Genomic DNA, 72089 nt, shown 5'->3' on the forward strand with positions numbered 1-72089 from the left:
TCTGATCTGATCTGAGATTGTACATTCTGCATCGCGAGTACTTTCTGCTTTTGGTACTTTTAAGTACATTTTGATGCCAATACATTTGTACTTTTACTCAAGTAACAAATGTGAGTACATGTTCCACCACCGCACACAGCTCGGCACAAAAGGGAAGAGTGCATCAGCGCTGAATCAACGAGGCCGAGGCCTATAAGTCCTTCAGCGCTTGTTTTCTCCCACTGTGCACCACATCATGACGACTCAGCACATCAGAAGGAAAGCACCGTGGGAAAGGAGGCAGGCTGGGGGAGCAACTGGGGACATAAAAAGGTTGCTGCCTGGTGAACTTGGTTTAGACTATTTTGAGCAGTAGTATTATTGAGTATCGTGCACGCCTGTTTGAATGCTATTTATGATCTCTGGTTTTAATTGGGTTGTCTGGCTGCCTAGCTCCTTTTGTTTTCTGTAAATCACATTGTGATGTTCGCTATAAGAGCAAACCCATTAAAAGAATTGCATTGACATTGGGAAGCTGAGTAAGGTTTGGGCTCCTGGTTGGGGGTGGGGTTTGGGTGGGTGGGTTTTCCAGGAGATGGATGGGATATGACCACTGTACTGTAACTTTAGTGGGGCGTCTCCAACCCCCGTGACTGGGGGTGAGTCGGTCGGTGAGAGAGATATCTAAACACAACTCTGCAGTCGAAAAGCCGTGCAAGCCTGCAGGCATGTCACAGGAAGCTGTTTCCAGACTGAACCTGACAGGTGCTTTATTGTTCAGCCACACACCCACTGTGCAGCACATAACTTTGTTTTTGACATATTGATCAGGCTCACTTAGATATTGTCTGGTTATTCATGCAGAAGGTACGGCATGCTCCTGCCTCCTGGGATTAAAAACCTGTTTCTTCTCCAAAGAGCCTTCGGAGGTTAGTCTGTATTTCAAAGACATTTCCAAAGCTCTGTCATTGTCATTCACAAAGGGTCTCATTGGGGCATTCCACACATGTGGTCTTATTTTGATCTACTTTTTAGATATCATTCCTCTGAGTGGTACAGCTCACAGTGGTGGGTAAGACATTCCACACATGTGGTCTTATTTTGATCTAGTATTTAGATATCATCCCCCCCCCTAGTATCTAGAGTCAGATTTCTCCCCAGATAATATCCATGGTGGCAGCCTAGAAATTCTAATCTAAAACATCATTCGGAAAACCAATAGGATAAAGCCATTCAAAAAACAACCATAACCACTTAAACCCTATACTTCGCTGACTGAGGTCCCCCTGGGGCTTATACAAATCTCTTCACCGAATATCATCCATGCATCGCAACACTTTGTGAGCTTGTAGATTGGCAGTGTTCACCTATTTTTGCCAAATGTTTGGCCTATTATGACATGCATGCACAGAATAGGGATAATGGGGTTCAAGATGTGCGTCATTTATGATGTGAAGAATATAACAAACTAGAAAAAGTGCCCTTCCGGGCACAGGTCTCCACCAGGTTATCCACAGATCCGTGCAGTTAGAGGTAAAAACACTTTTTGGCCAGTTATAGCGCCACCTTGAGGCTGAGTTGAAATTGTTCATGTGGCATTTCGTCCTCGGCCTAGTAGGAATGTGGGTGCACAATTTCACGGAAATCACGCGATGTGTTCATGATTTGCAGCATTTTGTTTGAAACTGAGCACTCCTGTGAACTTTGGAAGCCAATCTTAACCAATCAGGATGGAGTCTGATAAATCTGAAAGACCCGTTTCGTTGAATGGCTCTAGAGAGACTGTGTACCAATTTGCGTGATGTTTGGACAAAATCTGTAGGTGTACTGTGCAAAAACTTGTTTTGCACAAAGCGGCCTCCTGGTGGCGCTATAACAGGCCGTTCTGGAAAGTTTGGGGCAGAGGTTCATCGTTGGCATCCAGGGAGTGTGTGTGCAAAATATGGCATCGACCGGGTTAACGGTGGCCGAGATTAGCTGTTCACGGACACACACACGGACACACACACACACGGACACACACACGGACGGACGGAGTGCAAAACATACTCTCCCCACATGCCTTCGGCCTGGTGGAGACAATAAACACAACCTGGACACCTCTTGAATGGAGGTCACTCAAATCTAGGTCAACTAGGTTTGAACGTAACAATTCTACAGGTTGGAAGATGCAGATGTGGTAAATGGTGCATTTATATAGCACCTTTATCCAATGCCGCTTTACATAGATTGTGCATTACATTCACACACACATTCATACACAGATGGCGGCAGAAACCAGGCAAGGCACCAACCAGCACATCAGGAGCAATTAGGGGTTCAGAGTCTTGCTCAAGGACACTTCGACACTAACTCTGGGGGAGCCCACAGGGTTCGAACTGGCAACGTTGCTGTTACCATCCAGCCACTCTACCCCTGAGCCACCGCCACCCCATATGATATAAACAAAAGCAAGCGAAAAATCATTAACAAAATAAAAGAAAGGTGAAACTGTAACTAATTGCCATTGACAATTGAATCTCTCCCATTAAAACTAAGGACACTTCGACTGGTCATATTCATTCACATTGCTGGCTAGGCCTGGAATGGAACCTGGGGAACCTGGGTTCACGTCTAGTTCCATGAAAGCACCATGATGGTTCGTTCCAATGATCTAGAATGGAACCAGTGCTAAAGTGTCTGAACACAAAAAGCCTGGAGATAATCCATTCCAAAACATGAATTAATGATATAAAACATTTTCCACACCATTGCATTTTTCTCCATCCACCTTCAGTTGTGCAGAAATTGTAATGTCTGCGGCTTATATAGTGTATTTACCTGCCGATCAATTACAGTTGGAGCTATATACATTTAGAGGAAACTATGTTAAACACTTAAACAGGCCAAGAGCATTCTGGGGATATCTTAAATAACACTCCTGTGCCTACTATACTTACAACAGCTACAGTCCTATCAAAAACTAATCCCTGCCAGACATGTAGGCCCGTGGCGTGAATAGGGCTGGTGTCTTATTCATTTTAACACTCAAGGAGCAGAAAAGCACTTCATACAGTGCTCGGTCTGTTCATGAGAGAGCTGTGAAGCCACAAGGACATAAATCCCAGACTACAGAAAATGAAGTAAAGGAAAACCTTTAAAAAAAGGAAGCGGGGGGGGGGGGTTTACTGTGAGTTGAGAGAAGCACCTCCTTGTTTTGACCGGTGATAGCCTCCAGTCAAGGAATGGGGCAATCTATTTTCCTTTTATTAGGAATTTAATTGTTGTGTAGAAGCTCGGCTTCCTACAGGAAGAAAGTATACGGATGTGTTCCCAGGAGATAAACAATGTTTCACTTGTTTACTAACCCTGGGAAGAACAGAAAGGAAGGCCACAGCACAGCAGCAGCCAACAATACTGTCAGATACATGCTGTGTACTGTATCCTATGCCCAGAGACTTCCTGGAATTATAACATCCCTTTTTGGAGAATCCAAACCAATGTTAAAACAATGTAAATCCCTTTGCCCAGACTTACTGACGATGAGCAACAGAGTATAGGCCTACTTCACAGGCTGCTAACGTTGTCTCTCAGGAATTATTACACCCCAATTTTGAGTACTTAGGCTAATATAATTTAACCACTATTTTAGCCACATGGATATTATGTCCTGACACAACAATAAAACTACTGAACGTTAGGCAGGCAAACTACAAATAATAACAATTGGATATGACGTCACAGCCAGATGGTGGTAGTTTTTAGATGAGGTGGACTTGACTATAGGTGACTTTATAATGACAAGTATGATGTATTGATGTCTTTACTGCCCCCTACTGTTTCATGTAAGCATTGAGTCCAGTGGGAAATTTCGTTCATAAATAATTTCAAACAAATCTACGAAGAGCCCTTTTAAGTTTCCAAAGAAATACCATAAGAAATCAACGTCAGTGACTAATAGCACTACTTTAGTACAAATGCAGATTAATACATTAATTAATAACATTTATACATTTGAAATAACTATTTAAAAAAAATCCATATCTGATCATTATGGAGGATACCCAATAGAAAGTGTTTTCCATCGAGTCTACGTCTTGAACTAAATAGATGCCAACAGCAAACGGTGGTAGGCTATTTAGCTCATTAAAAACATGGGCTATAGTTTAGCCGACACACATATTAAAATGTTTTGTGCTCTGTCTGTGATCTCATAATCATTCCCCAAGTTCCTACTCATCCTACTGTATATCAGTATATGGCATACGCTACTCAGTCTCAGAGAGCGTACATAAAACACACACTTATAGTGACTTGTCTTGTTCTCAGTTTGTTAGTTATTTTAGAAGAAAAAACATGCTTGGTTCTTACCTTGAACATGAACAATGCTCCCCAGAGTCCCCACAGGCCACAGCCACTATTATCCTTGATGAATAAGCGTTTCGAGCGGCTGTATAATGTATAGGTCTCTCTCGCATCTCTTTCTCTCAGCCTCCCGACTGGACGGACTGAGAGAGTAGTAATAGACTGTTGTATGATCCATCCACTGTCTACAACACGTAGTGCGGCTAGACTCCGCCTCCGATGATTTGTCTGGAATAAATACACACAGCTGTCAATTGTTCTTGTTCAGATATAAATACAAGCTATACACGCCTGACGTTTTGTTATTGAATTGTAAAGTAAAAAATTAAATAAAAAATACGAATATGAGGACAATATATTATACCGTATAAACTCACAAAGAGTGAAGCGCGGCTACATCAAACTGGGTTAACGCCGTGTAAAAAAAACTAGCTTTGGTCCTCCTTAGCGCTGTGGACCAGAGCTACAGTGGCACCATCTGGTGAACTGCAGTAAAGTTTCTCTCCAAAAAAACTCAATTTTCCTGTCATTCTCACATCATAAAAGGGTGTTTTCCTATAGCTGTCTGCAACCTGCAACCATGCAACAGACTACTGTAGGCTACTACTCCTAACTTAACTTAACATGCCACTTGATATAATTATTTAAAATTAAATGTAGGCTATAATAATATTTTATTATTATTTATTATTATTAAAGCGCCATGCTTAAATTCTCTGGAAACTAGTATAGCAGTGGTGGAAAGTACATTTCAGTAACATTTCTCCACTACAATTATTTGAAAACTTTACTTTGATTGATTGATTGATTGAAAGATTTATTAACAGTATGCAGAATAGTACATTTCAAGCTCAATACAAAAACTGTTAACTGTGGACGACACCATATAAACTATAAAGCATTACACTTGTTTACAATAGGGTCCACCATGTTCAATTCATCAGAACATTTAGAGGTTTACAAATATACACTTCTATATAACAAGGAAATCATCATATATAAAAGGAGGTAAAAAGGGAAAAGATAATATTATACAGTGAGGGGAAAGGGGATGGGGGGGGACTCAGACTTTTTTACGGGGGTCAGTTTCGAATTGCAGCTGTCCAGGGGCCATTTGAGAGTGGTTTTGAAGGACTCAAGGGATTCACATGTCCTAATGACTGTTGGTAGGGCCGCAGGCGTTCCACATTTTGGTGGCATAGGAGCGAAATGAGTATTTAGACAGGTACATGGCTATACCGTATCTTGGTGGTGTATAGCGAATCTTGTGGACCAGACCCATTGCAAGATGCTGTAGCCTATTCTGTCGTCAACCCTAAGCCATTCCAGCCTGTCAAAATGGGCAGGGGTGAGGTGGGGACTCGGGAGTGAGGCGGCCAAGTAGTAGCCTGACCAGTTTGTTTTGGGAAGTCTGGAGCCTTAAAGGTGCTGTGGTACCAAGAGGTGCATGCATCGAGGAAACCTTGTACAAGGACTCCTGTTAAGGTCTTCAAGGTGTTTTTGTTAACCAGTGAGGAGATCCTGTAGGAATCTTGTTCTTTGGTTGACTTTTTTGATTAAGTTTAATTAATAGTGGCCATTTTATCACCGGAAATATTTGTCTCCAGGTTAGAACCTAGCTACCTAGAGGCAATTACTTACCTAGGTAGGTAATTTCATCTTTTCGTGTGATAATATTGTCACCCACTCATATAACCAAGAAGCCATCTGCCTTGCTGAGGTTACTATTTGATCCAAAGAGAATGGATTCAGTTTTTCCCAGGTGTAAAGATAGTATCAGCGAGCCAGGTGCAGATTCTATCGAGTTCAGCCTTTTGTAGAGAATGATTATTAGTACAAAACATATGCATTAACCAATTCATTTCGGCCATTTGAAAATAGCTGATCTACAAGCTTGTATCTGCTCTTTTCAAAATATGTTTTATACATTTGAAAACTTGAAATGGGACATTCTGCATAATGACTGAGTACTTTCTACTTTTTACATTTTGATGCCAATACTTTTGTACTTTTACTCAATGTAGCCTACATTTTGAATTCAGGACTTTTACTTGTTACACAGTATTTCTACTTTGCACGTTATTGATACTTTTACTTAAGTTAAAAAACTGTGAGTAGGCTTGTTTCTCTGTTCCACCGACCACCACTGACTAGTAGATCAACAGAAACCAAAAGGATGAACCGTTGGCTGGTCTGCTATAAAACTACATTTCCCAGGTATCCACCACTGATATTCTGTGACGCAATAAGCATGCGCCGTCAGCTCAACAGCTGTTTGTTTCCATGGAGCTGACCGACGCTTTAGCTGACTGAAGCTAAAAGCTTATTCTTTTGCGGCTTAACTAAATCTACCGCGGGACGACTTCAGATTCAGAATGTCATCATTAAAACGCAACGGTGATAACTTAGAAACTCTTTTCTCATTCGAGATTTTGTTGGAATATATCCGAATTGACAAAGAAAGAAGCGCTTCCCACCGCCACCCGTTAGCTCTTGGCTTGAGAATGCTTGATTTCCCCACACTGATAATTTACCAAGCTGAACAGAATGGCGGTGGCAGTAAGTACCCTCCACAACAAGGACACCGTGGTGACGAGAACCACGGCAAAGACAATATGGCAACAGTGGCATCTCCAAATTCTCCATGTCAACAACATGAAGGTGAATATATCTTCAACAAGGGCAAGTCGTGTTTGTTCAAAATGAACGTGGACACGTTGCATAGCCATTTATCATGCACCCCTCTCTTTGCCACAGTGATGGATGTGAAAGACGAACTCCCCACATTAGTTGGAACCTCACAGATTTCGCTGACAAAACTGGTGGACAGAATTAAGCGGGACGTGAATGCTCATGGTATTTTGTCTCCCTCTTCCCATGGAGAAAAAAACGTTGTGGGTTTATGTGATCTCATGGGAGAGAAAATTGGATTGGTTTCCTTGCGTTATAAACTTGTGAGTCTAGGACCTAGTTTATTGCCACACGTCTCGGCAAAACACAGCACACATGGAAGCAAATGCATGCAGGAGAACTCGCTTACCAACACATGGCTGCTACAGTCACCAACGTTGCAGAAGTCTGTTTCCTGTAAGGATTTGCAAATTAATGGACAGTTAATTAAGAAAGTGACTCCAGCAATGCAGGAAGATGTTGTCTGTGTTGCTACTCGGATAGAACACAGGCCAAGAAGTGAAACGCATCAACAAGCACCCCAAGAAAATGAGCAGACATTAGAAGAGGATTTGGCTGTGTTCTGCCCTCCACGCCTCTTCTACAATAGTTCTGTAGACAAGACAGGCAGAAATGAGGCAAAGAAGGACCACAAGTTATTGAAACTAAAAGCAGAGCTTCTTACAATGGAAGATGTGTGGTCAGAGGAGGATGGAGAGACTGAAAGTAAATCCAAATCTCCATTGATCGACCAGAGAGTGACACATGATGCTAAAATGAGAAGTGGCCAAGAGCACCAGGAAAGTGGGGTTACTCCCAATGTCCTTGGGGAAGCCTTAAGGCAGTTGCCTCTGCTAAATGCCCTTCTTGTTGAGCTGTCACAATTGAACGGACAGACCCGTCAAGAGCCTCTAAGCATTCACCCCAATCTAGCATGGATCTACAAACCCCCCACAGAGACGCCAGTTAGTCTGGGAAGCCCACTACGAGAGGACCAAACCAGACTGGTGTATAAAACCAGACGAGTTGCTAGGCCTTGTTTAGAAGCTATTCACTTGCCGAAAAAAGTTTCTCCCGCAAAACCTGTACAGGAAAGAGAGGTTAAATGCAGTAAGATGAGAAGGGAAGATGTCTGCCCTGACAATAAACCTTTCCATACATGTAATCGGAAAAAGCTGGCATATGGGACAACTAAGACATTCCATCTCAGGTTGAAACAAAATAAAGTGACCATTTCAAACGCTAATAGGGTAATAAAGCAAAGAAATAAGGTCTTAAACCAGAGGACGAGTCTAGATGAACATGTTGAAACTGTCATGAGCAGCGTTGCAGTTGATGCTAAGCAAGACGATGAAAATACTAAACATTCTTACTCGGACACGAGGTTGTTGATTTCCATTCCCACCAGGGACGATGACGAGCGCGAAGCACAGCAGAGAGACGATAGTGACAATCAAAGTGAATCGGGTCAAACGCAGTCCGGTTCTCACAGGAGCAAAGAGAGAATGGAAACTCCAGCGAGCAGTCAAGTTAACAGCCCAAAATCCACAAACTGGGATCCCAGCAGTGGAGGAGAGGGAGTAGAAGAATACATTGATGACTTTACCAGTCTTGATCCTAGTGATGGCTGTTCCCCAGTCCCCATTGTTATGTGCTCTCCTGACCCTCTGAGTGTTAGTCCGGAGCCCGCTTTCGCCAAAACACCAAGATCTCCTGCCGGTAGCGACAGTTCTGACAGCACCACGGAGCGGATCCACAAGAAAACTGTCCTCCCTGTGCCAGTCAAAGCCCCCAGCTCGCCACAGCAGTCACTGAGGGGTACACACATAATTCGACCACGTACTCTGGCCTCGGCACTCAGCGTTTCCTCGGATAACGATGACAGAGAATGGCCTCCTACTGTACGCTCCAGAGCAAAGAAGGCATCCATTACAGAGAGTTTCGAGGTATCGGGAAGCCGAAAGAGTGCTAAGGGATTTGAACCTCGGGACGTAGAGGAGCTGGGAGATGAGCTTGGTTCTCTGGATTTAAAAAACAATTATCAACACATCTCTGAACTTGTAGCCCACAAGCTCCCTGGATACACTATGTAAACAGCACAATATCTAGCCTTTATTTGTTGCTTTTATTTATGTATTATAAACTGTTTATTGGGTTTTGCTAGACTCTAGAATAGAGCATAATCAGAGCATTTATAAAAGGTATTATTAAAAAGTGACGTATTGACTTATTGCTAACTTGGACTTAGAAAATGAAAATAACACAACCATAAACACAGATGGGAAAAGTAAAATGCAAATGTTGGTAAACTGTGTCAATTATAGAAAATAGCCAGTATAGAAGGCAGCATATCGCTCACGCCACACAACACCAATGTAATACTACCCGAAACCACATGTTTCAATCAGAATGACTGGGAAATGTATTCCTTTCAATTAATTGCTTTATTTTCCAATCTTCTCCAGTGAGTATATGATAGAGGGATATACAGGAATTATGCAGCCTGATGTCCCAATTGTCTATATATTAAATCACCTATGTGAGCTAACTTGTGAACCTGTACCATCAGCTATTTTTTTAAATCTTGCCATAAGTGACTAAATAAAGGCATTGGCTGATTTCTGTAATTGATTACATTAAATTAAGCCTCCTTGAGTAGGGAATGGGATCGGTGTGAAGAAATAATCTAAAATGTAGGGTTAGTAACCCATAGTAAATGAATATCTGTCTGGGAGATGCTGAAATGATGTACAAATCCTATCAATACACAAATCATTAGTTAAACTAGGCAGATGCCTGTTGACTGTTGTACGCATTGTCAGACTGCCTATGCAATACCTAGTGATGCAACGAATATTCCTCCGCAGAACATATTCGGCAGAAAATGGCTAAAAATGCATTTTCGGCCTATTCGGTTTCGGCCCGAATAGGCAGAAAATATATCACCGACTAGTGTATGCAATTAATGCATTCAAAAGAGCTGAATAAATGTTTTATGGACCCAGGCCATAATAGTGATTATTATTTAAGTTAAGTTTTGCCATAACCATTTATTTTGCCATAAACCGGGTAGCTTTAAGGTGACATGGCATGGCAGAAATGGTAGGAAAAGATATATATAATATTAATTAATAATTATATTCGGTTTTTGGCCAACTGTTTCCTATATTCGGTTTTGGCCAATAATTTCCCTTTCGGTGGGTCACTATTACCCATTAGTCTATGATTTCAATAATACTATGACGATGAATGGATTAAAAGTATAACCAGTATATACATATGTCTGCTAAATTAGAGATGATTGATGTTTATCCATATATACCACTCGTCACTGCCCTGAATGGCATACTGATGAGCAGCATAATTATGGTTTAATAGCACCTATAGTGGTGCATAGATAGGAAATTATTGTACAGCGCTTTTAAACAAAGATCTTTTAACTGGGTTTTTTTTTAGGTTTTAACTGAATGGTTTAATAAAAGTATTTTGGTCAGATATAAGTTGTGATATTTTGTGTATTTATAAAAAATAAATCTTAAATACTGGGTGCATTTTTTTTTAAAGTCATTAAAGAGGGTAGAAACCACTACTCCTAAGCATGGAATAGTATTAGTAATAGTGAAGATATTTAGAAAGTTGAATAATATATTATTTATTCTAACCAACCTAACCTTGACAAACCAATTGTAAGTAGTTTGATCGAAATCCCTCATTTACATTACTAGCTTTGTATTTTAGAAGATGTCAAGGTCATGACCATAGACATATAAAGGCTTTCTTTAATATGGCCATGAAAAAAAGCACGCACGCTGGCACGTACACGCACGCCTTTATACTCAGTGCGCATGTGCGGGTTCAGTGTGTACGGAAGTGCAGCAGTGGGGTGGTGGTGAATGTGCTGTAAACCTACAACAATGTCCATAAAACACGTTTTCTTGACAGGACCTCCAGGTAAACGAGACATGATATGACTTGATGTTGCAGTTTAGTCTGAACGGCTAGGCTGCTCAGCTCAACTGATACATTAATCTGCGCCGCGACTGTGACGTTATCGTTGAAGACCGTTCTGTGTAGGTTCTGCTGAAAATGACAGGGAACCGAACGTATCGGGGCTAAAAACAACCCATTCTCTAATCTCTCCAGAACAGATTTGAGGCGCGCTGCGCTAGAATCTGTCCCAGATTGATACAAATCTACTCAATGGAAATAAACCATCTGGCTTTTTGCTTTATCCTTTTAGCGTCCTTTCTCCTTTGTGTCAATCTGAGCCGTTTGCAAACTGTTAAAGTATTCAATCAATCAAAAATACTAAGCAATAAGACAAACTGTAACATAATGCCTAGCCGGGCCCCATATGTGCCCTCTCCCTACGCTCATAATGAGTGTATGGAGAGGGCACATATGGGGCTACATAATGCCTTCACAATACATAGGGATTTTTACAGTTTAGGCTATTGTGTGAAATTTTGGCAGTAGCCTATCTATCCATGGAACAACCTACAAGACGGTCATTCGTCATAATAATAAGAATAAGAAGTCTTGTATCAAGGCTAGGAAGGAACCACCTGAGAGAAAAAGCCAGTCACTCATTTTCTAGACTAAAGCCAACCAAAGGTGTCATAAAGGGGTCTTTCTTGTGTATTTTAAAGCTACTTTAAGCATGGGAAACCATGGGTGGAATGCAGAACGGTGCCTTGGGCAAAGAAAATAATAATAGCACTCATACCAGCCATGCAATAATAAACCATAAATTACAGGCACAGAAGCCCTTCATTGAAAAAGCAATAATATTGCACTGTCAGTTTTTTTTTCTCTTCCCCCAACCCTTTGTTTTTGTATAGGTGTGGGGAAGACCACACTAGTCCAGAAGGCCTGCGAGGCTATGCTGTCGTCAGGCGTGGGCATGGATGGGTTTTATACACAAGAGGTCAGAGAAGGAGGCCGGAGAGTTGGCTTTGATGTCGTCACGGTAGCAGGAGAGAGGGGGCGCCTATCCAGAATAAGGTCACTGAATTGTCATGTCAAACTAATTAAACCAATTGTCATTTATGATTTATTTTTATTTTTTACCCCACATCTGAAGATCACCTCAAATTTTCAATTTACAGAGATGTTGCTGGTGCTTCTGATGGGAGACGAGAATACACTGTTGGACAATATGTTGTTGATTTACCTTCATTTGAAAGCCTGTCTCTACCGCTCTTCAGAAATGTAAGCTGAATAGTCTAGTGCTGCACAATGACATTGAAAATGACCCTCATTAATAGATGACGGGAGGGAAAACATTCATGTGTTGTACCCACTTATCAAGTCGTCAGCACTTTTCTTCAACCAGAACCGATGATTGTAATTGAAGGCCAAAGCAAAATGCCTGCATAAATTCCAGAGTGACACTTTTAGCGTTTCATGGTGCCGTCTGGCTGTCACTGGCCCTGATTAATCCTGCATGTAAATCGGAGATCCTGGTGTGCCGTCTCTAAACACATGTGCTTTGTACATGAAGGCCTCGGCGGCACATTTTCCACTTTCATCTCATTTACGGCCATTCTATAATCACTGCAGGTCACGTCGCATGTGTAGCTTTAAACGGCATACTGTGTGTGCCATGGCACCAGCTGTCAGTCATACTGGAATGTGACAACCAGTCAAATGTCACCATGTGGCTGCATATTTGTTCACGCTGCCGTAAGTGCTTTCCAGTAAATACAACAATAATTCCTGATTGTAAGCATACTGTATGAGAGCATCAATATTTCCGTGTAGGACGGTCTATGTACAGCCTTTAGTGTTCCCCCCCCCCTAATAAAGTAGCTTTTATTTGTTGCTTCCTCTTGCCCCCATGTAAAGCATCTTTGGGTACTCAGAAAAGCGCAATTTAAGTTTGAGATATTATTATTATTATTACAGTATGTATTGACATTGGGGTTGTTGTCCATCTCTTGCCTCAGGTAGGGACTGCTGATGGAGGCAGTAGGAGGTTGTTCGTCATCGATGAGATTGGGAAAATGGAGCTCTTCAGCCAGCCATTCATCAGGGCGGTGAGGCAGACCTTGGGCTGCGGTGATGTCTGCATCCTGGGCACCATCCCTGTCCCGAAGGGCAAACCTCTAGGCCTCGTGGAGGAAGTTCGGAGCAGGAGAGACGTGAAGCTCTTCAATGTGAGCGTTACATCATTGACTAGTCAGACAGTAACACGTGACCTGAATAAAAAGAATAATAATAATCATCAGACCAGTGTACACACACACACTTTTTAAGCCTCTCCACAGCATATCACTGAAAGCTGTTTACACAGCATTCAGCAGGTCTTATAGATAAGCAATCTGCTTAATTTCCCTTGTCTGCTCACTTTGGCAGGAGTGGTGTGGGATATCGTATACCGCATTATCCCTCCCCTATAGCAGGATTAACCCTGAGATGTTGCGTGACTGATCCCAACAACAATGGACACTCTGAAATGCCAAAATAATTTATCACAGGAATCTGATTGTACTATGAAGCTTTGGATATTTGCCATGCATAATGCTTACCATAACAGCCTGGGGAGTTATTAATAGTAGCGTTGTTCTTGTTATTTATTTTATTCTGATATATATATATATATATATATATATATATATATATATATATATATAATATACACACACACACACTATACTACCGGTATATATACTGCCATTTGTGGTATATCTATCCACATATTTATTTTTTCTTTGCAGGTGTCCAAGGAAAACAGAAATTCCATTCTCCAAGACATTATTTTTGCATTACAGGAGTGTCTCAAACACACAGCCTCTTAAGAAGAAGACTATGGACAAGCACAGAGGTTATGCATCATTATGCTGGCATTCACCTTTTATTTATTTATCTCTCTCAATGTAATATACTGTACAAAAAAGTGCACAGCCTGAAATCTAATAGAATATTTGCATCCTCTGCCTGACATGGTTGTGACCTGACCCGAGGGGTGTCAATATCAGCTGAATGATGTAGTGCGGTGTGTCACATACACGTACATTTATGCATTTCTTCACGTACAGTACAGCCGCAAAATGTATCTCATGCTGAATAATTAAATGTGAAATGGCAGAACAAAGCAGAAGAGTATCTGTGCAGAACATAGACACGCTGTGCTTGGAAGTCAGACTTGTCAGTCTCCAGAAATGGTGCTTCGTTTGATGGACCTGACATCTGTCATTGTGTGATGCTCATTTATTCTCTAGGTAGGATAAATGGTGCTTCTCCATATGAAGGGCAAGGTCACACAGGAGGACTTGTCCACCATGTCTCTTCCTTTGACATGTGAGCCTCTTGTGTATCGGTCTTGTCAGTCTGAGGATGTCGTTCATGCCGGGAAGATCAATCAATATTTAACAGGGCAACAATAACCCATGCCTGGCCTGCTGTACATGGTTTATTCATCTGGCGCTTATGAATAAGGAAGAATAAGACGTCACTCTTCATACCACTTCAGCATTTGTGACTGTTTTATTTTGCGTATCTGAATAGTTGAAGAGATAGCAATACCTGTGAGTGAATATTTTTTTCATGTTAAAGGGAAGTTGATCTAATGTTAGTTTTATTTTGAGATTTATTTGAGAATCTACCAGCTTAAGTAAAGATTTTGCAACAAAATAAAATGCATTTAATTAATTGTGTTCTTGTTTATCTGATCTGTTGATGCTGATATGAAGTCTGAAAAGGTTTGTTTGCCTTTTATTTGCTAATGTAATTATGCTCATAATAATTATCATTATAAAGTAGCAAACCATGCATAATAAGCTTCACACTTGTCCTAATAAAGAGTTCCCCCTACAATAGGAGTAAGAATTACAGAAATGTATATATTTCTGTAAATAAAAATTACAGTATTAGTTAATGCAGGTCGGTACATCTCATTACATAAAGGTTAGACAATAGACATAAATAAAATTAAACCATGCAGCTCTCAATGTCAAGACAGCAGCCGTTGCATACATTTAATAATATGTACTATATGTAATATGCATTTTTTTAGACTAATCTGTTTTTAATGGTGATATAACATATAATAGTTAAAGCATGCCGTGATACTACTGTTCCAGTAATACGTTTTTAAATATGGAGAAGCATTTATTTTCCTAAAGCCAAAGCCTTTTTGGTTTTAGGAAAATAAATTCTTCTCCATATTTAAAGGTATTATAATGTTTAATTTATACTCTGTCACTGTACAGTGTCGCTCGTTGAAAGCTCAGTTCGGCTTGTAGATTTCCTTTTCGGTGTCATTCTCATCGTTGTACTATACAAATTGTCTTCAAGACGTTCAAGTGACAAGTAGTTGGCAGTGTAAACGTATGTTTTCTCATGCCAATAAAGCCCTTTGAATTGGATTGACAAGTGCTCTTTAAAATCCTAGCCACGCCCCCTCCACACACCTGCTGCAAACGCAGCAAACAGTAAACAGACACAAGGTAGCAAAAAAAGAGTGAAAAACAACGTATAATGTAACTTTACACTTCATGGAAGTTGAGTGGAGTAGTTTGGGTTGTTGTGACTGAGCAGGTTTCACTTCCTAACTTGTGTGTGACAGTTTGAAAGAGATGAGATCTTCATCTTCGATTTGTTTTTAAACAGGTGAGTTAGCTACACGCGTGTGTGCACTGTGCAGTGAGAGGGACAGAGGGTGAAATTAATGAACAAATGTAACAAATTGGTGCTCGAAGTGCTGTGTGCACTTATAGAATAAATATACAGACAATGTTTTATTTGGGGTGTCACAGCACAAAATCCTTGTATGATTTTTTTTTTACCATGGTTTAATTGAAAGCCTCATGGTGGCGCTACAACAGACCAAGCCGCGTCACACACACACACACACACACACACACACACGTTTATATTGCTCCTAAACATTTTGCCAAACATCACACACTCCTATCCTCCTGGTGGAGACCCATGCCAAGAAGGGCACTTTTTCTAGTTGAAAGTGATATTTTATTGAACCAAGTGTTACAACCTGAATTGCACATCTATATATTTCTTTCTCTCAATTTATTTCAAGGCATATCCTAGATTCCTAGTCCAGGCATGTCCAAATTAAGTCCTCACAGCTTCTTTCATGTATTATTTATCCGATAATATAAAACTAACATTACGTACACTAGGCTGTGTTCAGTGTGTTTGTTGTGAGAGCGTGGATATAATAGGCAAGGCTATACACTGTACTGTATGCTATAGGCTGTATGTGTTGTACCCGGAAGGATGTAGTATAGGCCTACGTATAGAGCAGGGATGGCAACTTTGACGATAGAAATAAAAGAGCCACTATAGTTCCACACTCACTCCAGAGGGCCATATTACATATTACTGTCGTAGGAAAAATAGCTGATCTAAAAGCTCAAAAGTTAAACGCGTTGTGGGACATTTATGGGAATTGTAACGGCTGAAATATCTGTAATATATCTGTATTCTGATATTAACCTGCAGGCCGCATTAAGTGAAGGTGGGGGCCTCATGTGCCCCCCCCCCCCCCCTTCATGACGACGAGCACCCCGGAAAGACAATGTCCAAGTATTTATTTAAAGACCTGTAAGCCTCGGTCAAAGCCAACTCGGATCGTGACAACTCATGACAGTTGGCCCGAACAAGTAATCGGAATAAAGAAAAACAACAATAAGTGTTGTACCTGTCCTTTTTTTCTTCTTTCTAATTATTTGTTCGGCCCAAAAACATGTGTTGAACTTGTCACGATCTGATACAGGTCTTTAAATAAGTACTTTATGAAACGTCTATGGGAAAAAATAATTAGGAAAAAATAATTTGATTTTTTTTTCTGGGCCGCTTGTCGGGGCTGACTGCGGCGCTCTATGGCTGTGTATTGTCTGCTGTTTCTAGTGAGTTGTGACAGGGTACAGTCACAGTGTACACTACTACAGTATGTGGCTCTTGGTCAGCTCACCCTCTCACTTTCTTTCTTTCTACCTTACTTACTTATACTCTTATGGTGTCTCTCTCAACTTGCTCCACAGGTGCACATGGGCCCCCAGGCTCAGCTTCTTCTCAGCCCTGAGTCCATTCTCCTGTGATGACATGCTGTGAATGCTCCACTCTATATACCAGAGCCTGCCCTAAATCCCTGAGTGACCTTCACTACACCAGAATCCAAGGTTGAGTGAGAAGATGGTAACCAGGAGCATGAGGCGGGTCAGTGCCATTGATACTGGGAAGAAGGGTTGGCCAGCTAGTCACTAGCCAGATGTATGGACGATGGAGATGACTGGAGATGCCGCTGGAGGGCTCATCATGAACTACATGAACTACATCATGAACTACAGAAATCTCTATCTCTATCCATGGGTTCCAAAGGTTGACCCTGGCATCACTTACACACCTGATGAACTCAAGTAAACAAGGTAGGAACTTTGTTTTTCTCTTCTTTGCTGCTGCTGCTTGTGTTTTATGTATGCTGTCTTGCTGTGTGTGTATGATTCAAGCTGGCTATTACTGTCATTTTGGGACCCAATGACTGGGTGGCAATGAAACATGTTCAGTGACTGTTTGTGGCTCTGGAATTGAATGCTACAGTTTGTAACAGTATGTGGCTCTTGACCACTTCAATAATCCTATGAGTGAATTTGCTATTTCCTTTTGGTTCGAGCTAGAGGTTTTGGGCTTTATAACAAAGACTGATAAACAGTAGGTTATCTATGTTGTGCTGTGTTGTGTTGTGTTGTGTTGTGGTATTGGTTCATAATTGGCATGGTGGCAAAGAATGACTAACTGCTTTGCAGTGTAATTGTGACTTGTCATTTTGGCGTAGTTTCTGTTGCCCCCCTGATTTCTTTGCAACAGTTTGTCATTTATTTGTGTTGATATATGGAGTCCCCTCAGTGTGGGGCAGACCTCAGCACTGCACATAACATGATTCTGCGTTCCTGTGGGTCTAGAACTTCCGGGGGCCCCCACACGGAGTTGCACCACTCACTTCACACAGGTGTGATTTTTTTATAATGGGATGAATCTAGAGTTGCAATACCCTCCATTGACAGCCCATTGATCCAAATCCGAATTTCTGATCTGCTTGTATTAAACAACGTTAAACTCACCAACATTGCAGCTGTAGGGCAAGCTTGAATTATCCTCTTTCAATTTGCAAAGCGTTTATTTCATAAAAATCCACTGTAGACATGTTATGAGCTACTTTCTGCTGTTTTGGAGTGTTGGAGTTTGGAAGCACTCGTTTTCGTTAACGGGCCGCGCTGCTGCTTCCTGCAGCATGTGCAAATTCAGGTGGTACGTACGTACGCACTGGTACAGTGACTTCGATGAGCGTGGGTCTATGATGGACCCACCCGACACAATAGTGGTGGTCCCCAGGTTGCTCTTCGTCAGGATGGTGGTCCCTGTGTCAGAATCAGTTGAAAACCCCTGTACTACAATAGCACGCCATTGGCTTTTTTATTTTTTTATTTTTCCTAATGCTTGTCTAACTGATGTAACCTGTCAAAGCAGCTGGCAGAGAGGGTCATGCCAGCTGTGATCTGCATCAGGCTGCATGCTGCTGTATCCAGCATCTGTTGCAGACCACCACTGACCACCCACTCAACAGCCAGTTCACGTCCCTGAATAGTAGCATATTGCTAGTTGCTACAGTGGTCAGTTTTCTGTAAAAACTGAATGTTGCATTGTAGTATTCTACTTGTATTGTAATCTCAGAGCGCTGATAAACATTTTGCTAAAACTGTGCGGCAAGAGGTGGAAGAAGTTCTCAAATTACCAATAGGCGTAAAAATACCCACACACATTAGGCCTACATATAAATGGAAATGATTACGTAAAAAGTATCATCAGCGAAATGTATTAAGTATTAAGTAAAACTCCCTCAGATTGTTAATGCTGCAGCATCTGTGTAAGCAGCATGTTACTGTTTCAGATAGTCCAGTGGTTCCCAAACTAGAGGTCAGACCACTACAAAGAGTCGCCTGATACATTGAGATGATTAATGGGAGAGGGGGGGGAAGAAAAAACGAAGTTCTGATACACACATTCCATTTTTTACCGAATCTATTCATTTCTTTGTGAAATATTGGATTATTTCAATATGTATTGAAATGAAATTTCAATGAACATTTTGGGGATTTTTTTCTTTTTTGTTTGAACTGTGAACAACGCAATATGTGACCCTGACTATACTGCTATATTATGTTATGTTATTATGTTAATTTTTGTTTTGTTGTGATAATCCTCCCTACTATAGAGTGTGCTGGCCATATAAGGAGTTCCTCCCTGTCCCCAGTTAACCCCTGGGGGTCAAAAAACCTTAGGTTTCGTTTTTGACTCTCTATCCTGATTGGACGAAAGGCTGGGTCCCACAGCCAAAAACGAAACCTAAGGTTTTTTGAGTGAAATCACTGAATATACCTTTAACAGTGAGTGGACGACACCATAAAGCATTACAATAGGGCCCACCATTTTCAATTCATCAAAACATTTAGAGATGTACGAATATACACAACTATATAGTAAAAAATAAATCATCATAGGAGGTAAAAAGGGAAAGGAAACCTATACAGTGAGGGGGAACAGGGGTGGGTGGGGGATTCAGATTTAACGGGGGCCAGTTTCGAATTGCAGCCGTCCGTAGGTGCCCTTTGAGAGCAGAGAGTTTTCCCTCAGGAAATCAGAGCCTTGAATAATGACACAACTGCCAGGTCAACTGTATTTGACCTGTAAATACCCACTCAACAGAGCACATGGAGTATTGTTGGACAATATGTTCTCACAACCTCCTTGCACAAATTGTGCATCTTTGGATAAATTGGATCAAATCATTGTAGTTCACCACATGAAACTGTTATTTTCATTGCTAACTTCCATTCATCAGCATCAGCATCATATTTGTGTTGTTAGTGGGGTTATTGTTACACAGTACATCTGGATTTACCCAACCTAGGTGGATTGGATGCCATTTATAAGGCGCCCGGGGAACAGTTAGGTTACACGGCACCAGGTGAACAGGGTTAGGGGTTAAGTGTGCATGTGGGAGGGAATAATCACAGTATACCCTCTGCGATAAACTAGACTACACTACATTACTGCTTATTACTATACTACCTAACTTGTATCATATCTTGTATGTTGGAGTCATTTCTCGTAGCACTCTGTTAGTGTCTACTGCAGACAGATTTCACTGTACATGCATCAGCATGTGAGAAAAAATGTAAATTAATCTGACCGTAGCTCCTGCAGCGAGTGATGTCCCTTAATCCAATGTTTCATGTAGTTGTAATTTAGCCTCTATGAGCTTGAATGACCCTTAAATAGAAAGCCAGGAAACTTTACTTCACCATATACCATATACTTTTCAGAGCTATATGACAAGTAAGACGCGCAAACGCGGGAAGCTGTGTGTGTGTGTGTGTGTGTGTGTGTGTGTGTGTGTGTGTGTGTGTGTGTGTGTGTGTGTGTGTGTGTGTGTGTGTGTGTGTGTGTGTGTGTGTGTGTGTGTGTGTGTGTGTGTGTGTGTGTGTGTGTGTGTGTGTGTGTGTGTGTGTGTGCGCCCTGCGCCCTCTGGTGGTGGGCGGGTGGTGTCACAGCGGGACAGACAGACATGATCTGCAGGGTCTCATAGTTAGTGCTCACTTCGTTCGCAAAAACAAACAGCGAACGTCACTACCACCCCCTCCACGTTACTCTCACTTTACATCCTAAGTCCTAACTGTTACTAGGATAGTAGTACTAGTAAAAGTATATATTTTTAACACAATACTGCAAGAATGATGCAACTTCTCTGCCCAATCACATTGAGTCTACCGAAGTAGAGGCGTGAATGCGACCTATGACAGACAATGCCCTGCCCCGCTATACTAGTATACATTTCTATTATACTGTATGGACATATACTGACACCAGGGATCTCCATAATGGGCATAAAACGGATCCAGATCCTGAGTGACACGAGTATTGCATAACCTGCTGGTGTGGCATGCATGCAACTTGTAGGCCGAGTAGGCCGGTCTAGTATATAATTTAATTTAATTTAGAGGATAGCCCTTTGAGATGCATCATCTTGTTTTTAGAGGGGGTCCTCGGGCACAACACAATGAATACAGTACAGACATCATGTCGTTTTAGAGGGGGTCCTCCAGCACAACACAATGAATACAGTACAGACATCATGTGGTTTTAGAGGGGGTCCTCCAGCACAACACAATGAATACAGTACAGACATCATGTCGTTTTAGAGGGGGTCCTCCAGCACAACACAATGAATACAGTACAGACATCATGTGGTTTTAGAGGGGGTCCTCCAGCACAACACAATGAATACAGTACAGACATCATGTCGTTTTAGAGGGGGTCCTCCAGCACAACACAATGAATACAGTACAGACATCATGTCGTTTTAGAGGGGGTCCTCCAGCACAACACAATGAATACAGTACAGACATCATGTCGTTTTAGAGGGGGTCCTCCAGCACAACACAATGAATACAGTACAGACATCATGTCGTTTTAGAGGGGGTCCTCCAGCACAACACAATGAATACAGTACAGACAAAACAATACATAGAACATGTAGTACTCGTATTATGAGACAACCCATTCTGACCTGAGATCAGATTCATACGAGGTTTCCGCCGGACACACACTGCTCTGATGAACCCATTCTGACCTGAGATCAGATTCTAAAAATGTCAGTCGCTCTTTGATTTTTCAAAAATAGCAGACCTACAAGCTCATATCGCGCCACTCGGTGGCGCGATATGAGCTTGTAGATCTGCTATTTTTCAATAGCTAAAGCATAACATGATGCTGACACCAAAATGGGTGCCCGGTCAGAATGGGTTAAATCTTGAATCTTCTTGAATGTTGTGTGACACTGTAGAACACCAGGGGGTAAAGACAGCAATTTCCCTACTAATGTGTCTGTTGTATTATAATAATAATTATTATTATTATAATATCTGGGATTTATATTAAGTTCTCAAAGACACTTTACATGTGTGCGCGGCCAGGAGAGCAAAACAAAATAACTTTATTCGAAGAAAAAAAAGTTAAAATCAAGACGACTCTGTACACTGTAACAGAATAAACGTGTACAAAATGTATAGTGTTTATGCCTCATAGTCTAAATGAATCCCAGTTACTAAATGAAACATTCTAGGCCTCTGTTATTCATAGCCATACCAATTGGCCAGAATCTCTAGAGAGCTGCATGAGTTGATGAAACCCAAGGAGCGTAATCGTCTCTTTTTGAAAATCTGTATATTAAAAAGGCTTGAATGAATCTGAAGTGAATTTGTCCCTTATTACCATATTGCTTAGATGCATTCACACCATATCTGCGGGACAGATGTCTGCGTAGCACCCTATACACGCTTGATCCTTCTGCACATGGAGGGCACATAAACGCAGGGAGCTTACCAACAATCTGGGACAAAAGAGAGCTCAATGGGGGATGGCGGTGGCGACAACCGACAAGGATTTATTTTTCTATTGTGGTTTTGTACGAACATGTCCAGTAGACACAATGGCAGCTGTGGATGACAGGTTATCGTCCGTCCATTGTCCAGGCGATGCTTGGGCCAAAAGCTCAATGTGAGCAGATGTACATCTAACACTGTTCAGACCACATGGGAGACGATGCCGACATGTCAGCCCTTTCATACCATAGTGTGACCATTTTCCAAGGTGTCACAATGCAGATAGCTACTGCAGTCATTGCATATGTTCTAAGGCAGTGCTACTCAACCCGCCGCGTACAATTAATACAATTATGATATTTAGTTATTTTCATTGTTTTGATTGAACAAGATTGTAGGTATTGTATTGTTTGTTCCAAGAGAAAGTGATATGGCGTGATGCCTGCTGAGTATTAACCACTTATTTATTCACCTGTGATAATCTGTTCATTATATTATGCTCTCTTCACATTTTATGAATGAAGCCTCATTTTGTAACTTCATCATTAATTAATCACAATGTTTTTGTTCATGGGGTCTGGCCTTTATACCGTAGATGGAAATGTGGCTTTTCACTGCATTTAGTCATGTAGTCTGTTACAAAATAAATGTGTAAACGTTTCAAAATAATACTGCAATTTTTTTAGCTTGCTGCCCTTGGACTTTTGGAATGTTGCTGAGTGGCCCCTGAGCCATCTTAAGTTGAGTAGCCCTGAAGGGTACTTAAAAGCACCCTAACATGTGAGTGTTTGTGAAGGGTTTGTGCGAGGGAGGCTGGCAGACGGGTGCACTGCCTGAAGCACAGAAGTGTAAAGTCAGTGAGTCAGTGGCGCGCACAGATAGACACTAGGTGGTGCTAGAGCACCTGCCCTTTGCCCTCTGGACAGCAATGTGCCATTTAAAAAAAGAATTGTACAGTGTACACTGACTGTACAGTATGTGGACCATGGTGACATTGATCAATTATTCATAAAAAGCAACAAAAATCTATAAATCTCATAAATGGATATATTTTCAGTGAAGATATTATTGTAGTGTGTACTCTTTGAAAGTCTCCTAAACTATAAGGTCCCTTCTCCGCATATAATGTAGTTAATGAGCTCTTTAAAAGCCTGAATTATACTCCCACACCTAAAACTGCCCTGCACCTAAAACTCAGCTTGTAGATCTGCTATTGTATGGCATGATGACGAGATGCGCGACCAAGTATAAAAGACCCAAGCATAAATACCTGTCATCATGCTTCCACTTGCCTCCCTGCAGCAAAGCTGTCTGTGGTGTCATGTTTTGTTCAAAAGGCCATAATTGAGCTCTAGTACCCCCTTTTCGTTTTCGTGCTAATGGACATAATTAAGTGGTAACTTTGGTCCAGTGGTCTTGACAGGTGAGCAGTTGGCGTCAAATCCGATCCAAAGGCCTTTCAAAAGGAACTCATTTGATCTGGTTTCCTTAACCACTTCATTCCACCACGGCTGGCTGCCCACTACCAGTGGTTCCTAAAGCATTCTTCCCATTGCGTCACTTCTTTCATGGGCTCCCTGGGGATGCTTTCTGTACTTTAGCCACACAGTGTTGGGTTTCAAAGCTGCGAGCACTCCCCACGTCCACCACGTCCACGCTGCGTTCTAAAGCCTGGGATCAAAAGAGGTGCGGGGGCATGAAACGGTCTACAGACACAAGACTGTTGTTGTATTAGGCATAGTACAAAGGATTACAATTACCAATTGCCACCTTTTTTTTTCACTTTTCACAACAAGACAAAAAAAAGACAATACGAAAAAGAAGAACAAAAGGAGGAAGACAAAAACAAAACACAAAAGACAAGGCTGCATTTTTCATATTACAAGATACATTCATTGAAGTCCTCTTGCATTATCGCTAGGCTGAGAGAAGAGATCCCACTTCTCCCACTTTTTATAGAACTTATCCTCTTGTAGTCCAAGTATGAATGTTAGTTTTTCCATAACATACAGTTCCTCAGTAATGTCCTCCAATTACCACTTTAAACCTCGTCTTACTATTCTGGTCATGCATTTATAGGTGAAATTTCTCAATGATAGTTTGTTGAGTCAAAACTCAGAAATGGAGCAAGACACCTCAGACAAACTACATCTCTCAGACTAGTGCATGTAGCTGATCTACAAGCTCACAATGAATTGCAATCCAACACATTGTGAGCTTGTGAGATAGTAAATATCTAGTATTTTCACTATTCGTCATACAACAAAGTATAATTGTGCTTTAGTTGTTAAATGATGTGAATCTGTACTTATTTTTTCTATCCATTGATGCTCTACACACTATGACATTAAGCAGCCGCCACCAACGCATTTCCCTTCGAAATCTGTGTGTCAAGTGTCAAGAGTCATCTAGCCGCGAGGGCTGAGTGTAACACAAGCACCATTAGCTGTCAGCGAGGGGTCGATGGAGTGAGGGGGGGGGGGGGGGGGGTAAAGGAGGGCGGGGGTGGTGGTAAAGGAGGGTGGGGGGTAAAGGCCCCAGGGCATCATGCTCTTGTTACAGTGCCGGCTGGTAGCTCTTTGTGATCTCTGGCGGTTTCTCTGTGAAAGACTCTGACAAGGCAAGTGATCTGTGGGATGTTGCCTGGTGGAGTCCCTCTTTATCCGCCCACTGCTACTCGCACTACACTCAACCCGGGCCCTGTTACGCCTGTGAGCGAGCGGATGTGTCATGGTGGTTCTGAGCAGAAAAAGGGAAATGATTGCGGTCTGGACTGGAGGTGTTGGGAGGTCAGAATCAGTTGTATTGTCACGTCACTGGTTTACAGGTGTTTTCAGGAAAGAACAGAAAGGGAGGGGGCGATGCCTTGATGATAATAAAGTATCTAATCGTACTAATGTTCTATATTATTATTATTATTTTGGAGCTACACTGTTTTTAGTTCATCGTCTGACCTGTTCCATTTACCCCTTTAAACCCATTTTGGTGTTAGCATTATGTTATGCTTTAGCTATTGAAAAATAGCAGATCTACAAGCTCATAGCGTGCCACCGAGTGGCACGCTACGAGCTTGTAGGTCTGCTATCTTTGGAAAATCGAGAACGACTGACATAGAAACATAGCTTTTTCAGAAAACTGTCAGGATGTAGAATCTGATCTCAGATAAAAATGGGTTAACAGATATGCATCTACCTTTATTGTTAGTTCTTGCCCTCTCTTTTTATTTAATTGTAAAGACAATTCTCTTTAAGTTGTACCAGCAGCACTATCAATAATCAGGCAGCGAGCGAGAGGGTCCAGCCCTTTGAGTCAGTGCAGTACTTTCTGTATGGGGGGTCAAGACCCTCAGGGGTCCAGGGCAGGCACCAGGAGCTGTCAACGCAGTAGTACGGGGGTGACATGAAGCCGGGCCGGGGGGTCAGAGTGCAGGGAGGGGGCACAGAATTCAGGAGCATATAAGTGATCAATCGATCATCCTTTTTCCTCATCAATCACCATGGTTCAGAACATGTCCTGCGGGGAGGCCTGCTGGGCTGCGTATAATGCCTGTCAGTTCAAACCTGTAGAGCAGTGGTTTTCAACCAGTGGGTCCGGGGACCACCAGTGGTCCTTGGGGGGAGGGGGGGGGGGGTTCCAGGTGGTCCCCCCAGCTAAATGACGGAGAGTTGGACACTTATAGATCTTTAACTCTTTTTTTTAAATTTTTCTTTGTGGCTTTCGCCTTTATTTTATATTGTTTATGGAGGGACAGACAGTAGGCTGACAGGAAATGGAGAAAAGGAGAGAGATGGGGGGAAGACATGCAGTAAAGGCCGTCAGGATCGGGAGTTGAACCCGCGGCACACTGCCAGACTTGGACTACCGGCCAAGGTGCCTGGACCATTGAGCCATGGCCCAGGCCTAGATCTTTAACTCTTGAGAGCGTAAAATGAAACCAAACTGGTCTATTTGGTTTTATTTTACGCTCCCAGGAGTTAAATTATTGTTAAATATCGGCATTACTTAATTTACAAGAAGTCTACACAATTCCAGAATGTGAAAGAAGAATGATGTTATTTTGATCAACGTTCGCCTGTTGTCTCTCATCGTGATACAAAATCCTATCTAAGTCTTGGGACTAAGAGGCTAAGGGCTCCATTTTCCTCACCGCTAAACCCCTTATCCCTAAACTTCTTTACCTTTTTTTTTTTTACTATTTTGCAAAACATTTTTGAATAGTTAAAATGGCCAGTCTACAAGCTCACAACGTGTCAATGTAGATTGGCTCATTTTCATTAAAAAAAGGCAAAGAAGTTTAGGGATAAGGGGTTTAGCGGTGACGAAAATGGAGCCCAAAATCTCATCAAATGGTGGTCCGTGGCTCAAATGCTGAATAAATGATGGTTCTTGATATGAAAAAGGATTGGAAACCACTGCCGTAGAGAGAAGCAGCCTGTCAATGTCATTGCACTGCAAATGGACTGCCACCGTGCTATTGGTGCATTTGGTTCCAGTTGAAATGTAAAGGTTTTGAGGATCACTAACCAAATACAGTACTTTTTTGGGAGCTGATAAAAAGGCATTGTGATCTGATTCTGAATGACGTCACATGTCATGAGTGAGTGTTTTTCTTGAGCTGAGACGTGACAGAAGCCCATGAGGCTTTGTGGCTGTAAAAGGCTGAGTCATACTGTATTCATAATGTATTCATACTGTATTCTGCATAATGACTCACAGACTGCTGTGACTGCCATGATTAATGCCCCTCTTGGATAGTTCTGACAAATTCACACCACAAATGCAGAGGTTTTCCAAAAATGCTCCACCCCCCCCCCCCCCAATAACAAAGTGCCTCCTGCTATCCACGGAAAGATCCAGATTCAATGTGCAAGTGCAAACAGGCCAGATATATTATTAGCTCAAAGGTAAATCGTGCATTTATATAGCGCCTTAATCCAAGGCGCTTTACATAGATTGTGCATATGGCGGCGGAAACCATGCAAGGCACCAACCAGCACATCAGGAGCAATTAGGGGTTCAGAGTCTTGCTCAAGGACACTTCGACACTAACTCTGGGGGAGCCCAGGTTCGAACTGGCAACCTTACGGTTACCATCCAGCCACTCAACTAGAACTAAGATGAGAGAACATATTACTCCAGTTTTGGCTTCCGGTTGTTTTTAGGATTGATTTTAAAATTATTTTACTAGTCTATAAAGCTCTCAATGGTCTCGCACCTTCCTACCTACATGACTGCCTGCCTAAATATGTCCCAAAGCGCCCCCTAAGGTCTTCCACTGCTGGCCTGCTCGCTTTGCCTAAGAAAATGGCAACTAAAAAATACGGGGAAGCAGCTTTTTGCTTCTACTGGCCGTCGGCATGGAACAAGCTCCCACTGTACCTTCGTCAGGCAGCCTCTGTAGACATTTTTAAAGCTCAGCTCAAGACCCACTTCTACAACATTGCTTTTAATTGATCTTTTATTTTTTATTTTTTGTTATTCATGTCCTCACTGTATTGCATTACTGCTTGTTTTTTAATGTCGTTGCCTTGCTTTTCTTTTATTCTCCATTGTTCTGTAAAGCACTTTGAGCTGCATTTCATGTCATGAAAGGTGCTATACAAATAAAGTTTTATTATTATTATTATTATTATTATTACTCTACCCCTGAGCCACCACCGCCAATGCTGAATACTTCAGCACAGATTCAAATCCAGTGTTGTGTGTCCAGTGTTTTGTTCATGTAATGTGCGATGAAAATTTGTCCAAATTATCTTTCCATTTAAGCCTAGCAGTACAATTTTGGGGGTTTTGAATCCCAGGTATAGGACATCAATCTTGGGCTTTCTTGAGCTTTGCACTTTTAGAGGGTCCATACTGTAGAATGTCTGTGCATATAGGGATGGGTCTTTCTTTCTTTCTTTCTTTCTTTCTTTCTTTCTTTCTTTCTTTCTTTCTTTCTTTCTTTCTTTCTTTCTTTGGCACAAATAATGTTGCAGAGCACATCATGAGAATAACATGATGTCATACTGTGGCTCGGGACCAAGTAGAATGGCTTTAGCTCCTGATGGTCTGTGACTCGTGAGACTGTGAAGTGAAACTACCTGCCAACATGGAAGAAGTCTGATTCTTTTGTACGTAGCTATGTATTTAATGTCATTATTTGTTAATTAGACAGCCCCATTACCACTGGTGCATGTCAGATCTTCACTTGCATTATTTAAGTATGCTGGAGTGATGTGTGACTTAATAAATAATATAAAAAGGCTAGGTGCGGGGTTTGCAACAGTTATGTTATGCAAATATTCCTAAAGGAACATTTACACACCTGCATATATGTGCTGTCCTGCTCAACTTTCTTTTTTTAATATATGTTTATGGCAAGTTTTCCCTCATACAAAGGCATTTTCTAGAATAAAAAGAAACATGATTTAACAGATGCCACAAAACGTAAATGAAAGAGAAAGAGACAAAAACAAAACAAAATGACATAGAACACAACAAAACCAGACAATAGACAAATGACTAACATACTCGGAGGTTTACACAAACAATACCACAAGCAATCGCATCACAAACAAACTTGACGGGTATAGACAATTGACACTAGAGGGCAGCACATCACTTCGTCTGCTCACTCATCAAATGGTGACCAGAGCTTCTGGAATAGGAGGGGGCTTCCTATTTGACAGGGTAAATCAAGTTATCAAGTTATTTCCAGATGCAACACACCTACCACGCCCTTTAGCCACATATTGACTGTGGCTCAGGAGGTAGAGCAGGTCGTCCAATGATCCATGGGTCGGCGGTTCAAATCCCGGCTCCTCCTGTCTACATGTCGAAGTGTCCTTGGGCAAGACACTGAACCCCAAATTGCTCCCGATGTGCTGGTTGGTACCTTGCATGGCTTCCGCCGCAATCGGTGTATGAATGGGTGAATGTAATGCACAATCTATGTAAAGCGCCTTGGATAAAGGCGCTATATAAATGCACCATTTACCATTTATTTATTTACCATTTGGCAGACGTTATAGAAAGAGCAACCGCCTAAAACTTTATTTCCTCCCCAATTCAATTGTTCTACTGAACAACCGCCACATAGTTCATACTAGCTCTTAGTGGGGTATGGACTTCTTGACTGTGTGTGTGTGTGTGTGTGTGTGTGTGTGTGTGTGTGTGTGTGTGTGTGTGTGTGTGTGTGTGTGTGTGTGTGTGTGTGTGTGTGTGTGTGTGTGTGTGTGTGTGTGTGTGTGTGTGTGTGTGTGTGTGTGTGTGTGTGTGTGTGTGTGTGTGTGTGTGTGTTAAAAACGTTGATGTACTACTGCACTTTTGCCCAAGACAATTTTCCCATCCCCTGGGACAATAAAGTATATCTCATCTCATCTCAATAACTATGTATCACTTGATCTATCTCCACTCCATCTGCCTTATGGGTCCTCACTTGCTGTATACATTTCCACATAATCTTACTTGATAAACTGATCATTTGATCCTTAACGCTCTGTGTCATATAAAACAAGCTCATTAGTTAATTTTGACTTGAGTTGTTTAAAAAGGTAAAACAAATGTTTATTTTATGCCTGGTATGGTTTCCCTTGAGATTCTACCTCCATTTTCTGTGGAAGTTCTTGACATCCGACTTCCCAGTAACTGACAACATCGACACGTCATCATTTGTCACCAGATCATTTACTGCATTGTTTCTCAACTTTCTCTAACCCTAACCCAATACAATAAATTCAAATACGAATCTTCACTTTCCTACATTACTAAATGCATGGTCAGGGACCACATGCAACACCTTCATGGACCACCAGTGGTCCACGGACCACCTGTTGAAAACCCATGATCTAGAATATATGAAAGTTTAGTGTAGCATTACAGATAGGGCGAACATGACGCCAGCACAAATTTGTGACTCATTGACAGCATTAACAGCAAAATGAAATGTTTGATTTGGCCAGACGGCGTCCTGGCCTCACCTTATTGTAAATATGTCACTGTCGTCAGGACAGGTGTTCAAGACTATTAAGTACACAATGATACAACCCTCACACCCATGTCTCAGAAATGCTGACAAAAGGTCTGGGCCTTTTTCCTTCTCGTTATCTATAGTTTAACTTCCTTCTTTGTAACTTACTGATGACTTGATTTGCTATTTCGGTGCATTTCGGTTGGCAGTGACTATAGCGTCTCTTCGCTAGATGATTTTGATGAACTGTAATTTGATTATGACTCAGTGTAACAGTGTAAATCCGAGGTCTTAGATATTGATTGTTGCAAGTGAAATTCTTTCCATAGATGGCATATACTAGAAGGTATCTCTGCGGGCTAATTTCCACTGTCATCCTTTCCACTGTCATCCCGATGATGGTATATCTGCTTTTAATGCATAACGTCTCAGAGATGAGCTGGAATGCTAGCAAACGCATTTCTAACTGGTTGGAATACACAGCTGCTGATGGGATCCCTGAAGATGACTTTAAATGCTCTGCAATCCTTGAAGGAGACACGGAGACACTGCAGAAGGCCGAGCTATTGTTAATCACTAAAGACTTCAAGAGGAGTGTGGAGATCCCTGATGAGTATTATATTAATGCCACCCAGGACTGCAGGTATCGTTTTGTAAACCAAACTTATCTATATTTCAATATTTGATTACTATTACAACATTGAAATGTAACCGCATTTGTGGATTTTTAATTATCGATAATAAGTACCATGTAACCCCCATATTTCACCAATGATTAGGTATATTTAATTTGTTCATTTCAGGATGTTCAAGCTTAGAAGGAAGTATTTGACGTTCCCTCTAAGCCAGGAAGAGGAGGACTTCCCCCTAGCCTTTTCTATTGTTGTCCATCATAAGGTAGGCTATACAAAATGATATTCTTTCCAAACATATTATAAAACAAATGCTAGTGTGCGTCTCTTCCCCTCTGCCACTCTATGACTCGGTGTGTGTGTGTGTGTGTGTGTGTGTGTGTGTGTGTGTGTGTGTGTGTGTGTGTGTGTGTGTGTGTGTGTGTGTGTGTGTGTGTGTGTGTGTGTGTGTGTGTGTGTGTGTGTGTGTGTGTGTGTGTGTGTGTGTGTGTGTGTGTGTGTGTGTGTGTGTGTGTGTGTTGCTGTGGCTAGCAGGCCTCAGAGTAAAGGTGAACCGAAATACAGAAAGTTTCAAAAATGTGATAAACAAAATAGGCAAGGTAAATAACAACTTAACTTCAGATTTAAGAAAATGATTGGTGTTAGGATTACCAGTGTCACGGACAGTTACATACAGTATAATATTTTTGTGATCAAGATGTGTCAGATTTGTCTTGTTCCATTTCCGAATGGCTATAACTGACTTCCAAATGTGCTGGTCCTGGATAAAGAGTGCACTTTGCAAGACTATATAGCTATCAATTAAATTCAGTTGAAATGATAGTCACCGTATTTACAAATTGTGAATATTGGTAGCCAATAGAATTGAATTAAATTCCCCCTTTCTCATATACTGTAGGTGCAGAACTTTGAGCGCCTGTTGCGAGCCATCTACGTCCCTCAGAATGTTTACTGCATCCATGTGGACAAGAAGGCAGAGGCTTCAGTCCATGCTGCTGTCTCGGGTATCTCTTCTTGTTTCGATAATGTCTTCATGGTCAGCCAGCCTGTGAGTGTGGTCTACGCTAGCTGGTCACGTGTACAGGCCGATCTCAACTGCATGGCCGATCTCTACAACGTCAGCACAACCTGGAAGTATTTCATCAACCTGTGTGGTCAAGACTTCCCCCTGAAAACCAACCTAGAAATTGTGAGGAGCCTGCAGGCACTGAAGGGTAGAAACAGCTTGGAGTCTGAGCACGGTCCTGACTGGAAGAAGCAGAGGTGGCAGAAAGTTCATCAAATAGAAGATGGAGAGATCGAGGTAATCATTCATGTCACGTGTGCATGTTTGTTTTATTTATTTTCTTGTCTTGGAAGTTGTGTTCCATATTGTGTTTTTGCTAGGTTGTTGACATTGGTTCTTTGCTTTTCATTCTCTTTTGGAGCAGCAATATGCAAAAACGGCGCCAGATAAGGACCCACCACCCTTCAATCTGACCATCTTCTCAGGAAACGCCTACATCGTGGTTAGCCGGGGCTATGTAAACAGTGTGTTGGAGGACAACCGTGTACAGGAACTGAAGAAATGGTTTAAAGACACCTTCAGTCCTGATGAGTTTTTCTGGGCCACCATTCAGCGCATCCCTAATGTTCCTGGCTCAGTCTGGCCAAACGCCAAGTACGACATGACCGATGTGAACGCTATTGCACGGCTAGTGAAGTGGGCGTCCGATGAGGGATCAGAGGGTCAACTGGTGGCTGTCTACCCAATGTGCCATGGCAAACATGTTAGGCAAATATGCATATATGGTGCTGGTGATCTGAAGTGGTTAATTGAGCAGCACCACCTTTTTGCCAATAAGTTTGATGTAGACATGGATGTCATTGCCATCCAATGTCTGGAGAATTACCTCAGAAACAAGGCACTGGCAGGAGAACATTAATTGTATTCAGAAGAACATTCAAATGTAGAGACACAGACGGATTTAGTTTAATCTTGTTTCTAACAACTGCAGGTTACAGTTGTATTTAAATGAGCTCTGTGCTTTATACAAATTAAAACACCATACGTCTTGCACACACAAAACATGAAAATCTTCTTTTAATCGTGTCCAAGGTATTTGACTGAGTAGGGAAAAAAGACCCATTGACTGTTGTTCACACATGGTTATACTTTGACTAAGGAATAGACACACCTTTAGTTTACTTACTGTAGGGTGCCTTAACTGATAATTTCCTGCTTTTCTTACACAATACAGTGAACATAGTAAGTACTCCATGGCAGATGCAAAGATAAGAGAGATATATATATACGTAGGAACTCAGCTGGATTTGAACTCACAACCTCTGGCTCACATGGATGTCGTCTTAAAAAGGTTGCCACTGAGCTCTCTGTGATTTAAAGTTTTAAGTGGTTCTTCTTGGTGTCACTTTTCAAATGGGGCCTTGGGATCATGTACAGAGCATTTTAATGTTTTTTCATCTTTTATTTAAATCCTCAAAAATGAAGAAAAACGGCATGCTATAATAATTATGCCGTCCGAGGCCATGGGCTTAACCTGAACCCACGACCTGTGGCTCACATAGCCAGCAGCTTATCACAGAGAGCCACCGTGCTCTCTGAGAATCTCCTCATTCCATTGTTTTTCTGGGTGTTATTCTCCAAAATTTTGTCTACAGTGAAGAGTAGAAGGATCTCAGCTAGACTTTAACCCACAACGCGGGAATGTTCAATAGAGTGTTGTCTGATCCTTCACATAATATTATCTTCAGAGTATGAGCTGTTACCCTCTGGCAGAAGTTATAGAAAGAGCAACCGCTTCCCACTTCGATTGTTCTACTGAACAACCGCCACATAGTTCATACTAGCTCTTAGTGTTGTATGGACTTCTTGACCTCTCGTCTGTTACTTATTGTTCTTATCTTGTGATACTATACATTGTGAATACAGTATACTATATATAATATTTCTGATTGCAAATACTGTTGTGAGACTATACCGTGTGTGTGTGTGTGTGTGTGTGTGTGTGTGTGTGTGTGTGTGTGTGTGTGTGTGTGTGTGTGTGTGTGATAAACTTGGTAAACTGATTAACTCTCTGTGTCATATAAAACAAGCTCATTAGTTAATTTTGACTAGAGTTGTTTAAAAAGGTAAAACAAACAAAATATGTTTATTTTATGCCAGTTCACAGTATTTTCCTATTTGCTTCACTTTTCAGTTGGTTGACATCATTTCTATATTATAAGCCCCCCTTTTTCGTGGTCATTTTGAGATATGGATTATGCCATAATTGTCAAAGTTTAAAAAAAGAAAAAAAGGTTTGAAATATTTTATGTGCAATGAATCTAGAATATATGAAAGTTTAACTTTTTGAATTATATTAACGAAGAAAGTGAACTTGTTTGAGATGGATCTGTAAGTGGTTAAAAAAATAATACAATGCAATCGCTTTATTAATAATATCAGGTTCTGGTTCATTTATTAGTTTGTACCCGAGGGGCGATTTGTTGTACAGAAAAGCATCATAACAGGCAGACAACATAAATCACATAAAATACAGTAAAGACACATGGGTACACATAAAACAATAAAACAGGAACAAAACAGCCAGAACAAAGGTTAGTTAGTGACTCATTGACAGCATTAACAGCAAAATCAAATGTTTGATTTGTTTCAGTAAAGACACATGGGTACACATAAAACAATAAAACAGGAACAAAACAGCCAGAACAAAGGTTAGTTAGTGACTCATTGACAGCATTAACAGCAAAATCAAATGTTTGATTTGTTTCAGTGTAACAGTGTAAAACCGAGGTCTTAGATATTGATTGTTGCAAGTGAAATTCTTTCCATAGATGGCATATACTAGAAGGTATCTCTGCGGGCTAATTTCCACTGTCATCCTTTCCACTGTCATCCCGATGATGGTGTATCTGCTTTTAATGCATAACGTCTCAGAGATGAGCTGGAAGGCTAGCAAACGCAGTTCTAACTGGTTAGAATACACAGCTGCTGATGGGATCCCTGAAGATGACTTTAAATGCTCTGCAATCCTTGAAGGAGACACGGAGACACTGCAGAAGGCCGAGCTATTGGTAATCACTAAAGGCTTCAAGAGGAGTGTCCAGATCCCTGATGAGTATTATATTAATGCCACCCAGGACTGCAGGTATCGTTTTGTAAAACAAACTTATCTATATTTCAATTTGATTACTATTACAACATTGAAATGTAACCGCATTTGTGGATTTTTAATTATCGATAATAAGTACCGTTAGTACCCCCATATTTCACCAATGATTAGGTATATTTAGTCAGAACTGCAGCATCACTCCCAATCTTCTGCCGTAGTCTGAAAACCCACCTTTTCAGACTCCATCATGGCCCATAGCACTTACCCTACCCCCTTACATAGCATTTCTGTAGACTTAGATAGCATTTGATACAGACTTATAGCATGTTATGTAGACAGCACTATAATTGCATTGTATGTAGTCATAGCACGTCATAGTACATATGTATAGTTTATATGTATAGTTCATTATATAGATATTCCACTGTTACTTTCTTAGCTTACGCATGTTTCATGATAAATGCTTTGTATGTGATGTATTCCCATGCTTTTTTTTGTTCTTGCTTAATGTAAATCGCTCTGGATTAAGAGCGTCTTCTAAATGCCTAAATTGTAAATTGTATTTAATTTGTTCATTTCAGGATGTTCAAGCTTAGAAGGAAGTATTTGACGTTCCCTCTAAGCCAGGAAGAGGAGGACTTCCCCCCAGCCTTTTCTATTGTTGTCCATCATAAGGTAGGCTATACAAAATTATACTCTTTCCAAACATATTATAAAACATATATATACAGTGTAAGCGGCCCTCTGCAGTTGAAATGATGACAAAGTGGTGGTCTCAACTGTTTATTTCTGTTCCAACACCGTGAAAACTATAAAAAGAGAGAAGAACTGTTATGAACATATCAACTATTTCATAGTTTTCACTCAACAATAAAAGCTTCACTCGACAGCTGTGCATTAAAGGACCACTTCACCACTTTTCAACCTATCTTCATATAATAGGTCCTCACTAATAATCATGATAAAATGGCCCGATTTTTTTCTACTCAGTCTGTGTCTCATAGGAGGGCTGTGGGCAGTGACATCATCATTAGGCAGATTATTTTTTAAACAAGTTTTTTTTTACAAAAATCTTTAGGTTTTCATTATCGTGAGAACGATGGCTTCCATTTTCGCATTGCAACTTTTCAGGACTAGAAAGACTGCAGTTTCTATTAGCTTGTATTCCCCATCGATGATGTCACTGGAAGACGGTTTCTGAACTGCCCACATCCCTCCTATGAGACACAGACCGAGTAGAAAAAAATTGCGCCTCCTATTATATGAAGATAGGTTGAAAAGTGGTGAAGTGGTCCTTTAAGTTCATCACTTCAATATTACAACCAACAATAAAATGGTTCATTCATAGCCAATTATAATACAGTGATACAATAAATCAGTCCACTTCAATACATGTCCAATAAAATACCAAAGGAATAATGCACAGTAATCAAATATTATACACCAAAACATACCATAAACAAATACAATTAATTAAGTCCCAAACAAATCATGAATGAGACTCCAAACCAAAACAAACAAACATCATCGTGTACCTCACTCTGCTTTAGTCTGCTAAGGTATTTAGGTAAAGTTAGCTTAGTTGTAGCCTTGATACCCAGGCTTTCATTTCGTCTGCGCGAAAGATGAAAGCCTGGAAAAAGCCGTGGGCTGAACCAGTCTAAAAGTGGGAGTCAACCCTTCCGGGTGGGCGTCGCTCTAAATGATGTGACGTAGCGCTGCACTAGGGGGGAGAGGAGGGGCCGGGGGTGACGGACAGATCGATGAGATCCAATCAGGGTGCGCGCTTTTCTGAGGCGCGACCCTCCCATCTAGGCCAGAAATGTCTCTGCTTAGGTCAGGCTAGCTTAGTTGTGGCAAATCTGCAAAAGAAATGCTTACCACTAGCTTTCTTCACATGTGTTCATAAAGGTGTCTACCATCACAGAAAGAATTGTTCCAACCCAACTCCCTTGGGAAACTTTGTGACAGCTGCTGAAAGTTGGGGTACCATTATCAACCAATATGGGCAAGGCAAAGAATTCCAAATGTCATTATACTTTAAGCTGAATCCATTCTAAGCATTAGTTTTGCACGGAAATTATCCTTGTACTAAATTCGGCCATAGCCACTATGGCTATGGGCATATTTTGGCAAAGGAGTGTTTTTTGTGCAAAACTAATGCTTGCAACAGATTCAGAATCTTGAAAACCCCCTAGTTTGACATGTCACATGCTACTTAAAGTATAATGACATTTGGAATTCTTTGCCTTATCAACTTGGAAATTATTGGTTGATAATGGTACCCCAACTTTCTGCAACTGTCACAAAGTTTCCCAAGGGAGTTGGGTTGGAAAAAATCTCTCTGTGATAGTAGACACCTTTATGAACACATCTGTGAAGAAAGCTTATGCAGATTTGCCACAACTTAAGCTAACTTTACCTAACTAAGGGCGCTAAAGGGCTGTATGAACCAGTTGAACCTCAGGGCACATCATCAAACAGTCACAGTACACCAAACGGTCACAACATAGTGTGGCAGGCGCTGTCAAACAATAAAAACAACTTCAGTCAATAGGTTCTCTTAAAGGACAACTTTAGTTTTTTTCAACCAATGTTCATGTTTTAGGTTGTTATTAGAGAAACTAAAAGGTGAGTGTTCATTTTCTTTCATTTGCTGCTTTCTTTCGTTTTAGGGATTTTAGCTGTTTTTGACAGGGGGGCGGGGGCATTCGAGCATGGGACTAAATATGGATTATTTTTACAACATTTTATGGCGATTCTTTTTTTTAATTATTTAATATAGTCCTACTAGACCCCAAGATATTACATCTGGCCACAAAAGATCACAGGATCTATTGAATGTGACAAACTGACATATTGAGCCTATACACACAGTAAGCCTTCCCCCAGTAGACTACCTTCACATTCAGTAGATCCTGTGATCTTCTGTGGCCAGATTTAATTTCCTGGCGTTTATTAGGACTTTAGTAAACCATAAAAAAAGAAATCACCATAAAAATGTGTAAAATAATACATATTTAGCCCCATGCTCGAATGCCCCTAAATCTAAATCCCTAAAATGAAAGAAAGCAGCAAATGAAAAAACACTCATCTTTTACTTTATCTAATAACAACCTAAAACATGAACCTTGGTTGAAAAGTTGTCCTTTAAGCTGTGTCTTAGGCCTACAGGCAACATTTACTTAATTGAATAGGCCTACAGTACAGTACACTTTGCATATAAGCAATCAAACGTTTTATTTCATACCTTGCTGTGTAGTGTAACAAAGGCACGCTGTGCAAACAAATGCTAGTGTGCGTCTCTGCCCCTCTGCCACTCTCTGACTCGGGGTGTGTGTGTGTGTGTGTGTGTGTGTGTGTGTGTGTGTGTGTGTGTGTGTGTGTGTGTGGCGTGTGGCTAGCAGGCCTCAGCTAAGTATGGTGTGGTAACAGGAAGTTTCAAAGTAAAGGTGAACCGAAATATATACAGGAAGTTTCAAAAATAAGATAAACAAAATAGGCAAGGTAAATAACAAATTAACTTCAGATTTAAGAAAATTATTGAAGTTAGGATTACCAGTGTCACGGACAGTTACATACAGTATAATATTTTTGTGATCAAGATGTGCAGTGTCAGATTTGTCCTGTTCCATTTCCGAATGGCTATAACTGACTTCCAAATGTGCTGGTCCTGGATAGACAAGAGTGCACTTTACAAGACTATATTGCTATCAATTAAATTCAGTATTTACAAATTGGTAATATTGGTAGCCAATAGGATTGAATTCAATTCCATTAAATTTGCCCTTTCTCATATACTGTAGGTGCAGAACTTTGAGCGCCTGTTGCGAGCCATCTACGTCCCTCAGAATGTTTACTGCATCCATGTGGACAAGAAGGCAGAGGCTTCAGTCCATGCTGCTGTCTCGGGTATCTCTTCTTGTTTCGATAATGTCTTCATGGTCAGCCAGCCTGTGAGTGTGGTCTACGCTAGCTGGTCACGTGTACAGGCCGATCTCAACTGCATGGCCGATCTCTACAACGTCAGCACAACCTGGAAGTATTTTATCAACCTGTGTGGTCAAGACTTCCCCCTGAAAACCAACCTTGAAATTGTGAGGAGCCTGCAGGCACTGAAGGGTAGAAACGGCTTGGAGTCTGAGCACAGTCCTGACTGGAAGAAGCGGAGGTGGCAGAAAGTTAATCAAATAGTAGATGGAGAGCTCAAGGTAATCATTCATGTCACGTGTGCATGTTTATTTTATTTATTTTCTTCAAGTTGTGTTCCATATTGTGTTTTTGCTAGGTTGTTGACATTGGTTCTTTGCTTTTCATTCTCTTTTGGAGGAGCAAAGGGCAAAAACGGCGCCGGCTAAGGACCCACCACCCTTCAATCTGCCCATCTTCACAGGAAGCGCCTACATCGTGGTTAGCCGGGGCTATGTAAACAGTGTGTTGGAGGACAACCGTGTACAGGAACTGAAGAAATGGTTTGAAGACACCTTCAGTCCTGATGAGTTTTTCTGGGCCACCATTCAGCGCATCCCTAATGTTCCTGGCTCAGTCTGGCCAAACGCCAAGTACGACATGACCGATGTGAACGCTATTGCACGGCTAGTGAAGTGGGCGTCCGATGAGGGATCAGAGGGTCAACTGGGGGCTGTCTACCCAATGTGCCATGGCAAACATGTTAGGCAAATATGCATATATGGTGCTGGTGATCTGAAGTGGTTAATTGAGCAGCACCACCTTTTTGCCAATAAGTTTGATGTAGACATGGATGTCATTGCCATCCAATGTCTGGAGAATTACCTCAGACACAAGGCACTGCAGAAGAACATTAATTGTATTCAGAAGAACATTCAAATGTAGAGACACAGACGGATTTAGTTTAATCTTGTTTCTAACAACTGCAGGTTACAGTTGTATTTAAATGAGCTCTGTGCTTTATACAAATTAAAACACCATACGTCTTGCACACATAAAACATGAAATTTTTATTTTAAACAAGGTATTTGACTGAGTAGGGAAAAAAGACCCATTGACTGTTGTTCACACATGGTTATACTTTGACTAAGGAATAGACACACCTTTAGTTTACTTACTGTAGGGCGGCTTAACTGATAATTTCCTTTTTTTTTTCTTTTTTTTTTCTTCTACATTTTTATCCCACGATTTTTTAACCCAGTTTTCTTTTCACCCAGTGCCAATTATCTAATGTAATCCTGGGCGCTACACTTCCTCTGCCAACCTGGGGGGGCAGCGGACTGACCTCATGCCTCCTTCTATGCATGAGGAGTCCAAGCTGCTTCTTTTCACCTGACAGAGGGGAATTTCCCCAGCCGGACGTATCGCGTGGAAGGGACACGTTATTCAGACCAGTTCCTTTCCCCTCCATCAGGCGCCCCGGCTGGCCAGGGGGAGGTAGTTTTAGAGACCAGGATTACGGCATGTTTTTGTGAGGGTATCTACCCTAGGGGACACAGGGAGAACATGCAAACTCCACACAGAAAGGCCCTATCGCCTAACTGCTTTTCTTACACAATACAGTGAACATAGTAAGTACTCCATGGCAGATGCAAAGATAAGAGAAATTGAGAATTGAGAAGTGCATAGCAAGTTGGCAAGTATATACTGTAGCTCCTTATTTACAGTAAGTTATATTTTTTGGTTGAAGAAAAAGTCTCTATATTGTTAAATTTTAATGTTCCAGTTCCAATTTAGTTCGCTCTCTGTTTTCTTATATATGTATATATATGTATATATATGTATGTATATATATATACGTAGGAACTCAGCTGGATTTGAACTCACAACCTCTGGCTCACATGGATGTCGTCTTAAAAAGGTTGCCACTGAGCTCTCTGTGATTTAAAGTTTTAAGTGGTTCTTCTTGGTGTCACTTTTCAAATGGGGCCTTGGGATCATGTACAGAGCATTTTAATGTTTTTTCATCTTTTATTTAAATCCTCTCCAAAATGTGGTCTACAGTGAAGAGTAGAAGGATCTCAGCTAGACTTGAACCCACAACGCGGGAATGTTCAATAGAGTGTTGTCTGATCCTTCACATAATATTATCTTCAGAGTATGAGCTGTTACCCTCTGGCAGAAGTTATAGAAAGAGCAACCGCTTCCCACTTCGATTGTTCTACTGAACAACCGCCACATAGTTCATAGCTAGCTCTTAGTGTTGTATGGACTTCTTGACCTCTCGTCTGTTACTTATTGTTCTTATCATGTGATACTCTTGTGATACTATACATTGTGAATACAGTATACTATATATAATATTTCTGATTGCAAATACTGTTGTGAGACTATACTGTGTGTGTGTGTGTGTGTGTGTGTGTGTGTGTGTGTGTGTGTGTGTGTGTGTGTGTGTGTGTGTGTGTGTGTGTGTGTGTGTGTGTGTGTGTGTGTGTGTGTGTGTGTGTGTGTGTGTGATAAACTTGATAAACTGATCATTAACTCTCTGTGTCATATAAAACAAGCTCATTAGTTAATTTTGACTAGAGTTGTTTAAAAAGGTAAAACAAACAAAATATGTTTATTTTCCTATTTGCTTCACTTTTCAGTTGGTTCTGGTTTTCAGTTGGTTCTATATTATAAGCCCCCCTTTTTGAGATATGCATTATGCCATAATTGTCAAAATTAAAAAAAAGAAAAAAAGGTTTGAAATATTTTATGTGCAATGAATCTAGAATATATGAAAGTTTAACTTTTTGAATTGTATTAAGGAAGAAAGTGAACTTGTTTGAGATGGATCTGTAAGTGGTTAAAAACATAATACAATGCAATCGCTGTATTAATAATATCAGGTTCTGGTTCATTTATTAGTTTGTACCCGAGGGGCGATTTGTTGTACAGAAAAGCATCATAACAGGCAGACAACATAAATCACATAAAATACAGTAAAGACACATGGGTACACATAAAACAATAAAACAGGAACAAAACAGCCAGAACAAAGGTTAGTTAGTGACTCATTGACAGCATTAACAGCAAAATCAAATGTTTGATTTGTTTCAGTGTAACAGTGTAAATCCGAGGTCTTAGATATTGATTGTTGCAAGTGAAATTCTTTCCATAGATGGCATATACTAGAAGGTATCTCTGCGGGCTAATTTCGAATTTAGAAGAATTTAGAAGTGGGCGTCCGATGAGGGATCAGAGGGTCAACTGGGGGCTGTGTACCCAATGTGCCATGGCAAACATGTTAGGCAAATATGCATATATGGTGCTGGTGATCTGAAGTGGTTAATTGAGCAGCACCACCTTTTTGCCAATAAGTTTGATGTAGACATAGATGTCATTGCCATCCAATGTCTGGAGAATTACCTCAGAAACAAGGCACTGGCAGAAGAACATTAATTGTATTCAGAAGAACATTCAAATCTAGAGACACAGACAGAACCAAACCAAATTTATTATTTCTAAGGCAAGCACTGTCTGGGAATCATTGATTAGTTTAATCTAGTTTAACTGCAGGTTACAGTTGTATTTAAATGAGCTCTGTGCTTTATACAAAATAAAACACCATACGTCTTGCACACATAAAACATGACATTTTTATTTTAAACGTGTCCAAGGTATTTGACTGAGTAGGGAAAAAAGACCCATTGACTGTTGTTCACACATGGTTATACTTTGACTAAGGAATAGACACACCTTTAGTTTACTTACTGTAGGGCGGCTTAACTGATAATTTCCTGCTTTTCTTACACAATACAGTGAACATAGTAAGTACTCCATGGCAGATGCAAAGATAAGAGGAATTGAGAAGTGCATGGCAATTTGGCAAGTGTATACTGTAGCTCCTTATTTACAGTAAGAAAAAGGCTCTATATTGTTCCATTTTAATGTTCCAGTTCCAATTTAGTTCGCTCTCTGTTTTCTTATATATGTATGTATGTATATATGTATATATATATACGTAGGAACTCGGCTGGATTTGAACTCACAACCTCTGGCTCACATGGATGTCGTCTTAAAAATAATGTTTTTTCATCTTTTATTTAAATCCTCAAAAATGAAGAAAAACGGCATGCTATAGTATGCCGTCTGAGGCCATGGGCTATAGTCCATGGTCTGATTTTCGACTTTTTCTCAAATCCTTAAAAATAATGAAAAACTGCATGCTATAATAATTATGCCGTCCGAGGCCATGGGCTTAACCTGAACCCACGACCTGTGGCTCACATAGCCAGCAGCTTATCACAGAGAGCCACCGTGCTCTCTGAGAATCTCCTCATTCCATTGTTTTTCTGGGTGTTATTCTCCAAAATGTGGTCTACAGTGAAGAGTAGAAGGATCTCAGCTAGACTTGAACCCACAACCTGTGGCTCACATAGACAGCAGCTTATCACAGAGTGCCACCATGCTCTGAGAATCTCCTCAGCTTTCCATCTCTTTCCAGTGTTCTTATGGATGTTATTCTCCAAATCATGCTACAGAATGAAAGTAGGAACTCAGCTGGATTTGAACTCACAACCTCTGGCTCACATGGATGTCGTCTTAAAAAGGTTGCCACTGAGCTCTCTGTGATTTAAAGTTTTAAGTTGTTCTTCTTGTTGTCACTTTTCAAATGGGGCCTTGGGATCATGTACAGAGCATTTGAATGTTTTTTCATCTTTTATTTAAATCCTCAAAAATGATGAAAAACGGTGTGCTATTGTATGCCGTTTTTCATCCTTATTGGTCAAAAATGATGAAAAACGAGGATTTGAAAAAAAAAGTCGAAAATCACTTCAAGACCATGGGCTATAGTCCATGGTCTCGGAGTGATTTTCATCTTTTTTTTCAAATCCTCAAAAATGATGAAAAACAGCATGCTATAGTATGCCTACATATATATATATATATATATATATATATATAATCCTCTGGTATCGGCTAAAACAGAAATTGTGGACATCCCTAGTTTTCACCACGATGTGTCACTATTGTGCAATGCGCAGCCTATACATTAACTGTATATATGATGATTTTGGGTGTGACAGTACAGACTAGTACAGTAGAGGGACCCCCTGGGGACCCCCACACGATAACTCTGTCATTTCTCAACCATTTTGGATGCGGGGCAGGGGCCCGGGTCACTCCAACCGCCACTGAACAAACCTGTTCCCTATTGGCCTGAATATAAGACGTTTCTTTCTCTTTTTTCTTCCAATGTAAATATCCTAAAAAACAGGGTCATATAATTACCGGGGACTAGACTATTTGACGTTCTAAAGCGAGAGAGGCCAACTAAGTGGCATTGTAACTTGAGTCAAAGTATAGATGCTCCTGGTAAAATATTACTCAACTACAAGTGAAAGTTGCTCAGTTAAATTTGTAGCCTACTTGAATAAAAAAACAATAAGTGAGTGAGGGTAATCAGAGAGTTGGGCATTTATTTATATATTTTCAGAGAGTTGGGCATTTATTTATATATTTTCATAGTAATAATATACTGTATGACTAATAATTGCATTTGACACAAACGTAATAAAATCTTTTCCTGTTTTTGTCTTTTCTTGCACTATAGATGTTTGTTATGTCCTGTGTATGTAAGACTGAGAGTGCTCTGAGCAAAATAAAATTCATTGTATGTATACTCTGTATCTATACAAATGACAAATAAACCTGAACCTGAACCTGAACCTGTTACTAAACAAGGCTTTATTTGTTAATATAAATGTTGTAATAATTATCTACAGTACATCTACAAAGTATAACCTTTAACTTGTTAAAACGAACTAAACTAAGCAAATAGGTAAAGCAAAGCAAAGCAAAGGTACTATGTTTACCCAGGGTAACTGGACTAAGCTCAAGAACTTGTTTACAGCCAGGCCCTGCTCATAGAACATTTCATGGTAGGGGTTTAATGCCTTGCTCAAGGGCACTTCAGCGGTGGTAATTTTAACATGCAAATTATTAAGGGGTGGGGTCACTTGTGTGTCTATCCAATCACATTCCTAACAGAGATTTGGTTTTTTTGGGAGGTTGGGTGAGGACTGAGGGTCATTCTCACACAAGAACTTCAAGAAGTCCTGCTGACCTGTTGATTTTTTGACTGCTTTGAAAATGGTAAGCTCAAAGCTGCTACATTATCTTATTGTAGGTTATACTGTATATTGTATTTACTTTGATCAGTTCCCTAGTCTGTTTGATCAGTTGTAGGCTAGTGTTTCTTTATACCTACATGAGGTCATATTTTTGATGACTGTGTCCTTTAAGAACTCCAATGGAAACAAGCCATAAGCCTTCTTGTTTTTACAATACTCTTAGCAGGCCTTGTATTGAACTGTACTTTCCTGTGCTTTTTTGCAAACTGCTAATACATTATTCAATCAATCAATCAAAGTCTAGTTGAATGGCTAGTCAATTCATTCCATGATTTAATTTGTCAGCATTTATGCAATCTAGTACAATACAGACTTTGCAAAGTCTTAAAAAATAGGCCTGTTTCAGTGGAGGTTTTCTGATGTTTAATTGCTATATATTTTACAATTGTTGGCAGGTATAAGCTCCAGCAACACACACCCTCTTCTTTTTTATGAAGGCTGTCAAATTCAGCAAGATTTTCTGTACTTTTACTTTGATAATTTAAGTATATTCCACCGCCCACCAATTAGCATCTGAGCAGAGTGGGCTAGCCTGCAGACCTCAGAAAACCTGTATTTCTACATACAGGGATTTCTTACAATTTACAATAGACAATTTAGGCATTTAGCAATCCCTCTGGATTAAGAGTGTCTGCTAAATGCCTACATTTACCTAGACTTACATTAAGCAATAATAAAAACATGGCATACATGATCACATATATAAAAAGTAGTTACCATGAAACATGCGTAAGCTAAGAACGTAACAGTGGAGTATCTATGTAAACTATACATACTATACTATATTATACATGTGTACTATAAAGTGCTATGACTACATAAAATGCAATTCTAGTGCTGTCTACGTAACATGCTATAAGAAAGTGCTATATTTAAAATATATTTAAAATATTTAATGACTTGTGCCTTGTTTATAACTACAGTTTTTTCTTGATTCAATACAATAGTAAGATATTTATTATTATTTGGGGTTCCAACCATATACTGATATATCTAATAGTGGTTTCATTGCAAACCGACCACTAGGGGGCGAGCCAAATTAGTTTGCAATGTTTTTTGAAAACCTTATGCCCATACCTAACACCATGCCAAAATTTAAAAACTAGTCACCAAAGGCCAAATCGTGGTGATTTATTAGGAGTTCGCCCCCAGCTATGAATGACAATGTTATCTGTAGCAAGGATGAATGTATTTTTTTAATTGTATTTATTTTTCTTTCTTACTTTCAGGACTCCTGACATAAGAGACCAGCCACCTGCATCTGTGGACCTTAAGATTAAACATCCTCAACAGATATGGCATATATGACAAGAGAACACATGGATTGTTATTTTATTGATTTTGATGGACTGTAACTTGATTATGACTCACTGAACAGTGTAAATCTGAGGTCTTACATTTTAATTGTTGCAAGTGAAATTCTTTCCATAGATGGCATATATTAGAAGGCCACTTTATTCTTTGCTGCATATCTGTGGGATTTTGACTGTCATCCCGATGATGACGTGGCTGCTTTTAATGCATAACGTCTCAGAGATGAGCTGGAATGCTAGCAAACGCAGTTCTAACTGGTTGGAATACACAGCTGCTGATGGGAGCCCTGAAGATGACTTTAAATGCTCCGCAATCCTGGAAGGAGACACAGAGACACTGCAGAAGGCTGAGCTATTGTTAATCACTAAAGACTTCAAGAGGAGTGTGGAGATCCCTGATGAGTATTATATTAATGCCACCCAGGACTGCAGGTATCGTTTTGTAAACCAAACGTATATATATTTTAATATTTGATATACCATGTTTGTACCATGTAACCCCCATATTTCACCAATGATATTTAATTTGTTCATTTCAGGATGTTCAAGCTTAGAAGGAAGTATTTGGCGTTCCCTCTAAGCCAGGAAGAGGAGGACTTCCCCCTAGCCTTTTCTATTGTTGTCCATCAAAAGGTTATACTTATACTCTTAATTATACTGTATGATTTCCAAACACATTATAAAACAAATATACAGTATAATATACATTTTTAAATATGTATTTATATTGCCACTGGGAAGGACTAACCCAGTGAAAGATTCTGGAGCAAGGGGACCTTATTTTAAAATACTAGAGTGGTGGCACTGGCCTACTTGGAACGATGCAAGTTGGAAATGAATGACCCGCCCAATTATGTCTGTGTCCCATTTATGCCTGTATATGGACTTCTTTATCAGGCATGCCCAAATAGTCTATGCAGATGTCAGAACTTCACTGTGATGTCAGAACAGGCCAGCTCCATATACTGTATGTATAGAGGCTTTTGTGCTGGTTCTGGACAACTGGCTATCCGACGGATAGCCAGCCACAGCACTCCCTGTGGAACACGTGTGTCGAATTTGAAGTCGGTGGTCGTGCGGCGAACACTTCTTGAGTACGTGGTATACAGAAGTACACACGTATGTACGTACGTACGTACTGTACACACAGAGACTTGGTGCATTTATATGGAACTATAAACACGATTATAGTTCCATTTCGTCAGAGTCAAAGTAATTGATCATTTATGCTAAAACCGGCACAAATCTCTGGAGTCATGTGATCAAGATGTGCAGTGTCAGTCAGATTTGTCTTGTTCCATTGATTCCGAATGGCTATAAATTACTTCCAAATGTGCGGGTCCTGATAGACAAGAGTGCACCTTGCAAGACTATATTGCTATCAATTAAATCCAGTTGAAATGACAAACACATTATTTACAAATTGTGAATATTGGTAGCCATTAGAATTGAATTAAATTCCCCCTTTCTCATATACTGTAGGTGCAGAACTTTGAGCGCCTGTTGCGAGCCATCTACGTCCCTCAGAATGTTTACTGCATCCATGTGGACAAGAAGGCAGAGGCTTCAGTCCATGCTGCTGTCTCGGCTATCTCTTCTTGTTTCGATAATGTCTTCATGGTCAGCCAGCCTGTGAGTGTGGTCTACGCTAGCTGGTCACGTGTACAGGCCGATCTCAACTGCATGGCCGATCTCTACAACGTCAGCACAACCTGGAAGTATTTCATCAACCTGTGTGGTCAAGACTTCCCCCTGAAAACCAACCTAGAAATTGTGAGGAGCCTGCAGGCACTGAAGGGTAGAAACAGCTTGGAGTCTGAGCACGGTCCTGACTGGAAGAAGCGGAGGTGGCAGAAAGTTCATCAAATAGTAGATGGAAAGCTCAAGGTAATAATTCATGTCACGTGTGATGTTTGTTTTATTTATTTTCTTGTTTGTTTTTCAAGTTGTGTTCCATATTGTGTTTTTGATTTTATCGTTGACATTGGTTCTTTGCTCTCTTTTGGAGGAGAAATTGATCCATAGTCATTAATTTATCCCCTCATTTATCTAAGGCGACGTGGCAGGCTAAGGACCCACCACCCTTCAATCTGACCATCTTCACAGGAAGCGCCTACATCGTGGTTAGCCGGGGCTATGTAAACAGTGTGTTGGAGGACAACCGTGTACAGGAAGTGAAGAAATGGTTTGAAGACACCTTCAGTCCTGATGAGTTTCTCTGGGCCACCATTCAGCGCATCCCTAATGTTCCTGGATCAGTCTGGCCAAACGCCAAGTACGACATGACCGATGTCAATGCTATTGCACGGCTAGTGAAGTGGGAGTTCGAAGAGGGGTCAGAGGGTCAACTGTGGGCTGTGTACCCAATGTGCCATGGCAAACATGTTAGGCAAATATGCATATATGGTGCTGGTGATCTGAAGTGGTTAATTGAGCAGCACCACCTTTTTGCCAATAAGTTTGATGTAGACATAGATGTCATTGCCATCCAATGTCTGGAGAATTACCTCAGAAACAAGGCACTGGCAGTCTGGCAGAAGAACATTAATTGTATTCAGAAGAACATTCAAATGTAGAGACACAGACAGAACCAAACCAAATGTATTATTTCTAAGGCAAGCACTGTCTGGGGACCAGTCATTGATTTAGTTTAATCTTGTTTCTAACAACTGCAGGTTACAGTTGTATTTAAATGAGCTCTGTGCTTTATACAAATTAAAACACCATACGTCTTGCACACATACAACATGACATTTTTCTTTTAAACGTGTCCAAGGTATTTTACTTAGTATGGAAAAAAGACCCTTTGACTGTTGTTCACACATGGTTATACTTTGACTAAGGAATAGACACACCTTTAGTTTACTTACTGTAGGGCGGCTTAACTGAAAACAGGTGGCTATGTTTGGAAAAATACGTAGACAATCTTGTGTCATTGTCGTGTATAGAAATAGTTTCTTGCTTTTCTTACACAATCATAGACTGTAAAATAATATGGACAAAGCGTTCTCCGGGTCTGATATAGACTTTAAACTAGTGACTGGAAGCAGAAAGTATGTTTATTAAGGTAAGTCTAGGTGAAGTTGGGCCCAAATATATGGAGCTTTCAGGAAGTCAGGATTTCCTACTGGCTTCAGACACTATTGACTTCACTGCCCCCCTGTACACAATACAGTGAACATAGTACTCCATGTCAGATGCAAAGATAAGAGAACTTGAGAATAAGTGCATAGCAAGTGGGCAAGTGTATACTGTAGCTGCTTACAGTAAGAAAATTGTTCAATTTTAATGTTCCAGTTCCAATTTATTTCGCTCTGTTTTCTTCTTTATACAAATATTTATATTAAATTAAATTACAAATTAATTTGTTTTTCCTGTGTCCTGTATGAGCACTCCATCCTGATCGTGAATGACATTGGTATCCCGACCTGAAAATGTGTTTTCTGTTTGATTGATTGAAAATTGTATTCATAATTTGCAGAATGGGTACATTTCAAATGAAAGCATCGGTATCGGAAAAGTATTGGGGCATTTCAAATGAAAGCATCGGTATCGGAAAAGTATTGGGGCATATCGGTATCGTGCCGGCGAATATGCCCTGTCTAACCACCGATCCAACACAGGGCGGGGCAAGGGGTTGACACTATGGCAGGTAAATGTTGGGGCATGTGGAGTTTGTTTTAGAGTTGCCCAAACTGCAAGTGCACATTTTAGGATTTGATTTGAGGATAAATATTATTCTCTGGTATCGGTATTGGCTAAAACAGAAATTGTGGTATCAGATCGGGAATGATCCCTAGTTTTCACCACAAAGTGTCACTGTTGTGCAATGCACAGCCTATACATTAACTGATGATTTCGGGTGTGACAGTACAGTACAGTAGAGGGACCCCCTGGGGACCCCCACACGGTAACTGTCATTTCTAAACCATTTTGGATGCGGGGCGGCTCACCGGAACCGGGCCACTCCCCTGGGCACGTTCCTATGGGTCTGGAACTTCCGGGGACCCCCACAGGTGTGAAGTGAGTACCAGTACAGTTTACTGTTCTCGTCTGTTTCAATATCCCTCTTTTAAAAATCTAAATATCTTTTCCAAGAGTGACCTGGCCATGGGAGCAGGCATCAACACTGTTATTTATATTAAAAACCATGCAAATCCAGTTGCAAATGGAAACCATGCAAAAACCATGCAAAACCATGCAAATCCAGTTTACAGAACTAAATGGTTCAAATGCATAAACGGGAGCAAAACCAATCCTCAATAGTAATAATTTCTCTATCTTTTAAAATACTTAGTATTAGCCCATAGTAATCAACTCTGATCATTTTAGGTCATTCTGATGATAGATTGTTCACTAGACCGGAACTATATGATGCAACCTTCACACCCATGTCTCAGAAACGGTGCAGACTTGGTCTTTTTCCAAGTTCCTTGTTTCCTTGTTATTTGTTTCCCGCCATCAACTAGACTTAATTTGTGGGCAAAACAAAAGCTTGTTTTGGTTTGGCAAGAGATATTTGTATGGGCCTATGAACCTGGCACCTCATACCGGTACGTGAAAAGGAAACGCGCTGTGCTTATACAGCCACTGATGAGTGGGCGGAGGATGGGGCTGTGACAGCGTGGGAACTCAGCCACATCCTGCCACATATTAATCGCATAAAGGAATGTCTCTTATCAGCCAGGCAAATGCTCAGGTACTGCTTGTCTCCTACAGTGTGTGTCTGCACATGCCTATATCTACTATATTGGAACAGGACCATGCACATTACGTCGCTTCGCTAGAATGGTCTTGGAAGTTTACAGTAAGTAGCTGACATTTAAACATTCACACAGTGTGATGCATTTTAAATTAATCATTGATAGCCGGGGTCGCACTTGTAAAGATTTGGCTTTTTGTGACTAGTTTTTGAATGATGAATAGCCTGACTGCCACACATTTGAAATGATTATTTATGTCCACATAATGAGAAGTACAGGAATACCTTGTACAAAGGACATAAACACTGCCAGTGCAGTTTGACAGTGGGAGATCAGCCAGTTACAACGTGCATGGACGGCAAAACATCTTTACATACAGTACAGCTGACATGTCGGACACAGGGCAGCAGACATAAATCATGGATAAAGGAAACAACGCCTCCTCCAAATTGAGCGGCTTCCTATAATGGCTGAAACTGAGCAATACCTCGCTAACTGCTTGGCTCTCCTTTTGGAAAGGCCGGCCATTTGTAAGCCCCTCACAACCAACTTACGAGGGGCAAGTTGGTTGCCAAAGATAAATAAAAACTAAAAGGTTACATCTGTAGCCTAGCTGTGAGATGGTCTGCACTAGCTGCTGATACTTCATCACTTTGGTTAGAAAGGCTTCTTCCAGGCTATAGTCAAAGGTACAGCCGACCTCGTTTTCCTTACATTTACAACAATGGGGTGTTAGCTGAAATGTTAGAGAACACAGAATCATCATTACACATGTTAAGCAGTGGCGTGCACAGACATTTAGAGGGGCAGGTGCTCAAGTGAAAAAAAAAGGGCACCTTGTGCAGCGCATTTTGGGGCGGGAACCCATTTTGGTGCTTTAGCTATTGAAAAATAGCAGATCTACAAGCTCATAGCGCGCCACCGAGTGGCGCGCTACGAGCTTGTAGGTCTGCTATTTTTCTTTAATCGAAGAACCACTGTCTGACATAGAAACATAGCTTTAGATTGTGTGGGACTAAATAATATAGTAGAAGCGTTTTTTTTATCAAGATTTGATCAATGTCACCGCATGGTCCACACACTACAAATTAGGGAAAATAAATAAACCTTTTTTTTTTCCTTTTTTTTTAAGAGCAAAATTGCCAAATGGGCAGGGGGTGCTCTAGCACCCCCTAGTGTCTATCTGTGCACGCCACTGATGTTAAGCATCCTCGGCGTCACAGTAGAATGCTTATATAAAGCATGATGGAGGACCTGAAAATGGATGAGATGTCTTTCGATATCAAATCCACTATTCTGTCTGCCTCTGTCTGTATGCCTACATATGTAAAGGCCCCTGGACATGGTTTCAGCCATTTGTTCATGGCCATGATGGATACAGTGAGGAGCATGATTGCTTGGAATGGAAACCAGATGGAGAGATTAAGTTTAGAAGGTAGAACCTGTAATCTCGCTTTCAAAGTAAAAACAACAATGCACTCATCCATGGCAACATTTTTTAACACAGAGTGAGAGACACAATGGTCCGCAGCAGGAATACATGCAGTCTTTCCTTGTAATCTCAATATCAACACACACACACACACACCATTGTATAAGAGTCACAGGAATGAAAAGATTGTCTTGCGATCGAGACAGTAATACATTACTGGTATTACTGGTTCACAGTAACCTCAGCCTCTGGGGATGTTTGTACTGTATGTACTGTATGTATGAGTATACTGTACGTATCACAGTGGAACAATCTGTCATCACACACATGATGGATATGAGTAAAATAAATACACAAGCTAATTATATCAATACATTTTTCACCCATCATTCCATCATTCTGTCTTGTCTGTCTGTCTGGAAAATGAGAACAAGGATACACACACACACACGCGCGCTTGGTTAAAATGGAGTTACAATGGGTTTGTATAGGAAGGGGGCGGGGCAGCTAAAATTAATATCTAAATACTGAATTGAGCTACTTCAAAACTGTCTGTGTTCACATGAGCCTGAGTGGACAATAAAATGATTTTTGTAAAATGAGTGAAATATATATGTTGTAGAGGAGGTCTCCCCGGACATGTGCATATGTCACACGTACTACTAGTCGATACATAGAAGGGATTTTTGTCCATGCACTCCAGTGAATAGCATTTATCCATTTAGATAACTTTTTAATTAAGTTTATCTTTACACAGAAACATTACTTATTTTTACATTTTTACATAACGTGTGTCTTATAGCATCGTTTAAATGCTTAAATTATAGTTTTAATGTGCAAATGAATCTTTTTATCAATACTCTAGAGGGTACTCTTATTTTGCAGAGATTGTCCACCAGAAGTCTTATATATTTGCTAGCTTAGATTTGCCAGAATAAACAGTGCCCCAACTGGCTACTGGCTAGAGGAGGTTGAATGGACTGAAACCTCAAACCAGCCGCTCCCCAAAACAACAGGTTTGGAGATCTGTTGGGAAATGTTTAATGTTTGCAATGAGCTACTGGTTACTAATGCAGCCTGTTTAGCAGTGTAAAAAGTATTTGTGCAGTTGTGTGATTGTGAACATTTATCACGTTGTGTCCGCATTTTATACTGAAATGAATGCTTATTAAAGGTATATTCAGTGATTTCACTTAATTCAAATATCACTTATTTTTTTGTTTTGTTGTGATAATCCTCTCTACTATAGAGTGTGCTGACCATATAAGGAGTTCCTCCCTGTCCCCAGTTAGCCCCTGGGGGTCAAAAAACCTTAGGTTTAGTTTTTGACTCTATCCTGATTGGACGAAAGGCTGGGTCCCACAGCCAAAAACGAAACCTAAGGTTTTTTGAGTGAAATCACTGAATATACCTTAAGTTTAAGCGACGCGTGGCGTGCAGTGAGAACGCCCCGGGCTTTAATTATTTGCTGCACCCTGGCTAGCAATTAGCCGTGGCCAACGCTGGCTGGACAGTTTACTCTGTCAACTAACTAACGGTAGCGTGGTAAATGGTGGAGGAGTCCTGTAGGCCATGAGGTTGTGTGGTGATGTTTTGTGAGTTTTATACATCCATGAAGAGTCACGTTGGTATAACACACGGACTCTGTGGCTGTGCCATAGTTTAAAGCACAGCGCCGACCGGCACGGCCGCACGAGTGTTAGTGAGTGTCAGTGATGTGTGCATTTGCGCAGTTATTTTGAGTGCAATGCATTCTGGGTAATGTAGTTAATGCTAGTTATAGAGCCACTGGCGCCCACTGTCACTAGCCCCTTCGGATGGCTTCAACCAGAAAACTCTGAACAGAATCCATTGAAAATCTATTTGATCAACTATATTGGTTTACAACCATAGCTATACGTATCTAATATTTGCACAGCTTTTTGAAAACCTTATGCCCATACCTAACACCACGCCAAAATTAAAAAACTAGTCACCAAAGGCCAAATCGTGGTGATTTCTTACGAGTTCGCCCCCAGCTATGAATGACAATGTTATCTGTAGCATGGATGAATGTATTTATTGTATTTATTTTCTTTCTTTCTTTCAGGACTAATAACTTCTGAGACCAGCCACCTGCATTTGTGGACCTTAAGATGAAACATCCTCAACAGATATGGCATATATGACAAGAGAACACATGGATTGTTATTTTATTGATTTTGATGGACTGTAACTTGATTATGACTCACTGAGCAGTGTAAATCCGAGGTCTACCGTCTTACATATTGATTGTTGCAAGTGAAATTCTTTCACATAGATGGCATATATTAGAAGGCCACTTTATTATTTGCATATCTGCGGGCTTTCCACTGTCATCCCGATGATGGTGTATCTGCTTTTAATGCATAACGTCTCAGAGATGAGCTGGAATGCTAGCAAACGCATTTCTAACTGGTTGGAATACACAGCTGCTGATGGGAGCCCTGAAGATGACTTTAAATGCTCTGCAATCCTGGAAGGAGACACGGAGACACTGCAGAAGGCTGAGCTATTGTTAATCACTAAAGTCTTCAAGAGGAGTGTCCAGATCCCTGATGAGTATTATATTAATGCCACCCAGGACTGCAGGTATCGTTTTGTAAACCAAACGTATACTATATTTCAATATTTGATATACCATGTTTGTACCATGTAACCCCCATCTTTCACCAATGATATTTAATTTGTTCATTTCAGGATGTTCAAGCTTAGAAGGAAGTATTTGACGTTCCCTCTAAGCCAGGAAGAGGAGGACTTCCCCCTAGCCTTTTCTATTGTTGTCCATCATCAGGTATACAAAATTATACTCTTTCCAAATATATATCTACAGTATAATATTTTTCAAAATATGTATTTATATTGCCACTGGGAAAGCTACCGGAGCACAGGGACCTTATTTTAAAATACTAGAGAGGTGGCACTGGCCTACTTGGAACGATGCAAGTTGTAAATGAATGACCCACCTAATTATTATGTCCCTTTTATGCCCATATGTGTTTTTGAATTTGAAGTCGGTGCGGCAAATGGTTCTTGAGTTACGTGGAATACAGAGTACAGACCTACACACAGAGACTTGGTGCATTTATAGATCGATTTATTCAGCAAACACGATTATAGTTCCATTTCGTCAGAGTCAAAATAATTGATAATTTATGCTAATACTCACAAATTGGTACACATCTCTGGAATCATGTGATCAAGATGTGCAGTGTCAGATTTGTCTTGTTCCATTTCCGAATGGCTATAACTGACTTCCAAATGTGCTGGTCCTGGATAAAGAGTGCACTTTGCAAGACTATATTGCTATCAATTAAATTCAGTTGAAATGATAGTCACCGTATTTACAAATTGTGAATATTGGTAGCCAATAGAATTGAATTAAATTCCCCTTTCTCATATACTGTAGGTGCAGAACTTTGAGCGCCTGTTGCGAGCCATCTACGTCCCTCAGAATGTTTACTGCATCCATGTGGACAAGAAGGCAGAGGCTTCAGTCCATGCTGCTGTCTCGGGTATCTCTTCTTGTTTCGATAATGTCTTCATGGTCAGCCAGCCTGTGAGTGTGGTCTACGCTAGCTGGTCACGTGTACAGGCCGATCTCAACTGCATGGCCGATCTCTACAACGTCAGCACAACCTGGAAGTATTTCATCAACCTGTGTGGTCAAGACTTCCCCCTGAAAACCAACCTAGAAATTGTGAGGAGCCTGCAGGCACTGAAGGGTAGAAACAGCTTGGAGTCTGAGCACGGTCCTGACTGGAAGAAGCAGAGGTGGCAGAAAGTTCATCAAATAGTAGATGGAGAGATCGAGGTAATCATTCATGTCACGTGTGCATGTTTGTTTTATTTATTTTCTTGTTTGTTTTTCAAGTTGTGTTCCATATTGTGTTTTTGCTAGGTTGTTGACATTAGTTCTTTGCTTTTCATTCTCTTTTGGAGGAGCAATATGCAGAAACGGTGCCGGCTAAGGACCCACCACCATTCAATCTGCCCATCTTCACAGGAAGCGCCTACATCGTGGTTAGCCGGGGCTATGTAAACAGTGTGTTGGAGGACAACCGTGTACAGGAACTGAAGAAATGGTTTGAAGACACCTACAGTCCTGATGAGTTTCTCTGGGCCACCATTCAGCGCATCCCTAATGTTCCTGGATCAGTCTGGCTAAACGCCAAGTACGACATGTCTGATGTCAACGCTATTGCACGGCTAGTGAAGTGGGAGCCCGATGAGGGATCAGAGGGTCAACTGGGGGCTGTCTACCCAATGTGCCATGGCAAACATGTTAGGCAAATATGCATATATGGTGCTGGTGATCTGAAGTGGTTAATCGAGCAGCACCACCTTTTTGCCAATAAGTTTGATGTAGACATAGATGTCATTGCCATCCAATGTCTGGAGGAGTACCTCAGAAACAAGGCACTGGCAGAAGAACATTAATTGTATTCAGAAGAACACAGGGCCTACATGGGCCTTCATCAGGGTCAACTGAGGATGACTGTTTGACACGTCATTAAGTAGTGCCAGTAATCAGCATCTCGTTAGATCACATGACTTTACATCATCATTTAGAATGATGCAGAGATACTACAAACACCTGGGTGTGCACACCTGACTATTACAGACCAATAGTGAACTTTACATACACAAAAAAAAAAGATATATATATATAAATATAATCAAATAAAGTAATACAGTATATAAATAGAAAAAAAGTATAAATGTTGGTATGTTATACTATGTATGAGGATGGAGGGAAATGGAGAGAAGTCACTGTAGGGAGAGAAATCGACGTCCTCATTAATTTCTCTCCCTTCCTATAAAAGTTTTCATAATTCTAAATGATGATGTAAAGTCATGTGATCTAACGAGATGCTGATTACTGGCACTATACTTAATGACGTGTCAAACAGTCATCCTCCGTTGACCCTGATGAAGGCCCATGTAGGCCGAAACGCGTTGGTCGTGGTTTTAACCCTTTTAATGAAATAAAGGATTTTTCTACTTGAACTGGACAGAGCTGCCTTGGACCCTCTTTTAAGTTCGCCACCTTTTACCTCCTTCCACAGTGACATTGACTCAAGGTACAGAACTTTTTAAGAAATCTTGTGCTTTGCTATATGAAACCCCTCTCCAAAGAGCACCAGTTTTCTGCAAATTAAAACGCCATACGTCTTACAACGAGTGCAACCACTCCTACAACCAGCAATGTCCGTGTACCTGTTTACGTACCTGTGTGTGTACCTGTATAAGTGAGCACGAGTATGTGACTTATTTATACCAGTAGGGGGCACCAGAAACAGAGAGAGGGGTATTGCTGTGCCTGCTAATTAGAGAGAGAGAGAGAGAGAGAGAGAGAGAGGGGAAGGGGGGTGTGTGGGGGGGGGGAATTGCACCACTCAGTTCACACGGGTGTGATTTTTCTTTTAAACGTGTCCAAGGTATTTGACTGAGTGGGGAAAAAAGACCCATTGACTGTTGTTCACACATGGTTATACTTTGACTAAGGAATGGACACACCTTTAGTTTACTTACTGTAGGGCGGCTTACTGAAAACAGGTGGAAAAATACGTAGACAATCTTGTGTCATTGTCATAATTTCCTGCTTTTCTTACACAATACAGTGAACATAGTACTCCATGGCAGATGCAAAAAGATAGAAATTACGTATTCTCTCATATGTGTGGAACATTGGTGATTGAGAATAAGTGCATAGCAAGTGGGCACTCTTGTGTAGCCTTTCAATCATTGAAGGCTTATTATTATTTATTTCTATGAAAGCATGGACTCATAGCAAAATAATTATGTATTGGTTAATTAGAGAATACAGTTGTTTTCATTATAGGTGTCTTTCGCGCATTTGAATGTAATTACCGTAGTCTTTGTTTGATGATCTCTGACTTGGACCAGAAGGAAAACAACTAGCGTAAACGCAACAGTTTTTTTTTTACAAAATCTCATTGCTTATACATCTTTCTTTGAGATTTACATTAGACAATCCGATATTTTCTACTCGATTCCGATCTTTTGAAAAGTTCTGAGCGGATTTCCGATCACCAGATCCGATCGGGACAACCCTACATTTAATGTGTGTGTTCAGAGTAGACGACACACACATTAAACTATAGCTGTTTATAGGACATCACAGAAGAGGAAGAAACATCCGCGCACTCGTTTCTAGAGCTCCAAAGAGAGAAAATGCAACATTTCGGCCCTTTAGGTCTTCAGGAAAATCTGAAACCCCTGAACAAACACTCCTTTGCTATTGATCATTCATTTTAACAAAATGTATCTTATAAACCTAACTACTACATTGTGCAATGTTAGTATAGAATCACTATACAATCTAACAAAAACATGACAACGCCTGCTTTATTATTTATCTAAGTCATTCATGGAGAAACATTCTTGACTACATATCACTGTTTGAGGACAATGGAATGACCTACCTGTCAAGCTGCGCCTATAGCAAGCTTACTGTGTGAGCTTTAAGTTAGGCTACATATTAACCACTTATTTTAACCTTTTTTGAGCAGATCATTATAGGTGAAAACATACACATTTTACAAAAGTATTGGAATTATGACGTGCAAAGTACAAAAGTGGTTAAACCTCTCCTGTGCAGATTCCTGTCCTATTGTAATTTTTGTATTTCATTGAAAATATTCTTCTGGAAATTACTGTTAACCAAACATGTCATCATCTAGGCAACAATACCCAAGTGCTGGACTGTCACGCTATGTTACCATGGTTTCAGAGTACAAAGCGCCTTGAACGAGATGGGTCTAAACGCATAGCCTCGGATTGTGAGTCAGTGGAAATGTCTGCAATCTGAATTCATTCATGGATATAAAATGTTGATTAGAAATGTTTTCCGGTGGCCTGGGCCGTGGCTCAGCGGTCCAGGCACCATGTCAGCCTACTGTGTGTCTGTCTCTAAAAAATAAAAAGGCAAAAAACATGTTTTCTGATCACTGATCCCAATAATATTTATTTTTGAGTGGTGCAGCCACTCCTATAGACAGACAGCTATGTGTGTCCATGCCTGCCTGTGTCCCTGGCTGGCTGTGTCCGAATAGAGTTTGGTTGGCTTTCACCACAAAGTGTCACTGTTGCGCAATGCCAAGCCTAACACACGCGCACACTCTGGGGATCGACATAATGGGTATTGTGAGAACACAGGCAATACTGATTTTGGTTCATAAACATAGCTATTGCATACAGAGATCGACACTCCACAGCAGCATAAAATATAATCATGTACAAGTGTTTGCTCTGTGAAATAATTAAATGTGTCCATATCATCCTAGTCTCGCATGGTTGGTGAGATCTCTATCTAATGTCATCCATCAAAGGCAGTGGGTGGAATCTAACACCTGCTTGGTTTGACTGCACGTTAAGTCAGGATCAATCGATAGGCTTCTCGTATGGCTTCATGTTCTGGTCCAGCAGAGTTGATTTGCCAGCCAGACAGTAAGTCAACGACCACCAAGCAGAAGAACATAGGAACTTGAATCTGATACAGTATCATGAGAAAGTATTGTATGCAAGTGATACTGTAATACTTTCTCATGATACTGTATGCTAGACAGCTAGAACAATGACTGGGCCAACAACAAGGCTTGGTAAATACTATAAATACATGTTGGAGGGGGTGTTACAGTAGTAGAACATCCACATCAATGTACTTGCCAGAACAGTATCCAGGTCCATGTCAGGTCTCAGGCTCTTTGCATTTTTGAGCGGTGCCTACCGCTCTAACTAACGTAGACTATACGGTGCTGCGTTACTACTTGCCGGGCCATGGCTCTTTAGTCGACTGGTAACGTACTGTGCCTGTGGAATGGGGAACCCGGGGTCGCCTCCTGGCCCGAGGCTACACTAAGGGCCGATTCATACTCCTATTTTACCGCTGTTTCGGCGTTGTAGTGCCGAAATGATTTAGGATTTTCAGTAGCACCGAAGAGCCGACTTTAGGACAATACCCGCCCCCCCGAACCTCAAATGACGTCACATTGTAGGCTCTACAGAGCCGAACAGACTTTTATTCGGCTCTAAAATAGGAGTATGAATCGGCCCTAACAGCTATGTGTGTCTGTCCGTCCATCCCTATATGTCTGTTGCCGTTTGAGTACGGACAGCTGCAGTATGGGCGTGCCCATAATAAGGGTGAAACGGAAATTGGCTCAGGAGGTAGAGCGGCCACTTGGTAAATGTAAGGTTCCCAGTTCGATCCCGGGCTGCCCCAGAGTTGGTGACTTGGTGTCGAAGTGTCCTCAACGCTGAACCCCTAATTGCTCCAGATGAGCAGGTTTGTGCCTTGCATGGTGTCCTCTGCCATAGGTGTATGAATGTGTGTATGAATGTGCCCCCTCCCCCTGGCCCCCTCTATTTTCTTCATTCCCCATGATGGACATCATGTTGACTCAGCTGACTAGCATAGTGTATTTTCATGTAGTGTTTGTTTAAACAAAATAGCAGACAGTGGTACTGGTACATATCTGAACTAATCTTCTCCTCCTACAGTGCGTGTCAACCACATTAATCCCCATAGCAGATACTAGCATGGCCCTTCTCAGCTTCAATGATGTTTTTCATACCAATCGTTGCATAGAAGCATCATGGTTTTGTTATGTGTACACAGTACCCATAGTACTGTGACAAGAGATCTCACAAATCAAAACAAATGCACGCACACGCAGTCAAGCGTGTCCGGGGACAGCACACCTAAACCTAACCTTAATCCGGTAGTCTTAACGCACCCCTCACCAACCTTATGTCTAACCAAAGGATGCCTCCCGAGCCACTCCCAATGTGATTGAACTATAGCTATTTTGTTTCTTAACTTTGTGTCTTATATCTTTATGGGTCCAAGCCGTGTCGGTCTGTCTCTGCCCCAAAAAGAAAAGAGAATTTCAAACCCACAAAACGTATATTTGTGGGTTTTGTTATTTTAATCCATTGGATGATATGCCCTAATCTATATCGTCAACGGACATGGAGAAAACGGATTAGAAAGTAAATAATAAACTTCATTAATTAATTAAAAATTCATCCACCGCAGAGGAGCTGTCATTGGTCAAAAGCCAGTGCACCTCACGGGGCCAGAGGGCTGAGCAGAGCCTTCTATAGGCTCTGGGACGGACAAATATTAGCCCCAATGTTGAGTAAATCAACGGAGGTGTGGCACCCCCAGGAGAGTGTGACCCAACTTAATGTGTTTTAAGAGTCTGTTTAATTATTTAATAATTTGGAATGTTTGTTCTAGCCCAGGTTCTCTGGGGTCCCCCAATATAGCTGGGTTTCTACGTATCTTATAAAGGGGGACCAGGTTGTGTCGAATTTCTCTGATCTTTTCTAACTTCAATGAAAACGTCACTTCCTTGATCCATTGTTTAAAGGAGGGTTTTTTTTTCTTCGATTTCCAGTTTAACAGGATGAGACGACGAGCTAAAAGTGAGGCAAAGGCGAACAATTCTTGTGATGTACAGATAATCCTTCCTCTGTCTTCACCACTCCCCTCTGTTGATGTCAAGTCTTAATAGAGGGTATGCGCATGCTTAAAGTGAATGGCACATCGAGTGGCAAAGCAACATGCAAAGTGAGTTTAACATTGTTTAACGTTGTTTAATGCAATCAGACTTTTCTGTTTGGATGCATGCATGGGTTCATTGGGCTGTCAAGGCCAGAAAGTAGTGTTTTGCCACTCCGTAGGCATTCCTGCGTAACTTCCAGGTTTGATGTCACGTGCATACCCTCTATTGTTCAGAGCTTATGTCACACCTCTGTAAAGTGTACACTGCTCATCTCTGGCGTGAGAACAGGGTGAGGAGTATGCAGAGGCTCAATGAGTGGGTCACAGGTGGGTACACCTGCAGTCACAAATATTTGACTGGCACTATGCCCACTAGGAATGTGGAGCAACAACCTCATAGCATCAATAGCTTATTAATGCTATGATGTTGTTGCTCCACTCTACGAGGGCATTAAGGGCCCTCAGTGGCTGGGCCCCTCCCAGGGTCTGACCACTTTTCAACTTCCTGCTTCCTGCTTTCAACATGCTAAACAACCGCTGTAACGCTCGTGTAACCGTTTAAAGTTGGATTCTCTTGGCCGTTGCTAAGTTTGAATTGGTGTAACTGTAAAACGTTTGTGGCCCTTCACTTTTTGGATTCACTGTGCAGAAAAGGGTAAGAAGCGTTCCTTGTGGAAACATGCGCCGTTTCTGAACCGCGGTGGGAGGGGCCCAGGGTGTGACCTCATCTCGGAGCTACACACATGGGGCTGTAGTGGGCATAGTGCCAGTCAAATATTCGTGACTGCAGGTATACGCACCTGTGATGCACTGTTAAGACATTGATGTATAAATTATAATTTTGTGTCTCGGCTCGATATGTGTCAGAACAGAATCATAGAGCTCTAACCAGCCTCATGAAAAGCAGTTATCGATACACATCTAGGCTTAGAGAGCGTTGGTGTAAACAGCCTCTATACTTTTTAGTTATTATTATTAACGTACCTGCCTGAATCTTGTGGAGTTGGCACTAGACAGACGCCTCATGACATGTACTGGTGTGTGTGTGAGTTATGGTGATCTGACTTGATGTATTTTATTGGTCTCAGTTTACTATGAAATCGTGCATTTCCTGTCAGTCACGCCAACTGTATGGTGTGTTTATTTAGCATTTTTTAATACAATCAGATAGAACTTTTCTGTTTGGATCGGCTGTGGTTGGTGCATGGTTGGTGTTGCAACTCTATTCAACAAATTGCGGCTTGCGGCTTGATTGATTGATTTATTAACAGTTTGCAGAATTACAGTACTACATTTCAAGCACAAACTCAATACAAAGACTGTTAACTGTGAGTGGATGACCCAATTAAGCATTACACTTGTTTACAAGAGGGTCCACCATGTTCAATTCATCAAAACCTTTAGAGACGTACAAATAGACACTTCCATATAGTCAAAGAACAGAACAGGAATTCATCATAAAGGAAGCAAAAAGGGAAAAGAAACATATACAGTCAGGGGAGAAAGGGGGGTGGGGGGGGGGGGCAGTTTCGAATCGCAGCCGTCCGTAGGTGCTCTTTGAGAGCGGTTTTGAAGGAGTCAAGGGATTCACACGTCTTAATGACTGTTGGCGTTCCACATTTTGGTGGCATAGGAGCGACAAGAATTTAGTCCCCTGTTTGTGCCGAATCTGGGTTGCACATGGTTTGTTGCACTCCCTCTGGTGTTGTGGGTGTGGACAGTGGGACTGGGACACACAAGATCTAGACAGAGACATGATCAAAATATCCATATGCAATTAAATAAGTAAGTTGGCATGCTGTCATCTTTTCATTTCAGCAAGATACTTTACAATACAAGGATTGCTGGGTTTGTAATTGTATTGAATTTCACCATAGTGTTACAGTGCCCTCCTGTGGTTACAGTTGGTACTGTTCCTCCACATCCTTTGCTGCTGACAGAACCCATCCAGACCCACGTGGTCTGATAGCATGAAGCTCATTGACCGGTCCTGTTGAGGACAACAAGGTCACCCCAATGTCACCATGTTCACCGGTCACATATTCATGAATTCCTGCTGCATTCATAATAATGGACATTATACAAAAGTGTCTGACCACAATTCAGTTATACATATAGGCCTATTTTATGACATACAGGTATACAATTGCTCATGACAGACAACCTCTGTAAACCTGTGACGTGACAATACAGCTGATTCTGATTTGGCTTATGTTCCTTCCTGCTGGTCACTCTAAACTGCATTTAGTTTCTTTGTGAGCTTGTAGATTGGCTATAAGTAGGGCATAAAAAAAGCTAATCATAAATCATAATCCTTAGCCCTTAATTGATCCATCCACGGCCACCTCCTCCTGCAGCTCTGATCAAAGTTATAGGCACCTTTGCATCAAACTATTGTGACACTGAATGCCTTTCAATCCTGCAATGCCAACCCCTTCATAATTATTGACATAATGATATTTTTTTGAGTGTTTTTCCATTTCTCCGTCAGCATACCTCACGACTTTCTCATCAACATAGACCCGAGGACGATTCTACAAATGCCTTCTAAATCATGACAGTCTGTCAGTGGTGCTCAACCTTTTTCGTGTCAAGGACCCCCACAATTATATGTAATTGGCCACTGAACCCCCATCTGAAAATATGTTGTATATATTGAAAGATTCGCTCCACATTTTCTTTTTTTAAGATATTTTCTTGCGGTTTACGCCTTTTATTGATTCTTTTTTTTTTAAGGGACAGATAGTAGGCTGACAGGAAACGGGAGAGAGATGGGGGGATGACATGCGGTAAAGGCCGTGTCGGGTTCGGGAGTCGAACCCGCGGCACACCGCGACTGGATCACCAGTCCGGTGCCCAGACCGTTACGCTACGGCCTGGGCCTCGCTCCACATTTTCAATTATGTTTTTCCCCCAATCGATAGCAGATCTACAAGATCGTAGCGTGGCACTATGAGCTTGTAGAACTGCTATTTTTCAATAGCTAAAGTATAACATAATGCTTAAAACACCAAAAGGGGTTCCTGCCAAGAATGGGTTAATGGAAACCACAACCATTAAAGTTGACAAACAAGCTGGTAGAATTTAATCTCTTCCTGTCCTCAAGTCTGACCATTTTTCTCCTGCAATGTAAGATGGAAGCCCTGTCTGCACTGATGAGACCCAATTATTGAAATCCTAAACATGGAATATACTTCCATGCCACATGTAATGCTGGTCTCAGGACTGCCACCAGTATACAGTCGATAATTTACCAGTCTCCAGATTAAGGTTTTTTATAGCTAACCACTAACCACTTTAACCCTGTCATCCCAATTTTGGGCATGTCATTATACTGTAGGCACAAAATAAATTCTGATCCACAAGCTCAGCATGCTGTTATGTGTTCTATTATCTTATCAAAAACAAATTAATATATGAAACACTCCAGAATAATACCGTACACAGATGTTAGGTGCCAATTTCAATTGTTTAATTATGAATATGACCATCCTTTTCTAAAAAGTAGCAATAAAGGATTGTGTCAACATTACAACAATAAGCACAGGCAGTGTCAAACTGCTGATTATGTTAGAGTAAGAATGTCTTTTTGTGCATGTATTACCATGTAATTATACATTCATAAGTGAATTGGGGAAACTTGCACATTAAATGAAATTAGTACATTATCCTGTATGGTCAATTCCTGGTCGTACTATCAATTATATGAGGTTATTCTTCCAACTGAGCGTCTCCACTAAGCAGTGTCTACTTTGGGTAGATTTGGGTATGTTCATAACTGTTTATCAAACAATTGGGCAATTTAATAAGAATAAAACCTTCAAAATACTTTACAGCCGATGAATTGTGATATTGTCGGGCAAATCTACAGCCACACAGTGCACACACAGAGAATGTATTCCTTATTACACTCAAGAGATCTATCAAGAAAATCATGTGAACAGACTTGTGTAAATTATTTAAAAGGAACAATGACTTTAAAAAGTGTTATTTCCCTTGAATTCTTAAAACACATAACACAACACAACAACACCTGACGCAAAAATAAAACCATGGTAACTCTGCCAAACATAAATATAAAAGTCTATATAGTAAAAAGAAGAAGAAATTGTGCACTGCACATTACAAAATATATGATCTGCAAAACCGTGATTCCTGGTTGATACGCGGGTGTGCGTCGTGTTGCACATCGACATTAGACCCACGAGCTCACAGCGCGTTGCGAGCTCGTAGATCTGATATTTTCAACTCGCAACACCGCAACGCACGTATACACCAGGCCTTTTTTATAGAGCTCGTCCAGGGCTCAGAGGTGTCCGTCCTTTTTCCCGAAGAATTTCTTGAAGACGGACTTGTTGCGAGGCCGCGGCAGGCTGGCGTAGCTCCTCAGAGCGCCACAGTCCTGCTGGACCTGGACGGCAGTCTGCGGCCACCCCACGGTGGCCTGCAGGGGGCGCTCAGCGCCGGCGGACGGACTGTCTGACGACTTGTCTCCTATAACCAGAGTCACAGAGTAGCTGGAGCCCACTTCCTGCCCTCTGCCTCCAGGGGGCGCCTGCAGCGCCGCTGGCCTGATCCGCTGGTACGTCGCTGTTGGAACAAAAATATGAAAGGTGTTGGTCATATACACTGACATCACGGTGCTTATTCAGAGCGTCAAGCTGTGACTCCGCCCACCCCCGGGGTGAGTTGTGATTTGCTCTCGTTCACTGCGATGCAATTTGCGGCATTTCCAAAACAATATTGCGCAGAGTAGCGATTATCAAACGTATTTGCAATGCCATACGTTGAAAGATCTGTTGCCCGTGGACGAGGCACGCTACCTCCGCAAGTTAGATATTATCGGCATAGATGTTTGTCCGTATGTGATTAAGGATTGGACCAAGTTGCATTGGCAGCCGTAGAAAGTTCTTACCCCGGGCTAAAACCGGATGTGACGTTTATGGGCGTTCCTGTCTAGCGTGGTGTCAGTCTATGTCTCTATGACGTGTTTTCACTTCACTGTCTGGGACCACTTAACCACCGCTTAAGCCTGATTTATACTGTGTTGTATAGCAGCATGTAGGTCCGCTATTGTTGCTTTTCCCAGTGATATAATCAAAACGGCACTGTTTGTGTGCGACTGCGCATGTGTTCGGGTTCCGACAGCAGACAACAGTTAGTTGTCCAACTGCCTCCAACGTAGACTTTTGCAGGGGACAGGCTATGGTTATTTTGACCCCTTTCAAATTTGCATAGAAATTGTACCCCTTGCATACGGTGGTTTGGAAATAAAATAATATACAGTACATGATTACTATATGGATTACACTCAAAGCTGACGGGCACAGCTGGGAGAAGAGGAGGTTACAGATTCTTTCAGGTATGAAGGAAGCAAACCCCCGAGGGGTGCTTTCGTCTCTTTCACATTTTTACCTCTACTTTAATTTCATAATGAACTTCAAAGGATGCTCTGATCGAGCTGAAAGCTTGCCCAAATTGTGGCGTCATATGTCTTAGATACAGTTAATTGACAACTGACGTCCAAAGATCTCCATGGGAGCCATGCCGTTCCAATGTGCTTTTTTTCTTCAGTTGAACAGCTATAGTGGCCAAGCAGCAGCAGTGGTGGTTGAACATGTACCTGAGGTGAATGAGTGGGAGCGACGCTTGTCGCTGAGCCAGTCCTCCTGAGTGCTGTACGCAGGGGAGGGAGCAGGGGAAGAAGTGCTGGTGTTTCTGGTGCCCTGACTGCTGTACGCAGGGGAAGAGGTGCTGGTGTCTCTGGTGGTGCCCTTGGAAAGTCGCTGAGTCGTAGTCCGCTTCAGGCTGCCGAAGTCATCATCTATAGAGGGCAACAAAAACACAGTGAGCAAGGCAGGAGCATTGAAGGAAACGAGAGAGGGAAAAAAAAGAGACTGGGAAACAGAAGGTCACCAGTGGCTGGTTAGCCGCTACTTAGAGTTCTCAAATTGTATCTTGTTCTCAAAATGTATGCTAATTAGTAGGGCCGGGCTGTTTTCTGTTCTGTCTGTCTGTTCTGTGTATTTATCTATTATGAAGATGGTGCTGACTGGCGTTTCATATTTTATTCTGTGATAGAGTTCTCATTCTATCTAAATCCCACCTTACCCGACGCTTTTAGGCCGGACTTTTTAAGCAGTTTAGGCCGGGCCGGTCCTAAAATGTATGCCAATTAGTCGTGCCGGGCCGGGCCTCGGGCCAGACCAGTTAGGACCGGGTTAATGTTCAGGCCCGTTGAGAACTCTAGTACTGCTAGCTAATTGAGGACAAATTTCATATTATTATGTGCAAATGTATAGAAATTAACTGGGTCATAAAGCAGAGGCATGGATTTTCCACCCACCCCCTCCAGCGAATAGTTTACTGTAACTGTTAGATTGAAAGGCAAAATAAACAGGAATACGTACAGTTCTTACCACAGGGACTTGTGTATGAAGATGAGATATTATGTAAGCGCTCCCTTTGTAATGTGTGACTGTGATCTCTGGTGAGGACAACGATCTCTTTAGCGTGGCCACTGCTTGTGGCTTTGCACCTCGGGAACGTTGACGTGAAGACACCTGAAGGGACCGCTTCACTGAAACCTGTTGAGGGTTATCAATTGAGTCAATCACTGAAGGGACCGCTTCACTGAAACCTGTTGAGGGTTATCAAATGAGTCAATTACTTTGTTTTGCATACAGATGATTATTCCCCTAGATAGACGAATCCACAGAGGGGTGCCCTGGGCACGGCCATTGCTGAGGTGTACCTTAACTGATTAGCTACACCTGGCCTACAGGACTAGTTGTTTAACTACCTATTATGTAAAAAAAAGAAGAAAAAAAAAGTTGTACATTTAAAAACTGTACATTGGTGACTATAATCTAGCATTCTAGCTGATCTTGAGGCCTACAAAAACGGGAGAAAAAAATAACTTTTTCTCCTTCTTATCAACTAGTCAACTCGTACCAACGAGGTCAACTCGTGGATTTAGTTGAATAGTCGACTAGTTGCTCAAAGCCCTACTAGGCCAGGTGTAGCTAATCAGTTAACAGTACAGCCTACATCTCAGACATGGCCACACCCAGGGCACCCCTCTGTGGATTCGTCTATATATACTGTACACTACAGTGTATTGAAGAATTCACGTTCTATATACCAGCATTTGCTTGTAACTTCAACATCCATTTCTTCATCATGAAGCGTGAGCAGGCGTTGAGCAGGTATTCGGAACCGTCACGCAACCTGAAGGTCAGAAAACACAGCTGTCACAGACTCTGTGTAAGGAATTCAGGCACAGCGCAGCAGTTTGGTGCTTTTCAAACGTGTCTGGGATGCCACAAATAGCCAGAACCTCTTCTGTATCTGATTCCATTGACTTTATTCATTAAAAGGTGCTTTGCACGGTTAGCTGCCATAAAATGATGTGTATGAATGTGTGCGTGGATGGGTGAATGTAATGTACAATCTATGTAAAGTGCCTTGGATTTATTTATATAACAATGCACCATTTACCTTATATTGGACACATTTATTTGTATTATATTGTATTGTATAGTATAGCGTTCATGGTGGTTTGTGTTCTCACCGCAAACTGAAGCAGTTGGGCTTTTTGGTGTACTCTGGGACTGGTGCGCACTCGGCTCCGATGAGGTTTAGCGGCAGGCCACATAACGAACTCTGTGCAGGTTCACGACACAAATGGACCGTTATTGAGTATTGGGGAGGCATACTATGGTCCGACGGAGCATTGGTTCGAACTTAGGAGCATTGGTCTGAGGTGCGTTGGGGGTCGGGAGAGGGTTGGGGTTAGGTTTAGGTGTGCTGCCCCGGGGGAGGTTGGGGTTAGGGTGAGGGTTGGGGTTAGGTTTAGGTGTGCTGCCCCGTGGGAGGTTGGGGTTAGGGTGAGGGTTGGGGTTAGGTTTAGGTGTGCTGCCCCGGGGGAGGTTGGAGTTAGGGTGAGGGTTGGGGTTAGGTTTAGGTGTGCTGCTCCGTGGGAGGTTGGGGTTAGGGAGAGGGTTGGGGTTAGGTTTAGGTGTGCTGCTCCGTGGGAGGTTGGGGTTAGGGTGAGGGTTAGGTTTAGGTGTGCTGCCCCGGGGGAGGTTAGGGTTGGGGTTAGGTTTAGGTGTGCTGCCCCGTGGGAGGTTGGGGTTAGGGTGAGGGTTGGGGTTAGGTTTAGGTGTGCTGCCCCGTGGGAGGTTGGGGTTAGGGTTGGGGTTAGGTTTAGGTGTGCTGCCCCGTGGGAGGTTAGGGTTAGGGAGAGGGTTTGCGGTAGGTTGTCGTTCGGACCAATGCTCCGTCGGAACCAAACACATGAACCCGAGTATAGACCGTTTTGACCCAATTTCAGCATGATTCGCCAGAATCCCTTTTCCGTTCCCACCTACCCTTAATGTGTCCTTTCTGTCCTGGTAAAAGCACAGGGTGTGTCTGTGTAGGACGGCATGGTAGGAATTCCAGGCGCGGGATTGTGCCTGCATGTGGAAAACCAGATCAATGCTGTAAAACTCTCACTGTTCTTCTGACTACTGCCTGCTCATAAACGTTGAAAAGCAGCTTATAGGCCTTCTCACTTTCTTTCCTCCCAGCTGTAACTTCTGTTTCCTCTCGAGGGTTCCCTCCATAGACTGGAGCTCGGCCTTTCCATTCTGTTAGGGTCACACACAACGATTTGGACAGAGAAATCTCCGTATTACATTAACACATTAACACATTACAGTAAATCCTCCAGTTTTCTGAAATAAATATTTGTACGATTTTTCAAAAATAGCAGACCTACAAGCTCGTAGCGCGCCACTCGGTGGCGCGCTATGAGCTTGTAGATCTGCTATTTTTCAATAGCTAAAGCATAACATGATGCTAACACCAAAAGGGGTTCCCGCCCCAAATGGGTTAAACAAGCAATTTGCCAGGCTTTCATATTTAATTTTATTTCAGTGAGGTCTGAGTACATGTAATTAGTTAGAGAAAATTAGCTAAATGTGTGGCAAAATCTGCAAAAGAAATGCTTACCACTAGCTTTCTTCACAAATGTGTTCACAAAGGAAAGGTGTCTACTATAACATTATACATTTGTTCCAACCCAACTTCCTTGGGAAACCTTGTGACAGCTGCTGAAAGTTAACAACCAATATAAGGCAAAATTCCAAATAAATCATTATGCTTTAAGTAGCATGTGAAATGTCAAACTGTGGGGTTTTCATGATGCTGAATCAATTCCAAGCATTAGTTTTGCACGAAAATACTCCTTGGGCTAAATTCGGCTGCTACTTTAAATTTGGATTCTTTGCCTTTGCCTGGTTGTTAATGGTACCCCAACTTTCAGCAGCTGTCACAAAGTTTCCCAAGGGAGTTGGGTTGGAACAAATGTATATGTGATTATAGACACCTTTATGAACACATATGTGAAGAAAGCTAGTTGTAAGCGTCTCTTTCTTTCCAGATTTGCCACACATTTCACTACTTTTCCCTAATTATAATGCATGGATCTTATTCCGTGGAATCTCACCATGCTGTTACATCGCCCCCCTGTGGCCATCAGTTGGTACTGCTCCTCCACATCCTCCAGACTCTGTGAGGCCATCCTCTGCTGCTGACAGAACCCGTCCAGAGCCATGTGGTCCGACAGCATGAAGCTCATTGATTGGTCCTGTTGAGGACAACAAGGTCAGCCCAATGTCACCATGTCCACCGGTCACATATTCATGGATTCCTGCTGCATTCTTAACCCATTTTGACTTGAGATCAGATCCTAAAAATGTCGTTCTTCGATTTTTCAAAAATAGCAGACCTACAAGCTCGTAGCGCGCTATGAGCTTGTAGGTCTGCTATTTTTCAATAGCTAAAGCATAACATAATCAATCAATCAAGTCAATTTACTTAAGTACTGTACCATTTTGTGGTATTTTTTCAGTACTTTT

At 41.3% G+C, this 72089-nt stretch overlaps 5 protein-coding genes across 7 annotated transcripts in view; 4 read left to right on the forward strand and 1 right to left on the reverse strand.

Moving 5' to 3' along the window:
* Positions 1–7679: 7679 nt before the first annotated feature.
* Positions 7680–9086, forward strand: map10 (microtubule associated protein 10; the record flags this gene model as incomplete). The annotated part of the gene is made up of 2 exons (XM_083774994.1): positions 7680–8002; positions 8402–9086. The coding sequence occupies 2 exons, from the start codon at positions 7680–7682 to the stop codon at positions 9084–9086; spliced, it is 1008 nt and encodes a 335-aa protein (XP_083631120.1).
* Positions 9087–10840: 1754 nt separating this feature from the next.
* On the forward strand, positions 10841–14598 carry ntpcr (nucleoside-triphosphatase, cancer-related). The gene is made up of 5 exons (XM_083774708.1): positions 10841–10944; positions 11835–11997; positions 12102–12204; positions 12942–13151; positions 13713–14598. Exons 1-5 carry the CDS (start codon positions 10887–10889, stop codon positions 13791–13793), a joined length of 615 nt encoding a protein of 204 aa, XP_083630834.1. The 5' UTR covers positions 10841–10886; the 3' UTR covers positions 13794–14598.
* A 16147-nt stretch (positions 14599–30745) lies between these two features.
* LOC310865786 (uncharacterized protein) lies at positions 30746–57434 on the forward strand. Its single transcript, XM_083774995.1, has 11 exons — positions 30746–30991; positions 31152–31245; positions 31879–32283; positions 32408–32890; positions 38902–39306; positions 39425–39673; positions 54931–55241; positions 55350–55443; positions 56059–56463; positions 56592–57345; positions 57405–57434. Exons 1-10 carry the CDS (start codon positions 30747–30749, stop codon positions 57087–57089), a joined length of 3189 nt encoding a protein of 1062 aa, XP_083631121.1. The 5' UTR covers position 30746; the 3' UTR covers positions 57090–57345; positions 57405–57434.
* Positions 46655–49207, forward strand: LOC310866129 (beta-1,3-galactosyl-O-glycosyl-glycoprotein beta-1,6-N-acetylglucosaminyltransferase-like). The gene is made up of 4 exons (XM_083775529.1): positions 46655–46928; positions 47036–47129; positions 47979–48395; positions 48551–49207. Exons 1-4 carry the CDS (start codon positions 46681–46683, stop codon positions 49070–49072), a joined length of 1281 nt encoding a protein of 426 aa, XP_083631655.1. The 5' UTR covers positions 46655–46680; the 3' UTR covers positions 49073–49207.
* Positions 57435–65642: 8208 nt separating the features above from the next.
* mymx (myomixer) overlaps positions 65643–72089 on the reverse strand; it is a 28392-nt gene continuing 21945 nt past the window's right edge. For 2 of the 3 annotated variants that reach the window (XM_083775684.1, XM_083775682.1), the window contains 8 exons: positions 71678–71818; positions 70743–70817; positions 70557–70643; positions 69758–69849; positions 69329–69414; positions 68595–68771; positions 67808–68008; positions 65643–66774 (listed from right to left, as the gene is read on the reverse strand). In XM_083775684.1, coding sequence (XP_083631810.1) covers positions 66491–66774; positions 67808–68008; positions 68595–68771; positions 69329–69414; positions 69758–69849; positions 70557–70643; positions 70743–70817; positions 71678–71818 — 1143 coding nt within the window. In that variant the 3' untranslated portion in view covers positions 65643–66490. The remainder of the gene's footprint in view (positions 66775–67807; positions 68009–68594; positions 68772–69328; positions 69415–69757; positions 69850–70556; positions 70644–70742; positions 70818–71677; positions 71819–72089) is intronic. The other variant, XM_083775683.1, reaches the window with a different exon arrangement.

This window comes from Protomyctophum parallelum, assembly GCF_964188405.1.
Source record: "Protomyctophum parallelum genome assembly, chromosome: 10".
NCBI lineage: Eukaryota > Metazoa > Chordata > Actinopteri > Myctophiformes > Myctophidae > Protomyctophum > Protomyctophum parallelum.

What these genes read in the sequence shown, in the direction of transcription:
- ntpcr (XM_083774708.1), top strand. Translation starts at nt 10,887, where the DNA reads ATGTGCTGTAAACCTACAACAATGTCCATAAAACACGTTTTCTTGACA. An exon ending in GGGCGCCTATCCAGAATAAG is followed by an intron (nt 11,998 to 12,101) that starts GTCACTGAATTG and finishes TTCAATTTACAG; the next exon opens with AGATGTTGCTGGTGCTTCTG. An exon ending in CTCTACCGCTCTTCAGAAAT is followed by an intron (nt 12,205 to 12,941) that starts GTAAGCTGAATA and finishes CTCTTGCCTCAG; the next exon opens with GTAGGGACTGCTGATGGAGG.
- LOC310865786 (XM_083774995.1), top strand. Translation starts at nt 30,747, where the DNA reads ATGGTATATCTGCTTTTAATGCATAACGTCTCAGAGATGAGCTGGAAT. An exon ending in CCAAGTACGACATGACCGAT is followed by an intron (nt 39,674 to 54,930) that starts GTGAACGCTATT and finishes TCTTTCACATAG; the next exon opens with ATGGCATATATTAGAAGGCC. An exon ending in CTATTGTTGTCCATCATCAG is followed by an intron (nt 55,444 to 56,058) that starts GTATACAAAATT and finishes CATATACTGTAG; the next exon opens with GTGCAGAACTTTGAGCGCCT.
- LOC310866129 (XM_083775529.1), top strand. Translation starts at nt 46,681, where the DNA reads ATGATGACGTGGCTGCTTTTAATGCATAACGTCTCAGAGATGAGCTGG. An exon ending in AATGCCACCCAGGACTGCAG is followed by an intron (nt 46,929 to 47,035) that starts GTATCGTTTTGT and finishes TGTTCATTTCAG; the next exon opens with GATGTTCAAGCTTAGAAGGA. An exon ending in CTATTGTTGTCCATCAAAAG is followed by an intron (nt 47,130 to 47,978) that starts GTTATACTTATA and finishes CATATACTGTAG; the next exon opens with GTGCAGAACTTTGAGCGCCT.